The 72,089-nt window shown below is 33.0% G+C and overlaps 2 protein-coding genes across 2 annotated transcripts; both read right to left on the reverse strand.

The window, feature by feature from the left end:
• Positions 1–7,349: 7,349 nt before the first annotated feature.
• On the reverse strand, positions 7,350–16,171 carry LOC118746999 (odorant receptor 63a-like). The gene is made up of 10 exons (XM_036480992.1): positions 16,044–16,171; positions 14,387–14,483; positions 10,884–11,022; positions 10,595–10,786; positions 10,416–10,517; positions 10,166–10,331; positions 9,960–10,065; positions 9,801–9,902; positions 7,605–7,760; positions 7,350–7,529 (listed from the first exon to the last, which is right to left on the reverse strand). The coding sequence occupies exons 1-10, from the start codon at positions 16,169–16,171 to the stop codon at positions 7,467–7,469; spliced, it is 1,251 nt and encodes a 416-aa protein (XP_036336885.1). The 3' UTR covers positions 7,350–7,466.
• An 8,571-nt stretch (positions 16,172–24,742) lies between these two features.
• Positions 24,743–32,502, reverse strand: LOC118747000 (odorant receptor 63a-like). Its single transcript, XM_036480993.1, has 8 exons — positions 32,412–32,502; positions 29,952–30,090; positions 29,632–29,823; positions 28,190–28,291; positions 27,966–28,131; positions 25,210–25,315; positions 25,001–25,102; positions 24,743–24,907 (listed from the first exon to the last, which is right to left on the reverse strand). Exons 1-8 carry the CDS (start codon positions 32,451–32,453, stop codon positions 24,743–24,745), a joined length of 1,014 nt encoding a protein of 337 aa, XP_036336886.1. The 5' UTR covers positions 32,454–32,502.
• Positions 32,503–72,089: the final 39,587 nt, after the last annotated feature.

Below are 72,089 nucleotides of genomic sequence, written 5' to 3' on the forward strand. Positions count from 1 at the left end.
GAATCCAACAGGAACTGTGTCTTCCTTATTGAAACAAAAACGACAACGACAGACACTTCGTACAGCTAAGCAATTAATTTTATATTTGAAAAGGATTTGGAGAGACTTACCAAAGAATTGTGTAAGTTAAAGTTGTGCTAGAAGAGGCCCAAAAAATAATAGATAATCACGGCGACTTGACCAAATAATAAATAAATATTAAATAATTGAATTTTTCTAATTCTTTCTCCATTAAATGTATTTTATATTACGCTCTTGCGAAAATCATGATACTACATTTTCTTTTAGTTGCTTACATTTTGCTTTCAGCTACACTTCTTTTCTAAGCTAAAATAATTGTATAGCGAAATTTGCAAATAATTCTTAAATTTCGAAGCCTCTAAATGTGTGCTGAGGAAATATCCACAATCCTGCACGCAATTTGTTGTGATTTATTGCCTTAAAAATGTCACACTTCCTTTCTATACAGGAACCAGCAAATGACTTGCGAAAAAATGTAACAATATTCCGCTGTCACGCACAAGTACAGTTTATGAAATTCGACTATAGAAAGCATTTTTGCACCAGAGGGAAGTGCCATTAATTCGGTGGGCGCAAAATATTCTACAGTTTTGATATTCACGAAATTCCTTTAAGGAATTTCAGCAAAGATTTGTCGTGTATAAAACAAATTGTTTTTTTTTTTGTTTTTTGTCCAAAAGAAAGATATAAATGGGAAAATTCTTTGTTTATTGTCGATAAAAACTTAAATTGCTTATTATCAGGCGAAATTATAAATATTGTCCGCAATTATTATGTAATTTGTGTGAAAATATTGAAAGCAAGAAACTTTCTCATCGCTTAGGTTTCGGCAGTAAATAAGAGTGAATATACTCATGGGTAGGTGAGGTGAAGTTAGTTACAGACGAGTGAGTCACAAAATTTAAAAAATATTTATGAGTAAATTTTAAAATTTTTTAAAGCTTGAGATTGCAACAAAGCACTGCTATTGGGCGCTTTGAATGAGCGGCATTAAAGCCTCTCAAAAAATCCTTTCTAACGTCGGAAATTGCTATCTGAAAAGCTTTTTATTATCTATACGGTGACCATATTAACCAACGTAAAATAAAGGCAATTTATTTCAAAATGATTTGGGTATACTGGCATACAACTTGTATGGTAAAAGTACCTTACCCATATCGTAATTAAAATCAAATATTTACCAGTTAATTATTTTTAATTGTACAAGTTCCCCTTCTTGAAAGGCGCTGTGAACGCCGATTTAGCGATACCCAAAAATGAAACCAAATCCTAATCAATAATTCCTACTACATGACAAAGCAACACACACTGGTTCGAAATTGGAATTTAATATTCATAAATTGCTGGATTCATTTTTCAACTAATTAGATTATTATTTTTTTAATTATGTCCAACAATTTTTATTGAGCTTGATTCCGTTTTTAATTCTCCTGTTGCAGATAATAAATTTTACATAATAAAAATAAAACAAAGAAAAAATAACTTAACAAGAACAAATTTAAATGTAAAAAAAAATTCACCAAAATTAAAAAAAAATTTTTGAGTTTTAAGAATTTTTTAATTATATTAATTAATTAATTTATAATTGGTGTCAACTAGTTTTTATAATCTAACATTTATTAACTGGTACAGGTGTATCCATTTTTTGTTTTCAATTGCTTTTTCTTCAGTGTGCACTAAAAAATCTATCACAAGTAAATAAAAATTCAAAAATCGGACTGAACTGGTCACTTGCAAATTTTATAAGCTTTCGTTAAAAACAACTTAATCAAGTTTATTGAAAAATTAATGCTGCACTGAATTATATAAGTAAACGCCAGTTTTAAACCACTGTGCAATGTAATAAAGGAACTAAAATACCATAGAAGACACTTGATTAAAAAAAACTGACCCATTTAAAAACATTTGCGTTTTATACGGTGACGAAAATGTAAATAAGGAAGAGACTTTTGGCTATTTTTCCTTGTTTAAAAAGTTTTTATAATCTTTTAGGAAATTATACCCTTCTATGTATCTAAACAAAACCATGTTAATCAAAATTTCAAACTTGGTAGAAGATTTAAAGAAATTCGACAAATTTTAACAAATGTTCATCAAACTTAAAACCAGGGACCAAAAATAACTGTTATCTCGAATATAAAAATTAAAAACGTTGCTGAATTCTGACATTAAAATTTTATCTAGTTGCAGAGTACGAATTTCACGTATCTCGCAACTGCTTCCCACTTTTCTGCACTGGAGATCATTACCCCAACTATGTTGTTCGGGGTTATGTCCCCGTATCTTTCTTCCAACATTCTGCGCGTAATCAAGAAGTGTTCGCAAGTGAAGAACGTATGGTGCACGTTATCTTCGGCGTTTTCACAATAGTGTCAGAATGGTGAGTCTACCCTTCCCATTCTATGAAGATATTCTCGGAAGTAACCATGACCGTTGAGGAATTGCGTCAGGTAGAAATTGACTTCCCCATGCGGTCTGTTCAACCATGTTTGAAGGTCGGCTATCATGGAGTGCGTCCATCGACCTTTTGGGCTCGCGTTCCAGTTTTATTGCCACTGCTGGATCAGTTGCTCGCGCGCACTTGCCGCGGCAGCTGCTCGACCTATCTCGGCACTGAGATTGTAAATTTCTTTTCGCTCGTAAGCAAGTAGCTCAATTGGCATGACGCCAGAAATAACTAGGACCTCGTCCGCGGACACTGTACGGTATGCAGAAGCAATGCGTAGTGCCCCTCTGCGCTGGACCGGTATTTTTTGACTTTCAATGCGTCGGCCCATATTTCTGCCCCGTACAGGAGCACCGACTGGACCGCTGTGATCAGAAGCTTCCTTAGGCATGGCTTCGGGCCGCCCATGTTCGTCATCAGCCGGCGTAGAGCCACCGTGCTCTGCACAGCTTTTTCACATAATCCATGGATGTGTTCCCAGAATGTGAGTTTGCTGTCAAGCTTCACCCCTAGGTATTTTGTAGACCTAGAAGTCGTCACGAGTTGAGGTCCGATCATCATATTTATAATTGTTGGGATCCGTTTCCTGGTGAGGAGAACGATCTCCGTATTGGCTGTAGCCAATTGTAGACCGTGATCGCTCATCCATCCACTGACGTTGCGCATGACCTGGTTTAGCTTGAGCTGTGCTAGCTGAACGTTTTTTGCTGTTATGACGGCGGCCACGTCGCACAGTGTAAGATTTGACCCATCTAGCTGCTTTTAATTCTGTAATTCGAAATCTATTGAAGATAGATTAATGAAATTTTGCCCAAGGTACGTTATAAGATAGGCGAAGCTTTTTACAAAAAATTGGTAATTTATAGTTACTGTCATGCCACCCTATTATATAACTGCAAATTTTTAAAAATGCAAAAACTTAAATATTTAACTAACTACAAAGGCTAAAATGCCCAAAATTGATTTTAGAATTTCCCTATAACAAGAAATTATAAACTGACACAAATGGACTTAAAATAAATATATATTTTTTTTAATTATGGGCGTGGAAAATATCGATAAAAAAGTCAAGTTGGGTCAACAAAATTCCGTTATAAGTTCAATATTTCTTACTCTATTTACAAAAATGGGATACCATTGGAAAGGTAATGAATCAGGCTTTCTCTATTCAAAACGAAAATGTAAGAATTTGTTTCGGTCGAGATAAAATGCAAATGAATTACTCGAAGAAAATGAAATTCCCAGTAGGCCAGAAAAAAGAAAATTTTCTCAAAACCTGCACTTTCCAGCAGCTAAAATTACGTTGTTTAAAGTCGAAGAGGAGTGGCAAATAAACTGAGATACAAACTTTATCGAATAGTGGCGGATAACGAGTTTGCGGGTCTAATGAAATTAATAAATTGCTAAAAATAAATTCAAGTTAACATCGTTTTACTTTAACATGGAATACTCAGTCCTAGTTTACTAAAATCCCAAAAATGTATATTCATTAAAAAGAACATACCCAAGCAAATAAGACCAAAATGGTATTTTAGTAATTGTTGCATAAATCACATAACACCGACAAAATAAACATTGAGATTCAGTTTCAAATATAAAAGTTTAAATATTATTGTGCTCGGTAATTTTCCAAATCAAACCCCGTCCCGCCATACACTTTGATTAAAATTGTTTAGTTGTTATTGTTTCGTATTTATCAGGCATTTCTAAAAACATTCTTGACGTTGTTTTCAAATTTGGCGACACAAAATAATGGAATTAATCTTTTCTAGAATATGGAAATAATACACTGTGCATCGTCCGCGATGGCCACAAGGAAGGCGCTCTCCGGCATTTCCGTGCGCAACAGACTGTCATACGTGGCGTTACAGAGGTCCGGGCCAAGTACAGACCCCTGTGCTGTTCTGCCGGTTATACGTCTCTTTCTCTGACCTTGTGTTGTGTCGTACAAAAGCCAACGGTCTCTGAGGTAGTCCCAGATCATATCTAGCAAGTATGTCGGAACCTTGAATGACCGTTCCAAGGCCTCCAGCACGTCGTGCGATCTTGCCGAGTTGAAGGCGTTCTTGACGTCCAGCACTATTGGCTGCGCCTGGTGGCAGGCTTCTTCGGCCTTATGTACCGCCTCAACTACTTCGCCAATCTACAGTTGTCAGTTACAGGAAATACTTATGCAGTTACTCTAGTTTATTTTTTTTTTAATCTATATTTCTGCTTTTAAATTTTGTATAAATTCTACCCCTAAAACTTAATGCAATACGAAGAACAAATCTGTTAACAAATTGAATTTGTTAAACATTCGAACATTTCTATTAAGAAATTAATACACGTTCCATGTATGTATGTATGTATGTATGTGTATTACACCGATACGAGTACAAAACAAATTGACGGATCAATGTCAGCTATAGGAAATTGACTAAAAAATCTGCACCTACGTGCGAATGGAATCGAATTGATAAGGTCGACACCTTTTACGTTTTTTATGTTTCGTTTGAGTAAATACTGATGCGGAAAATAACAAATGGATAGCATCAGTCAAGGTTGTGTCTAGGTACGTAAAATGTGTGGTGGTTTGTGTGTTAGAGCGAAATAAAAACGTAATCGAGCAGCAATTGGAAGTTGAACCTTTAACAGGTTACTGCTAACGGCATTTGTGTGTGTATGCTCAGTATTGATTTTTGATGTAACTTGAATATAAATTGCGCGTAAAGTTACGGGAATTCTGATGGAAAACGATTTTTCTTGGGGCAGAAAGTAACTTTGTGGTTTCTATGGAAAAATTAGCTCAAGGAACTTTTAATATTGTTGAACAACGTTTAGGAGGTATGAAGTATACAACTAATTGCCTAGTTTCATATATAGTTATTTAGTTCATACATATATTACACCGTGCCAAATATAGTAAAACTGCGTTTTTAGTTTTTCTCTCTGACGTCATGATTTTTTTTAAAAGGACTTTGAAATTTTTAGAATATGATTGAATTAGAAAAATTATTCAAATGTTCGGTGCATTGTAGAATAACTAACTGGGTTTCAATTAAAAGGAAAAATTCTGTAGAATAGAAAAAAAGTATTAATTTTTGGGTGCACCAGTACGAATAAGTATTGAAAATGTCCTTTTAAGACTTTATCCTTAAATATCCTTGGAAATTTTCAATATTTATTTTTGAAAAAATATATGTCAAGGACTTATATGTTTACTACCACATCCTCGAATTTCGTTATTCTAACTTTATTAGTTTTAAATTAAAAAAAAATTTACACTTCTCTTAATAGATATTGATAGTTACAATATACATAAATGAAGATATTGGAATCATTATTATGGAACCATGTATGCGTTAAGTACTTTAATTCTTTTGTATACAAGGGCGCAGGAGTTTATATAGCTTGAAAAAATGTTTTTAATTAACTTTTTTTTGTGTATGTTAATAGAAATTTTTGGCTTTAGGAAAGTATAAGTTTTCTGGTATCCTTTACAACGGTACCAATTTTTAAAAAATCGGTTTGTAATTTTTTTTGTTTAAAATATTTTATGTCAAAAAAGATATTTTTTGATTTTAAGTGTTTTTTCTCAAATATGCATACCAAAAGTAAGGGGGTTTAATCGCCTTTATAACGATTCGAATTTTTTAAAAATCGGTATGTAATTTTTTTGTTTAAATTATTTTTTTTTTATAAAAAAAAGGTATTTTTTCGTTTTAAGTGTTTTTTTCTCAAATTTTCATATACGTAGTATATAAATACGCCTATCAGAAGAAAGGAGGTATTGCGTTTACAACGATATCAATTTTTTAAAAATTGGTTAGTAGTTGTTGTTTTGGTTTAGAATATTTCTTTTTGTAAAAAAAGGTATTTTTTCCTTTCAAATGTTTTTTCTCAAATTTTTACATACGAAGTAAACAAATAAATATGCATATCGAAAGAAAAGGGGTTTAATCACGTTTACAACGACACCAATAAAAATCAGTTCAAAATTGTTTGAAATATATGGTTTTTAATTTTTCGAAGACGAAGAGGAGAGAGAGAGAGAGAGAAAAGGCAGTCAAAAGTAAACCCGAAATTTTTCGTTTTGCTTCGGAACTGGTATGCCAGTGTTAGCTGCAGCTCACCCCATTCGTCCCGTGCTAAGGATGACGCCGAGTGTTCGTGAGGCAGAGGGTCTAAACTCATTGTGATGAAGAAGCGATCCATATCATCCATTTTTCTTTCCAGCCACCAACATCGAGCAATCGTCGGAATAAAAGGTCAGGATAACTCTCTTTGGTGGCTGGTGACGCTTCGATATGTTAAAATTAGATCGAAGCGGGGATAGGACACTGACCTGTGAGACCACTTGCTTAATTATTCAGAATATCGATGTTTTATCTCGAACATGTTTTCCAGCATCGTGGTGTAACAAACGATATAGAAAGGCTTCAATAAGTCCAGCGCTACTAGGATGGCTATCTCTCGGTTAAGGTTACAAGTTACACATTGCGGAAGCCACGCTGATGCTTAGTTTTGGGGTCAGCTTGCATGTCCAGTACGGAAGTAGCAAGTTAACTAGTGGGGAAAAAAAGAGTTTTCGGTCGATTAGACTCTCCTTTGTAGGCAGGTTCCAATGGCTTAAGTAATGGTACCAATGACCCTGATTTGCACAAATCATAACTGACGACAGTGGTCATGGACAGGTTGAGGACCTTATTGAACTTTCTACATATGGTGTTACCAACTGGCGTAACTTACCAAAAGAGAGGGGAAATCGGCGAGGTTTTTGGTCTCGACGTATGTAAACCGAGAAGTGGTGCCCTATAAGAAGGTTAAAAACTGAAAAACATCTTCACATCGAATTTATTTCAATTATTTTTAAAATCTATTTTATTAAAACGCTCTAAATTTTACATCTGAAGATAGGCAGCTATGTATGTAGATAAATAATCGTTTGCGTAACTTCTAAAGCTTGTTGTTGTTGCAATCACTACACTCCACGTTCTTCGTTCTACAACTCCATCGCTTAATCTTCTTCTGTTGTCAGATCTCGAAGTATTAAGAAATATGAGAAACTAGCTTTTAAAATCTGGAATTGTAAGAAAAGTTTAGAGATTACCAGAGTTTATTTATTTAAATATGTATGTAAATATTTTCAACATACACCCAATAGTGTGGTTAAAGACATAACTCCGAACCAAGATATCTGGAAACAAAACTCCTTATTGGAACGCATTATTATCATTTGCACAGTCTTCTTGAAGTCCTTCGACTCGTTGTACCACTCACAGTCGTAGCAAGCTGAGGGTATGCTTTCGAGCTGTAAATAAATTACATATTTAATTATGTCGAATACCCGGTTTCACCAACCAATTTTAAAAAATAAAATTTAAAATAGCACAATTTTGTTAGCGATATAGATTTTGAAATTGAATGGTGAAACCGGACGTAAGGATAATTATCGTTCCCACTAAATTGCGTATATTAGGGTGGTCTAAAAATGCATGTGAAAAAGTAAAGTCGGAATTTTTATGCTCTCACCCCCTAGGATTGTTCTATACCGAAAAACATATACCCTCTTTTTTTATACCCGAGCGCACTTGTGCACAAGGGTATTATAACTCTGTTCACTTAATGGCTGTTTGTAAAAGGCAAACGGAATCAAGATAGATACAGACAAATGTATACATAAATGATCAGGCCGAAAATTTTTAAAATCGGACAATAACCACGCCCCATCGCATATAATGGTAATTTAGGGAAATACGAGATCTTCCATAAACCAGTAAATATTAAAGGTGAAAAACATATATTTAATACTTCCGCCCGAACTTAGACTTTCTTACTTGTTTTATTTTGAAATCAAAAAATATTTAGAGGTCACTCAAATCGCCCAAAGCTTTATATGGGGAAGAAGAGAGGGGTTTTAATCGCCTTTACAACGGTACCAATTGTTTAAATATCCGTTGGTAATTTTTTTGTTTAAACTATTTTTTTCTTTAAATGTGGTTTTTCTCAAATTTTTATATACGAAGTATACAAATATGCATTTGAAAAGAAAGGGGTCGAATCGGCTTTACAGCGATATCAATTTTTTTAAAATCGATTGGCATTTTTTTGTTTAAAATATTTTTTTTCTAAAAAACAGGTATTTTTTTATTTAAATGTGTTTTTTTTATTTTTATATAGGAGGTATACAGATATGCTTATCGGAAGAAAGGGGACTTAAGCGCCTTACAACGATACCAATTTTTTAAAAATCGGTTAGTATTTTTTTTGCTTAAAATATTTTTTTTTTTTAAATGTATTTTTTCCTTTAAATGTGTTTTTTCCCAAATTTTTATTTACAAAGTATACAAATATGCATATCGAAAGAAAGGATGTTTAATCACCTTTACAACGATGAAAATCTCTTAAAAAGCAGTTCAAAATTGTTTGCACTAAAAGGAATTAAATTTTTCGAAGACTTGAACTTTGATCTCTTATAGCACCTGTAATATAAGTTTGCACAAAAAAAGTTATATACCGTTTAAATAAGAGCAAAAGGAGGACTACGTCTATATTTTAAGGTTTTTAGTTATTTATATGCAATAATTTAATATAATTTTTTACCAAAGTTCCTATTTCGAACTTCGAAGGCCCATATCTCCATTTGGGAGGCTAACAGTTTGGTGTGGTGTTATGGCCAAAAAGTTTTCGGCCCATACTTTTTCGATAATGAGTATGAAACGCCAGAAACGATACGATTTCTGGGGCTTCTTACAGAACAATGATTGACATCATTTTGTGGCCAAAGGCAGAGCGGCATCCTAATTTATGGTTCCAACAAGGTGGAGCGACTGCGCACACTGCTAAGCAAACTATGGACCTATGAACTATGGATGGGAGGTCTTATTTGCCCCAACCTGTATATACAAGAGTTCCGAAATTCCGTGTTTTATTAATAAGTTACACCGTCCGACAATATTGCACTTTTTGGCATCAATGAAATCAAAGTGGTGGATCCATTATGGCGGGTGGATCTTTATTGGACCCAATATGGCGGATCTCGATTTTTTTTTTCAAATTATTTGGTCTCTAAACTGTCAAGTATTGTTAATTTTTTTCCAACAATTCTTGTTTTAGTTTTCTAATTTAATTTTTTAGATTAATACCAAATGATGAAAGAAAAAACTTTGAAACCAAAATTCGCTATCAATGTACAAATAAGGAGCAATGACATCGTAATTTACTATTTGTAAGTTAACTATAGATTTTCACGTCTTCTCAGCCACATTATTGTGCCAAAAAGAAATTTTATGAAGTTTAATGCAAAAAATTGCAAGAAATACAGTCCTTAGCTAATTAAATATATACGTACCTCTGTGGCTAAGAATTGACCATTGACATAATACATAGAATCTACGGTAAGAGCAGCGCCAATATACATAATCATGCGGATAAGTATAACCTTATTTGTTTCCTAAAAAAAAAAAATTATTAAACATATAAAAGGAGATATTTATGTTTTTAGAATTACCAAACCAAAATTCATTTCGAAGAGTACAAAACCATAAATCGCCAAAGTATGAAGAAAATGGGAAAGAGAGATGTGTTTGAAAAGCTCGTTGATTTCGTCAATGTACCTGAGGAAACATAGAAGGGGTGTAGATATACATACATATATATAAATTTATAAATATACATAAATATATATACAAATTTTGCAAAGAAAACCGGACTTACTCAAGTATCCGTTGATGTTGAATTACACAATAACGCAAATATTCATCGCGTCGATGTTTCGGCACCAACGGTGAGTTTGATCTGAGTAGTAGCATTTTTAACACCTGCACAAGTCCACAGGCATGCTTGCAAAATATCATAAAAATGCAGTGGAAACTAACAGAACCTGAAAAGTAATTTTAATTTATTTATTTTTTTTTTTGTTTTGCAGTAAAGAGACGAGCATCAAATGCAAAATCTCACTACTTACACATGCCTGATGATAAAAGTGAACTGCCGCCGGCGAGCATTTCAAAGGCATAATAAAAGGATGGCATACCTTTGTCGAGAAACATAGGATAACCAGTGAATGCTATTTAATTAAAAAAAAACATGTATTAATAGAAATATTATAACTATACCCAAAAGAAGAAAAAGAAAATCATTTACGCAAAATATAAACGTAGTCCGGCGTGGCCTTTATTTGATGGTATAAATTTGTGAAGACCGCATAGAAAAAGTAGTTGCTAAGTATGCATGAACAGGTTATGAGACAGCTCAAAAGTTGTCGCCTCGATTCCATCCATATAGTATCCATAATTGTATCGATTTCTTGTTTCAACTGCATTTTAATGGGCATATCTGGTTGAAATTACAACAACGTACAAATATACATACAATCATAAAAACCTACATATTTATATAATGCATACAATGTGAAAATTTGACTTTTACTGACCTGTCATAAATATTTCGATGCGTTGTAGAAGTTCATGAGTTTCAACTTTGTCAATCAAAGCGTGAAATTTATGCTGCATAAAAAAATAGTATGTCATTTTTACCATAGTTGTTGTTGTTTGTAGTGCGGTTGTAACTGCCTGCAACGGAAACGTGGTGCGTAAATGAGTCACTCGAACTAATATATATATATGTATGTATGTATGGGGTGGTCCATACCAATTTGGATGGGATTCACCCTCCATGTGTTTGAAATTTGAGCTTGGATTAATACATTTTTAAAAACTTTACAGCACAAAAACAAAAAATTAAAAAAAAATCACACATACACACATCAAAACCCTCTATGAAAAGAAATGTTTTCAATTTTTTTTTTCTTGAAACATTTTTCACATACAAATTTTTTGGTACAAGAACGGGCCAAGGAAAAAATTTGAAAAAAAATCACACATACACACATCAAAATTCTCTATATTTTTTGATACAAAAAAATTAGTTTTTAAAAATATGCCATCTCAAAAAAAAATCACAGTGGTAGCTCTGAGTATTGCGCAATATTTAAGGATGGTATAATGGGGTGCCCTGTACAATAATTTGAGTTATGATTTTTGTACACCGAAGGTGAGTAAAAAAAAAGTACATTACGAATTTAAAAATTTTTTAAATTTTTTTTAGAATTTTTTTGGGTATGCAGTTTTGTAGCTCATTAAATTTTAGTATAATAAAGTGCAAGTTTTAAGCTACTGCAAAATTGGATGAAAATTTAATGAGCTACATAACTGCATACTCAAAATAATTATAAAAAAATGTGTAAATTCGTAATGTAGTCATTTTACTCTTCGGTGTAAAAAAAAATCATAACTCATATTTTAATAATACTATACTTAAATATTGCGCTATATTCAGAGCTACCATTGTGATATTTTTAAATTTTTTTTGAGATGGCATATTTTCAAAAACTTATTTTTTTTTATCAAAAAACTTGTATGTGAAAAGAAAATTTTTTGGAAAACTATTAAATCGATTTGTTGGGGTTTTGTGCTGTAAAGCTTTTAAAAATGTATTAATGAAGCACAAATTTCATATGTATTTATTATTTATGTTTATCCATCAACCTTAAAATTTGGAACAAATCAAATACATGAAGTGTGAAGCCCCTCCCATTTTAGTATGGAATGCCCCATATACATAGTACACAGTATGGAACTTAACAGTTAATTAACAATAAAGCTGCTGCGCTTAAAATAGTTGAAATTAATCTTTTTGCAGTTAAAATGGAGATTAATGATGGCGCATTACAAGTGAACGGCGAAACTTCGCATAGGCAAGACGGAGAAGTCTTGAACTAATGCCGGATTTCCACTTGGCATAAAATTTTAATGACATAGTTTGGCATTAAAAAATATTCGCGTCATTAAAATGCAACGGAATAGATGTAGTAGGATGCACATTAGGGTGGTAAAAAAAAAAAAAAATTCTTGTATTTTGAAATCCAACATTTTTTTAGGTCGCTTATTGGCCCTCAAAGTTTTCTATATATTTTATATGGGAAAAAACAATTTTTCATATAAATGGTATAGAATTCTTGAAAATCCATATTTTTTGTAGCAAAACTTGGTTTCTCTTCAGGAGACTTTCAACTATAATACCCAATGGTTTATTTAAACATTGTTGGATACTAAATATTTTTAAAGGTCTCCTAAAACACCAAAAAATGCCACGGGGGGGAACCATAAAAATGATAAAACAAACAATTGGGTGTTATTGCTGGAGGTCTCCTAAAGAGAAACAGGGTTCTTCCATCGAAAAATATTCATTTTCGAGAATTCTTTACCATTTCCACGAAAAATGAGTTTTTTCCTGAATAAAATATCTGGAGAACTTTGAGCGCTTTGAGCGACCTCTAAATATTTTTTTTTATTTCGACTATAAAAAACATGCATTATGGGCCACCCTAATGTACATACATTAGTGTGGTTTGAGTTTTGTACGTGGAAAAAGATGTCATCGTAGAAAACTGGTCACCTCCTATGTTTGTTCTTTTGGCATTTTTAATATCTATGCCAACTTTCAATCCTCTACAGTAATCAATACAGGGTGCTCAATAACCTTGAAACGAGCCACTGAATCCCTCTGAAACCGACAAATATATTGGTGACTCTTTAAAAAAACGATTCTTGTCATGAAAATTGAAGCTTGTAATAACTATACTATTGTCAGCTAATTTAAATTTGAAATATTCTTAGGTTGCTTAATCAATTTTTTATACAAAATACTTTTAGAATTAAATATAAACATTTCATGAGAAACGGAAAGTTTGATTGGCACCAAAATGTCCGACTTTTTTTTATATATGGAGAAAATGAAGGACATACCTCAGACTTACACATTGTTATACTAAAATTGAACGGGCTAAAAAACTGCATACTCAGTTTTATTTCTAAGTAGTGTAATTAAAAAGTGTAATATTTTTTATGAAAATTGGCAAAATTTTCAATAATTTTTTTTTTTTGGAGCTCCAATTTTTGGGGCCTTGGTCGTTGAATCAACCATATTTTACAAAACAGTGGCCCGTATAGCAAAAAAATCGCTGCGACATTTCATGAATCCCCCTATTATAAAAGTTGCTGCTATTCGAAAATGCATGTGCTACGATTTGGACACAACAATTTGGAGTGGAATCTTGGTCAAATACTTAACAAAATATCTATCTTACATGAAAAAGTTGTGGAACAAATGTTGTTAACGAAGCGATATTCTGCCGAAATCCGCAATAAAATCTGCGTTTGTCAAACTTCAGTCGTACAATTGCCACGCCCATCTCTAGGGGTTTTTCGCCTTAAAGAAAAATCTTGCCGTACAAATAGAATACCGATATAAGGTATTCTATCGGAATCTGCAATAAAATTTAATTTCTTGCAAAAAGTCGATGTTTAATACCTTACCAAATATATCTCAACATAAGTTTTCGAAAACAAATTACAAAAATTTGTTGATTCTCACAAAATAAACCATCTTGTCATAAAGAAAAATATTTAAAAAATTTAAATTAATTTTTTTGAACCACGTTTCTTATAGAGAATTAAACATGGATACGATGGTATAATTTTAAATCTATAAATTACTGGTCTTCACTACGCAATCAACTTGAAAAAGTTCAACTGTTAATAGCTAAGTTAGCTTTAGGTCAATCTTGGCCATCTTATATATTTAAATATTAATCCCGTTTCTTTAGCTTTAAAACGACGTTAAGATGAAGTCTCTATGATGGGTAGAACCCGAGATATAACGATTTGAAGAAGTACATGATTAGTCAGAATCACGAAAAATGCAAACTTTGACAGATCATATCTCCAAAGAAGAAAGCTAAAAAAAATTCATCGAACACGTGTTAGCTTATTTCATGTATAGAACCCATAAAAAAAAATTGGAGCCAATCGAAAGTGTGACACCAAATTTGGTGTCCGATACTTATGAAAAAGAATGTCTCACATACATACATACCTCGGCCATGAGCGGTACATCACCATCGGCATGTTGTAACATCAAAAAGCGAGGATATAAGCCAATGCAACATAAAGTTAGGAGTAAAACAGTAATGCTGAAAAGAATAACAGGTTTTTATTTGTAGAAATGTTTTCTTGTTTTCGTATGCACAACAATTTTTTAGTTATAGACAATAGAAAAATTACACACATCCAATGGTCCCGAACAGGGTACGCAAATAAACTGTACAAAACAATTCCCATTTGCTCATCGATCATCATATCATTTGTGGTTTTGTACAGTTTTGTAAATAGTCAGAAAGAAATTGTAAGATTCACTGTCATTTTCCCCAACGAGAAACGTTTGTGACAATTGTACCATAGGGTAAGTTTTATATGTATGCAAACGTTTCAATTACGTGAAAAATAATTTTTTCTGTAAATTTTCATATCCAATTCAATTAAAAAACATTTTTATTTTTTTTATTCATTGCAGCCATTCGTTTTGTATTTGTTTATTGCATATATGTACATACATAAAAATATTTTCCCTGCACGATTCATTTCGTTTGTTGTTTCGTCTGTAACTACTAAACTACTGTAGTGTACTATCGCCAAAGTGAACTCAGCCGTTTTGTTTCGTATTGTACCGAACTGTTAAAGTAATAAACGAAACGAAATAGTAACGTACAATATAGTTTATTTTCGTACACTGGTCCCGAATTGAAACCATAAGAATCCTAAACTAGTATCGATCTTGTATCGAAATGATGTAGTCACGAACTGGTACCGAAATAGCCCCGAAATATGCCCCGAAATGGGCCGAAATATGCCAAAAGAACAGTGTTTCTAGAACATCCGTTTAGATTTGCTTTCATCTTTTAGGATTTTCTGAATTCGTCTTGGTTTACGCGTGACGGTTTATGAAAATTTTTCCCATGTAGCGTCAAAAACCCAAGAGGAAAAAATTGCAGCGTATTATAAATTCCCCTCTTGCTTTTTTGTCAATACAATACTGTGGTGCATATGCCTAAAACTATGCAACGAAAAGTTGTGTATGGTTATTTTGCGTTGTGGAATTCTCTTAACAAATACTAAATACAACACAGGCTGTTGTTAATGAAAAATTTCCAATTTTCCCCTGGATTAACGCAAATTTTACACATAAAAAATATGGACGTTGTCATTTTTCATCAAAGTATTTTACGAAAAGTTCTAAAAAAACAAGCAATTTGATCATTAGGAAAGATTTACGAGTAAAATTTTCTTTATAATTACAATGGTATGAAATATACATAATGGTGCGATTTATGAAATGTAGCAAAGTGGGATTTTTGGCGAAATGGCAACGTTGCGAACAAAATTTTATGAGCAACCTATAGTAACTCCAGATTGCAAATTTCGAATTCGAATATGACAGTGTCGCAAGAAAGTTTTCATACAAAATTAATCAGATGTGTTGTTGCAAGTTAGACAATTTGGAACAAATGAATCATGATCCATGAATTCCACTAATATCCCAGTTTTTTTTAATTTTTTTAAAATTTTAAATCCCTTTTAGCTAAGCTTATTTTTTATTACAGAAAAGCCCTAACCCTTTCATGGATTGGAAAAAAAATTATTTTTTTAACAAATTTTTTATTTTTTTTTTTGATTTAATTAGGATGTTAACTTACATTCTCAGCCCTCTTAGGGTTGTTTGCTCGTGTAGATTTATGCCTATTACATATGAAGTCCTTATTAACTCTCTTAATCTATAGCGGTTGCGAGTTTTCAATGCCTTATATTCTTCAACACTGTACATTGCTCTTCGATGATTTTACTTATTTTTCCAGTTCTAAATAGTCGATGTGCGTAATTTGGAAACGTAGGTTCAACTGCGGCTTGTTTTAATTTTTCTTTCCGTTTTGTTATTTTCAACGCTGTAGGTACTTATTATTATATATTTATGAGTAAATAATTTAAATGCTTGAGAATATTGATTTCTTATTAAATTTGTTCATGGTATTGCAAAAATTAAAAAAGGTAAATTATTAACTGCAGAAGACATGCATAGAAATTGTAGGCGAAAGAGCGAAAACTACATTTATTTAACTTTTGTTTATTGCAAACTTTCATTATACTAATATATGTGCATACATAATTATGAACAATAGTACATATGCATCTAAGTACGGCTAATATTTGATGCGCATACAGGGCCGGCCACTTGAATAGCGTCTTCTTTGGATTATCAGTTTTAACAGATTTCCTATGGTTTATTTAATAGTTATCCATAAATTTTTTATAAAAGTAAAGCCAGCAATTCCGATTTTCACATTGTATAAAAAATTTGTAATAATTTAACAAGTTTGCATCAAGGCACATTAAACAGGTAGTATCAGTAGAGCAAAAACAACATTTGCGTGTATTTTGTTGTTGCTTCTGGTATCGAAAGTGTCAAAAACTGTTCTGAATTTTTTCTTCCAAATCAAAGCGTGCCATGTGAAATACAAAAAATTATAAAAAATAAAAAATTGAAATTGGAAAAAATAAAAATTGATGCAACTTTCTTTCCTAGTAAATTTGTTTGCTTCTCGAAGCATTGATCCATCCTTTACAAGGGCCAGTAATCAGCGGTTGTGCTGCTGAGTTGGGCGAACGTTCTAAAAGCTGCTATTCAATCGCTTGTTTTGTATGGAAAAAGGTTTCACATGCAAATGGATTTTAAAAATTCAGAATTTTTGTGAGAAAAAATTAAAAATATTTGACATTTTCGAGACCAAATAATTTGAAAATAAATCAAATCAGCTGCTCTACTGATACTACCTGTTCAATGTACCTTGGTTTGCATCAAAATTTCAAGCTGTTAAAAATATTTAAATTTTTTGTTTTGAGTACACAATTTTATATGCTGTTCAGTCTCAGTATAAGAAAGAGCACCTTTCAAGGGGCTAAAAACTACCGTTAGTTTTTGAGAATTTTTTTCTGCGAATGTGTTCCTCATTTTCTTCCATACATATACGGTTAAAATTTACACAATAGTTTTCGAACGACTAGTACGTAAATATGTGAAAACCCAGAGATGTTTTGAATACTTTTATTTTTTATACCCGAGCGCATTTGTGCACTTTGTTGACATAACGGTTGTTTGTAACAGGCAAACGAATCGAGATAGATATAGCCAAATGTATTCATAAATGGTCAGAATGAAAAGAGAAATCGATTAAGCGGTGACTGTCTGTCCTTCCGTCCATTCGTCCGTCCGTCCGTCTGTACACACGATAACTCGATTAAAAATTGAGAAATCTTAACGAAACTTCGTACGTGCACTTCTTTAGGGCGTAGGACGGATGGTTTTGAAAATGAGGAAAATCGGACAATAACCACGCCTACCTCCTATATAACGGTAATTTAGAGAAATGCGAATACTTCGATGAATCAGTAAATACGGAAGCTAATTTGTAAAAAATTGATGAAATAACTCTTTCGCAAAAAATATATTTATGGTAAAATTTAGGAAAATAGGCGTGGCAGCGCCCACTTATAATCACATATGTGTATCTCGGTAACCCTTCGATCAATTTGTACCAAACTTGGCACGATTATTGTGCTTGCCACATAAAAACGTTGAAAATTATTGAAATCGGACTAAAATTACGCACGCTCTTTATGTAACGTAAATAACGGGAACCTCTGCAAAAAAAGTTTGAAATTTTATAAAAATTTGTTCAATTACTTTTGTTATAAAATATTTTATCTTTATAAAAAATTAATGATTATAAAATAAACAGAAGGAAAACTGTGAATACTGGGGACCAAAGGCGGCGCTATTGAAGTGATCGATATCTCTCGTCTTTTAAATGTCACAGTGATTGAAACAAAATAATTATAAAAAAATATGTTTAACCTGTTATAAAGTTTTAAGATCTTAAGAATTTGTATTAGGTGGAGTCTAGCAATTACTTGTAGGTTATTTATAATCGTATTTTTATTTGTAGTTGAAATGATAGTCATATAAATAATTTTTTTAATATCGTAGGTAATTACAACAATTATATTTATAGGTTGTCAGTTTTTTTTTTCGATATGAGCAAGGCCACGTCAATTATACCACGAAAATTTCGCTAAGGCACGGATTTTTGAAGAACAATTAGGGTATTCACAAGATATCGTAAGCGTAGTAATGTCTTAAAGTCATAAACATTTTCAATGTAAAATAACGGTTAAAATAGTTTTAGAGCATTTTTAATCACCCCAAAATGTTGCTAAGCCGATGAAGTGTATACAGAAGCTTTTATTATACCCTCAGAATCCCTTTAAACCGTTGCAACCGTTTTTTTTTTCATAAAAAAATTTACGACTTTAAGACATTGCGACGTTTACGACGCCTTGTGAATACCCGAAATATGTAATTGTAAAGTACTTAACTTATAATGCTTAAATTGGCATAGATATTTGGGAAAAAACTCTTAGATGTACATATTTATTGCTCATTTAATTTAATAGTATCACAACTCAAAAAAGCAACACTCGAAAAGACGGCTTTAAAGTTCTGAAGTTACATATACTCGCTTAGTAAAAATTAATACTTATTCTGTTCTAAATAGTGAGATACTGGTAATCGATTCAGCGTCGAAATCCTGACACAACATAGAAGAAGAGGTAGCGGTAATTTCTGCTCAATATTTGTATTTTTTGGATTCGATATGATGCTATTGAAGTACAAAATTAATTCCTTCTAAACTATAGTGAATATCGGCATGACATGTCTTAAGAAACAAATTTTGCCTTTCCACTGCCATTTTGTTTGCCAACATTTTTTTTTCGCCAGATATCGCATTTAAAAATTTTAGTATTTATACATATCGCCCCTTTAATGATATAACGACGTAAGCAAAAATTTATATTTTTAGAGATTTCATCTTGCAATTAATAAGCTTGATGAGGAGAATATGTTCAGCCTACCAGATGACTGAACTTCCCAAAAATCCTGAAGATATGTGGGCAAGATTTATTTGTTAAGATACTTTGACTAGTTTAATGTTAAAGAAATGTATTTTCTATGCAACATAACCTCAAATATGTCAAAAACTGTCTTTTTAGCACTTAAAAGCCTGCAGTGTTGATTTTTAATATTTTTTATGCTGACGGCTTTTTGCACTTTTTCTTATGGAAGAAAATGCGCAAGACCGTTTTAAAAAATATAAAATTAATGCCAATTTTGCGATCACTTAAAACTTGCACTTTATTGTGCTAGAACTTCATGGGCTACAAAACTGCAACTCAAAAAAATTCTAAAAAAAAATTAAAAATTTTTAAATTTGAAATGTACTCATTTTACTCAACTTCGATGTGAAAAAAACATAACTCAAATTATTGTAGAGTGCACCCCGTAATACTATACTTAAGTATTGCGCAATACTATGAGCCACCATTTTGATTTTTCTCAAATTTTCTTAGAGATGGCATATTTTAAATAAAGAATTCTTATGTGAAAAATTTTTCAAGAAATTAAAAAAATATTTGTTTTCATAGAGAATTTTAATGGTGTATGTGTGATTTTTTTTTTCAAATTTTTCCTCGCCCCGCTCTCGAGATATTTGGAAAATTATTAAATCGATTTGTTTTTGTTTTTGTGCTGTAAAGTTTTTAAACATGTATTACTCAAGCTCAGATTTCATATTTATTTATTATTTATGTTTGTCCTTCAACCCTAAAAATTTTAAACAAATCAAACACATGAAGTTTGAACCCCGTCCATTTTGGTGTGGAACGCCCCATATATGTACTTGTTTGCTTCTCTTCAAATACTTTCTTAATAAAAGACGATTTTGAAATTTTTATCTATTTTAAGGGTGTAGAATGCTCTTCTCTAATAAAACAATAGCCATATAACTAAATTATACAATACCTAAATAACTATAAATACGAGAAAATCTAAATTATACTAGTAATAAAATTTTTTCTTGCGTTTATGTACTCACATTCATATCCTTTTTTTTAAATAGTTAAATTTATTATTTTAATTAGTAAAATTTAGTTTAATTTAATTAGTCTGTCATTTATTGGCTTAGTGCAATTTAATTTAATTTGTTTTTTATTTTAATTTGTCTTCTTATATTTTATTTAATTCTGTACTTAGGCGTCAGCATCTGCAATATCTCGAATAAGTACAAAATACGAGCCACTTGCTTTAAAAATCTGAAAATAGAGAGAAAATGTTAACCCAACATTAAAAATATTTACTTTTTATCTTATGCCGAATTTCCACTAGGCATTAAATGATTTTTAGACAATCAATATTTTTAGTGGAAAAATAAAACTCAATAATAATTATTAAAAATCATAAAATGTATTTATTAATACGCTAACGAAATCCCATTCAAATCTATCCTTCCCTACCTGTTCCTATGGATTATAAAATTACTTAACAGAAAAGATATCGCTCCACCTATTAATAGCCGTTATCGGCTCGCCAACAGTTAGCGATTGGCGAAATGAACGAACTCAATGACCCAGTCGGAAAACTAGTAATGCATTATATGCGTGATAAATAATGTAATGCATTTCTTATGAGTCTTAGATTCTTTTACAGTTTAATATGTAATCAGCATTATAATGAATCCAAAAAGTCGCAAAAATTTCATATTAAATCACATTCATTCTTGCATTACTGGTAATGCAAAATTGAATGCCGCACTTTTCATAGGACAACGCCTTGGGCAAAAATCCCTAAAAAAAAATAAAAATTCTCCAAAATCAACGGAATTTTTTAGCCGTTTGAAAGTTACACTTCATTGAACTAAAATGGTATGGGCTATATAAATCAAATATATTCTTAAGATTCAGAATAAAAATTTTAAATTTTTATGAAAACTTGTTGAATTTTTCTAAATTTAAGTTTGAAACTGTGTTTTATATGGTTTTGGTTAAAGCTTAAAAATAACAAAAAAAGATTACACACGACATTGGAAATATTAAAAAAAAGAATTGAGTCACTGTACATATATTTGTATATATAAGGAATATTTGCATCTCTCTAAGATATTGACTGAAAATATGTATTTTTCCCACAGATTTGCTTTAAGAGCATAATGAACGATAAACAAGTAAGAGCAGCGCTGTCTTCGGCTATGCCGAAGGCTTCATACCTTTCATGAACATCTGCAAATTTTACTTTGACAGATTACTGCTTTTGAATACATCTGCATACATCGATAGAGGAGTTACATACTTATATATGGAAGATATGCTTTATATGGCACCAATCTAAGTGATTTTCACTGCTATGTGATCGGTATGTAAACCGGTAGCACAATTTATTGGGTTTAGTTTCCTACATAAAGGAGATATATGGCAAAAACTGGTATCTGATCAATCAGTGCTATAGGAGATAAAGCTTATACAGCATAGATTTTGATGATTTTCTCAGTAGACTTTGTATTATTATTTATAAAATATCTTACGAAATTTATCGGTTTTAGCTGTTCAAATAAAGAAGTTTTACAGTAAAATCCCATATCTGAACAGTCAGATGTATGGAAGATATATGTTGTAGTCATCCGATCCTTGTTATTTTCACTGTAAGTATTCTGTTAATGATGAGTGAAACTGGTGCGAAATTTCATGTTCCTAGCTGCATAAATGGAGGAGTTATGATAAAAGACCTCATATCTGAACAATCAGTTGTATGGGGTCTGCAGGTTGTAGTGACCCGATCTTTGTTATTTTCACTGTAAGTCTTCTGTTGATAATGAGTGAAAACAGCGCGAAATTTCATGGTCCTAGCTACATAAATGGATGAATTATAACGAAAAATCTCATATCTGAACAATCAGTTGTATGGGAGCTATAGGTTATAGTTACCCGATCTTTTTAATTTTCACTGTAAGTTTTCTGTTGATAATTATTGAAAACAGTGCGGAATTTCATGTTCCTAGCTATATAAATGGAGGAGTTATAACGAAAAATTTTATAACCGAACAATCAGTTGTATGGGAGCTATAGGTTATAGTGACCCGATCTTTGTAATTTTCACTGTAAGTATTATGTTGATAATGGGTGCAAGTACTGCAAAATTTCATGTTCGTAGCTGCATAAGTGGAGAAGTTATAACGAAAAATCTCATATCTGAACAATCAGTTGTATGGGAGCTATATGTTATAGTGGTCCGATTCTTCCGGTTCCGACAAATGATTAATACATTATAAAAATATACCCACCTACCAAATTTGATACGGATATCTCGAAAACTGAGAGACTAGATTGCATACAAACAGACGGACAGACAGACAGACGGACAGACGGACATGGCTAAATCAACTCAGCTCGACGTTCTGATCATATAAGTATACATTTTAATGGGTCTATCTCTTTTTGTTCTGGTACTTACAAACATCGGACCAAAGTTATAATACCATTTCATGCTCATGAAAGGTATAAAAAAATCGTATATGCGTCTATGTACATTAGACTGTCCCAAAAATATATGGAAAACATTTTTTTTGCAAATTTTGGTATGCCAAAATAACATACGCATATGTATATAAAGTTTTATGGCCGACTTTTTTTTGTAGTTTTAGTTAAAAACTTGAATTAACGCTACCAACTCGTCCATGAAAACTTTGGGGAAATGTGAAAAATTCGATATATTTCTCATATTCGAACGCTTTCCAGTAAATGTGCATCTTTAAATTTTTAATAGAACGACAGGCAGGTACATCGAAAAAATTAATTAATGAAAATTGTAGAACATTTTTTAACTGGTCTGACAGGACACTAAATTATTAAATTCAACTTTTATAGCAAACTATGAAACCCGGCGAACTGCGTCCCGGTTAAAATTAGTTTTTTTATTGAAACATTTTAGTCCAACTTTTCGCAAGAAATTCACGTTCACGTCGGAAGGCATACTTCCAAGGCTGCCTTAAATACCTTAACGAAAGTGTTATGTCTGCGAAGAAAGTTCTTGGAATTTCCTCCAGTGATCTGCGCGGTTAATCGAATAACGAAATAAATTTGAAGAACTTTTCCTCTTCACTCCCTGGCGGCAACAATGATCCGTTTCGATCGTGCGACTGTCCTTGAATTTGTATAGTCTAACAGGTGGCAATTTCAAAATGTAGGAGTTTCGTTGGTCTACAGAAATCCAATATACGTAGACTTATTTCCGACGAAACATCTTAAATGTCTTACCACGGAGCACAATAGTTATGGTGGTTGGTTTAACGGAGGTCATTTGAGATTGACCGCTGGACAACTCAATCCTGGTGTCTTCGAATAAGCTTTAACGTCGAGTAATACTGGTAGATCACATTGATTGGACCAGTCGGAAAAACACAGGAGTTCGACTTACTCAGTGGTGCAGCAGGTCGGCGGACATTCCCGACACTTTTTTATCACTTGACGTGTTTTTGGTAATAACTCGACTCCTGAGCCACTTGGCGGGTAAATTTTTTTCACAGCAACATTTTCCTTTACGATACCAATACAAATTTCGAATATAAGCCAAATCGGATCATAAATAAAATGTTTATCAAGAACTCGAATACAGTTCCACATGTCGGATCAAATTCAGAGCTGAAACTATCCAGAGACACCCTCAAACACATACAACGTCCCCTTTGGAAAATAGTCCCACTTTTCTCCATGAGTATGCGATGCCTTTCATATATCTCAATACTCTGTTCGAGCACTCTACCATAAACACTTCCAGAGGTGGGAGGTGCCACGCCCCCTTTCCGTATCGAATTTTTTTTAGCTTATAACCTTCCTTGGAAAGACGGGAATAGGTGTCCAAGATTTCAAAAAAAAAAAAATTGGTACAGCCGAGCAGCAGAAAAATGGCTTTCAAAATATATATGTATAAGTATATACATATAATTCGAATCCAGCGCTTCCTAGTTGATACATTTTTCGTAGGGATGTTTTTCTCGAACTATAGCCAAATTAATTAATTCGGAATTAAATTAGTTAAAAATACCCAATAAATAGACTAAGTCAGAAAAACTTAGGTAGTTTTGAAGTTACCGCCAGTAAAGCGCGTTAGTGCCAAGAAAATAACTTTTATCAATTTTCTTAGGGTTGGTTTTTAAGTAAAAATTCAATTCTGAATTAATTAATTTTTGGCTTTTCATGCAAATCGCTAAAAATTCTAAAATATACATGTCACCAATAAAAAAAATTTCGACGTGCTAGAAAAAAACAAAAGGTGCATTTTAATTTAACATACCTAAATATTAAAAACAAGAACAAAATTATTAGAGGGGGGAAACAAAATATAAATTTCACAAGCCTTTGTGATTTTGAATAAAAGTTAGTTTTTAAGGCAAAACCAATAAAGTGAAGAGGTATGTTACAAAAAAAAACAAATTTGTGTTGTTGGGACAATCTATCAACTTACCCCCATCAATGTGACCAAGGACAGTACGCCGAACCAGGATATTTGGAAACAGAACTCTTTATTGGAACGCATAATTATCATTTGTAAAGTTTTCTTAAATTCCGCGGACTCATTGTACCAATCGCAGCCGTAGCAGGATAGCGGTATGGCTTCGAGCTGAAAAGATGTTGTGGAAAATAATATTTTATTTCTAAATGCATTTTTTTTGTGTACATAAAGGTATAAAATTAGAATTTAAATTTATTTTACCTCTGTAACTAAGAATTGACCATTCACGTAAAGCATACAATCTCCGCTAAAAGCAGCACAAATGTAAAAAATCATGCGAATAAGCGTTACTTTACTTGATTCCTGAAAAATAAAATATTCGTATATGTAGATGTATGTACGCATTTATTGAAAAGTATTTATATATGTACAAATATAGTACAAGATTTATGATATCAAACGATACTTACTAAAGAAAAATTGATTTCGTAGAGTACTAAACCATAAATGGCCATGCTATGAAAAAATTGTGAGAGAATTATATGCTTGAAGAGCTGATTGACTTCATCTAAAAAGCTGTGAAATTGTAAAAATTATACATAAATACATATATACAAATATGAGAATATGAGTATATTCTGTATTAGGTATACCGGCTGAGTACTGCGGACACATAAAGTAGATGTGTTCATATCGAGCCCTAACGCCAAAATAACGTAAGCGACATTTTTTTCAAAATTTTCTTTTTAACGCAGAAATATTCCTAGAGCATCCAGATACATTTCTGCATCAAAAAAAAAAATTTCTTTTAAAAATGTCGCTTACGTTTTTTTGGCAGTTAGGCCTCGATATATTGAAGCATTAACCTTCCGTCTCTGTCAAGGGATAGTTTTCTACCCAGATGTTAAAAAATTAAAAAAAAATATATATATACATACCTATGGGTCATTCCTTATAATATTTACACTTCAATTTTTTTTGGTGTAAAATGTTTTTTTTTACATTCTTTATCGAAAAAAAGAAGACACCTATTTTTTTATTTTGTCATGATATTCACGGAGAAATATCTTTTTTTTAATTATTTGCAGCTAATAAACTATTTGTCGGAATGCGCGTATTTACCTCGGCTTTCTACGAGAATAAGAGATAGATTAAAATAAAAATATTTTTGCATTAAAAAATCGCATTTTTTTATTTTTTATTTTTATTAACTTCATCATGTTTGATTTTTATATATTTTTTTCAACCTGAAAAGTTGTCAAACTTTATGGAATAAGCTGTATAAATTTGAGAATCGAAACACCAAAAAGTTTATACTAAAGTAATTATGCACAGTTTGATACCTGAACTGATTTTCTCCGACAAATAGTTTATTAACTGCAAGCAATTGAAAAAAGATACTTCTCTTTGAGTTCAAAATTTCTTGTGCGTCATTTTATATGAATTTTTCGTTTTTTTTTTGAGCTGGAAAAAGGCCTTAAAATGCAAAAATCGAATTTTGAGGTACTCTAAATCTTCCAAAAGCTTAGAGGACCTTTTTTTCAATAGTTAAAATCAGTGATTCACAAAGTGGTCCAGGTGGACCGCCAAGAGTCAAAGGGAGACTTGCGTCTACGTTGGCGTGAAAAAAAATTGGGGGTACATAAGTTGTCAGTGATGAAAAAATGGCCGTGTTGAGACTTTAAAAAAGCTTTTGAAGGTTTAAGATTCTTATTTTAAGATTTCTTGGCAACAATATTTTGGGAGCTATGCTTCTCATGCAATCCTAACAGGTATTGCGAAAAAATAATTTTGCAAATTTTTCGTCGTTTTTATGGTCCATGAGCTTGAAAAAACCGTTTTCCTCACTGAGGAATACAATTTTCACCTTCCTGCTCACTAAAATCCTTCCTTTGTAAGTTAAAAAGGGAAATAGCGCTCTTCTACCTAATTTATGTATCTTTAATATAACTCAGTCAAAGATAATATGATAAGAAACTCTTTTTCTCGTGAGAGCGCTGTGAAAAGGTTCATTTTTATAACATCCCCCAATATTGCCACAGGGGCGAAAATCATATCGGGTGATTTATTGAGCAAAGTTTTGCAATTTTTTTTTATTTAAAAAAATAAGCAAGTATTTTAGATTTCTAGTAACTTCTTTATTATACATAAAGTTACCATATGAAATGTCTTTTCACGCAAACACTATCTTAACGCATAATTTTTTAATGTGATTGCAAGAAATCCATTGAAATTAAATTGGTGTATTTTGTGCGTATCTAGTGGCAGCTCGGTATCTATATACATATAAAATAGGCGATAGATAGGCTGTGGATGTGCAATAAGGTTTTACTTTTTCGAAAAGAGTTGCCACCTGTTAAATAATTAAACTCAAGTTATTTAATAATCAGCGCTCTCAGATCATCAGAATAACCAGTAAAATTTTGAAATTGTTTTACGAGAAAATAAGGTTGGGAACATTTGGAATAAATCACTCAATTGAAAAGTTAAATAAAATAATAAAGTTTAATAAAATATTTTAATATGGGTATTAAAAGGAGGAGAATTTAAGTAAGCTGTTTATATTTCTAAAATGGTTTAGATGAGGGTCGTCGCCTCCAGCCAAGAAATTTGGACAAAATTTAATTGACAAATTAAATTAGAGCCTACTAATATTATTGGTGTGAAGGTTCCTGAGTGAGTGTGTGAGTATGTTTATTGCGCTATTGTCTCCAAAACTGAAAGCAGCATACAAATTTTAAATATTTTTGGATTCATGAACATTGAAATTTTTTTTAGATAAACTCAATACACAGACGGAAGGTTAAAAACATACTCTAAGGGTACTCATCTATGCGCTTAAGTTTCATAATTGGGCAATAGGCAACTGTGCGCAATGTTTTTCATGAGGAAAGTTTAATACTTTGTGGAATTTCTGACATTTAATTATTTGAAAATCTTAATTGAAAAAGTTGAACAGTTGAAACTCAAATTTAAGTAAATATTTAAGTTTTACCGCAATTATTACTGAAAAGCGTTGAGCACAAATCAAAATGAAAGTAAACAAAATGGCTGACACTAACAAAATCGGCGCGCAAAGTTTCCTTTTTTGTGCAAATGACTTTTCATATAAATTTTGACATTTAATTTGCGAGGATTTAAAATTGCACAGTTTACGAGAGTTTTGCGCTTTTAAATGAGTACCCTTACTACATATACATTTGTATGTATGTATGTACATACTTACTTAACTATACGCTGATGTTGAATTATACAATAACGCAAATACTCAACGCGTCGTTCAGCTGGCACCAGTGGAGAGGTGGAATGTTGTAACATTAAGCTTAATACCCGCACAATACCACATGCATGCTTACAGAAGACCATAAAGGCACAATTGAAACTGATGGCACCTGTCAATTACAGACCAATTGTATGGTATCTCACGAATTAAAAATTCCATTGACTCACACATGCCAGCCACATGAAGAGAACAAGCGCCCAAAAACATATCTAGTGCATAGTAGAAAGAGTTCATACCCTTGTCGAGGAACATCGGATAACCAGTGAAGGCTATGGAGTAGAAAATGCTAAATAAAGGAGCCGATACAAAAGAATGTGTATATAATAGGGTGTTCAATTATTCGCCTTTTTCTAAAACCTGGTTTCGAGTTATTCGAAATATTGAAATTTGTAAAAATCCGATTCCCGACATTGAAATTAAGAAAAAAACCAAATAAACCGGTTTTATTTCCCACAGTTTTTATGTTCGCATGAAATTACAATAAAACTATTAACAGTAGTAAATAAAGCTATTGTTTAGAAAAGAGCAAAGCAAAATAAGTTCAAAGTTTTTTAGTAGTTGTATACCAAATAAAAATCAGTGGGAAAATTCACATTTGGTCTAATTTTAACTTTGTTTAATACTTTATGGTATTTTTTCGATTTTGAGTAGTGCTTAGAGGTGCCTACTGCCTCTCCGGACTTGACTCCATTGGTCAATGTCTGGCCCCAGCGACATCAAAAAAGCTTTTTTTTCAAATAGCGGTCGTCCCTCGGCAGGCAATCGCAAGTGCACTTCTGACATAAAAAAGCTTCTCCGTTTGTGGCAGATGGCAAAAACGATATACTGTCCATCCCCAATTAGCCTAGGATATAATTTTAGAACTATTTGGGAGTTTCCTTTAAACTGGAACAAGCCTTGAAAATTGCGAAAAATTAAAAACTTTTATTGAGAGGTCAATAAAAAAAGGTATGAGATAAAAAAACCGGTTTGTTCGATAAAAAATCAAGTTTATTCGATATTCGAAAAGTCAAGATGTCAAAAAACTTATAACACATATCCAACAAACCGGTGGAAACTGGTTTGGAAAAAGCGAGTCAATCACCCTAGTATATAAACAGTTATGTATATTCGACCATACCAAAAAAAAAGCGCTTTACACCTCTCAGTCTAAAATATTTTTGCAAGGCAATTTGGAAAAAAATATTTTCGTTTATTTTTTGGCTGAAAGTAGGGGTTGTTTTTCATATTTTTCGTTATATCGAAGATACATTTTTTTTGTTCCAAAGCTCGTTGACCAGATCACAGTTATTATCCACCTTATGTACGACCCTAATGCCAGTAAATTAAAGTCCTCCAAAACATTTAAACTTTTACTAATGAAGTATACATTTTGATTATTCCAGTGGAACTATTAAAAAAATATATTTCCGAAAATAGATTTCACCGAAAAATGCAAAAATACGACCCTAGGTTCGAAAAAAAAATTTGTTTTCGAAATTTCTTTGCAAAAATACTTTCGACTCAGAGGAGTAGGAGTATGGCGATTTTTTTTTTGTTCGCTTGTTAGGGGGTACCGTCTCATGTACATAGATACTTAATAATTTATTTTGTGTATTTAAATATTTACGCAAAATATAAACGTAGTCCGGTGTGCCTTGTATTTGATGATATAAATTTATAAAAATCGCATAGAAAAAGTAGTTAGAAAGTATGCATACAATTAATATCACACAGTAAATAAGCTGTCGCCTTGATTCCAACCATGTTGTAACCATAATTGCATTAATTTCTTGCTTCAGCTTCATTTTGACAGGCATATCTGCAAAGTAAAGTTTTATGTGCCAGCACGTATGCACTATGTAATTAAGTTAATCAAGTAGTTATATGTATGTATATGGACAATAGAAGTTTTTCTAATTTTTATTTTTATTTTTACTGCATACTGACCCGTCTTAAATATTTCAAGGCATTGGAGTAGCTCGTGAGTTTCAGCTTTATGCAGAATGACCGAAAATCTATGCTGCATAAAAATAAAGTAAATCAATTTGACGATGGCGGTCGTTGTTTGTAGTGTAGTGGTAACAGTCTGCAATGAAACGAAAAGCGGTTTACTGTTGGGACATACATATTAACGAATATAGTAAAAGTGACAAATGCTCATAAGACAAAAAGTGTTACGTGTATGTATGTGCCCATAATCTTTCATAAGAATTTTTATGAGAGTTTGCTTTAAAGGGTAATACCACTCTAGCGGCGAAAAAAGAGGCCTAAATGCCTAAATTTTATAGCGGCATACGCGAGCATGAAAAATGAAATCGAATTTCTGTTTTAGGGGACTTATTAAGCATGCAATGGAGTATGAAAAAACAAAAATGTCGCCGTTACATATGTTACCGGCCAAACCCGATCTTAGGACAAACTAGTTTTGCTAAGGCTAAATTAGGTCAGGCTCCACAGTATTTTTTCGTAGACCACCTTTTCGCGTAGGCGTAGTTGTGTCCAACTAGTTTCCGCGTTGGACGGATATATCGGTGATGGGAAGAACTAGTTAAGCCTAGGAAAAACTAGGATGTCCTAAGATCGGGTTTGGCCGGTAACATATGTAACGGCGACCTTATGGCCTGAATTGCCTGGAGAAAAAAATCAAAAAGATAATTAATCTTCGTACTATTGGCTATTGAATCGCGTGTCTATTTTTCGTTAATTCAAAAACGAAATGTCTTTCGTATGACGGTGATGGCTGAACAAGTCCACAGAAAATAAACGACAGACGTGCTTTATTATACTCGGTTACTGGACTAGACTAGCTTATGAAAATTCGGAAAGAAGGAGCGTATTTTATTATATCCAAAAAAAATATTTATGAAAATATAGTATATAAATATAAAGTTCACAAAAAGTTAAAACATTTTCATCAACATTTTCAACTTTTTATTCAGAATTTTCGGAAAATTTTTGTGCATGCAGTTTTCTAGTTGAATTTTAGTCTAAAGTTGTTCAAATTTCAACCGACTAAAAAATCCCGTTGATGTTTGAGAATTTTTTTTTTGTGACAAATTTTTGCACTTTTTTCCACATAATAATAAGATGATTATCTTATGAAGTAAAATGCGGGAGACAGTTGATAACGAAATTTCAAAAAATCAACGCCAGGTTTTGTAAATTGCACTTGTAATAAAAAAAAACACAAAATCAGTCTAAAAAAAAATTCCCAAAAATCAACGCGAGTTTTTAGCCGGGTGAAACTTACACTCCATGACACTAAAATGTAGTGGGATACAAAGCTGCATACTCGAAATTTTTCTAGAAACTCTGAAAAAAAGTTGAAAATTTTGATACAAATTTTTGAATTTTTGTGAACTTTATATAAAGTGTGAAACTTTGATTTAATGCAAAAAAATTTTCATGAAAATAGTTGTGAATATTATATTAGAACAAGGTTTACACTTACATTTGGCGCCTAATGTATATAGTAATGCGAAAAATAACAGGGATACGACCTTATGACCAGTTTTGTCCTTCTTTTTGTTTGTTTAATGATTATTATTTTTTTTAATAAAAATACAGCCCATTATCTAACAAAAACCATGTAGGTCTAAGTTTCAAAGTTTGTAGAAAAATTCAACAAATTTTTACAAAAACGACAAACTTTTTATAATGAATTATTAGAAAAATTCTTTGTATGCAGTTTTATAGCCCATTCTAGCTTTATAAAGTCCAAGTTTTGAGTGTCTAAAAAACTGTGTTGAATTTGATATTTTTTTGCTGACGTGTTATGCACTTTATTCCATACAAAATAAGTTGAAACATTTTTTTTTTTATAAAAAAAAATACCATCCGCAAAAAAATATCGAAAATCAACTCTGAGCCACTTTAAATAAACAAAGGAAAAATTGCCAAAACTGGTCAACATGTAATGTCCCTCTTATTTTTCGCATGACTGTTAATACCTATAGTCAGTGTAGGTTAAATAAAATCCTGTAAAACGTAATGCCCATCTTGCGCTTTAAAACCCGAATATTTGCAAATTTATCATCTTTAGTAAAGCCATATTTTAACCTACTAGGCTCTCTATAACCGAGTATGCTTTAAAATGGCATGTTGTATTTTAATAAACATATTATACTTCTTAGGGACGTTTGCACCATTTATGATTAATACTAACCGAAGGTAAAAACTCCTGTCGACTGCTTTGTCCATCAAATGTTATATGCTATATATGATAACGTCGATAATGATGTTTAACTGATAGTTAGAATTAATCAGAGATGGTAGAAACGGCAGTTATTCTAACCTACTTGAGCTCAACTATAAAACTAAAGAATAATTTTGATTACTTTTAAATAAAAACGTACACATGTAAATATGTGTGTATGTATGTTTGTATGTAAATAAGCATCTATTTACCTCAGCTATCAGCGGTATATGTCCTTGGGCCTGTTGTATCATTAGCCAATGAGGATATAAAGCAATACAACTTGCAATAACAAGCAGTACACTCACACTAAAAAATAAACAAATATAATTCAAAACATCAAACTGAGATAAATAATATAATTCTATGTAGACAAAACTTTAAATTAATTAATTAAATATATGAACTACGTCATAGCATGCTAACGGTACCATGCTTATAGCTCGTTTTCGTTTTATGCTTGGAGCTTCGAATTTCGATACGATACCTAATCTAATGAAGAATCAATATGAATATCCTTACGATCGAACAATGCGTGTTCTTTGCATTCGTTACCGAGATTTTGCAAGTTCAAAATACGTAAGTTGAAAATATAACGATGGAATAAAAAAATTATCGATAACATTTTGAATATTTAGCAGCAAATGCAAATGTGCTTAAGAGCGAAAAACACCACACAAGTGGCTTGACAAACCAAGCGAAATATCCCTTTCCTTAAAGCTATTTATGTTGTGTATGGGGGTGTTTGAAGGTTTGACAAGCCGTTTAAGGGGAAATATGCACAAAAATAATTTTTTTTTATTTTCTGGCCGCGATATTGAGTTTTGATCAAACCGCATACACATTGTGTATGATAAAATCGCCGCATTCGCAACGGAATTTTTACCGAATGAGAGCGCAAGAGAGAAAAATCGACGAAAACCAAACCCTTTTACATTGTGAACCGGAAGAAAACTAAAATTCTTTGCTTGAACGAGTCATGTTTGCATGGTGTATGGCGAAATGGGGAAATAATGTTTGACAAGCCGCTTGTATAGTGTATTTCGCTCTTTATAAAACTTCGGAAAGCTTTATTGTTCAAAAATTTGAAGAGCGATTTAACGAATCTCTTGTGTAAAACATGGTTGCTTTTGTTATCAGCAAACATATCTTGAGAAAATTCCTCAAAATAAAAATCCTCAAAAAATACTTAAGCGCACCCGAAATTCCTCACGTTTTGAGGAATTACTCATAAAGTGGCAACACTGTTCCAAACATTTAACATTTTCGACTTTTTGTTTTTTGTTATTTTTTGGCCTTATAACAATTATATTCAACAATTTTTATTGAGCTCGAGGCCGTTTTTTAACGAAAATTTATTGTGGAAAAGCAACAATGGGCCGAATGAATAAAAACAAAGCAATTGCTTTTTCTTAAAATTGCATACCTTTTACTTCAATTTTGTTTGAATAAATTGAGTAAAGTGTAAGAAATTTTAAGAAAAAACAATTGCTTATTTTTTATTCATACGGCGCAATAATTTAAAAATTTGAAATTTCGACTTTTGTAAACAATCTTTCGGCGTAATTTTGCATAACTTTCTTTTTCCTTCTACGGAAATCTAGAAGTTTTGAAATGCTACTCAGAAGAGGTTTAATTTTTTTTCCAAAGGTGTAACTTTTTTGACGTTTTTGGAAAAAAATCTTTTTTCGGCGTCATTTTGCAGAACATTCTTTTTCCTTTTCAGGAACTCTAGAACTATTGAAAAGCTACTCAGAAGCTTTTAATTTTTATTTTTCTTCAAAATTTTAACTTTTTTGATTTTTGGAAAAAATATTTTTTCGGCGTCATTTTGCAGAACTTTCTTTTTCCTGGTCAGAAACTCTAGAACTTCTGAAGAGCTACTCAGAACAGTTTTTATTTTTAAATTTCTTTTTTTTTAATTTAACTTTTCCCACTTTTTGGAAAAAAATGTTTTTTCCGGCGTAATTTTGAAAAGCTACTCAGAACACTTTTAATTTATATTTTTTTCAAAAAGTTAACTTTTTCGACTTTTTCGAAAAACATTTTTTTTGCGCCATTTTAAAGAACTTTCTCTTTCCTTTTCAAGAGCTTGGATAAGCTACTCAGACCAGTTTTAATTTTTATTTGTTTTTTTTTCCAAAATAATATTTTTCGCATTTTTGCAAAAAAATGTTTTATCAGCGTAATTTTGCCGATTTTTCCTTCTCAGGAGCTCTAGAACTTTTGAAAAGCTACTCAGAACAGTCTAAAGTTGTATTTTTTTTTCAAAAATTTCCCTTTTCCGACTTTTTTCGAAAAAAATGTTTTTTCGGCGTCAGTTTGCAGAAGTTTCTTTTTCCTTCTCAGGAACCCTAGAACTTTTGAAAATCTACTCAGAACACATTTTTAAATGTTATTTTATTCAAATATTCAACTTTTTCGTCGTTTTCGAAAAAAAAAATTTCGGCGTAATTTTGCAGAACTTTTTGTTTCATTTTCAGGAACTCTAGAACATTTGAAAGGATGCTCAGAACAATTTTTTATTTGCCTTTTTGCCACATGTCTAATGCTGCGTGAATCTGGCATACACAATTTTTAAAGCAAGTTTTTTGGTCAAAATATCCAGACATTTTTTTTCCTTTTCCGGAACTCTATTACTATTGAAAAGCTACTCAGAACAGTTCTTTTTCTATCTTGTTGCGTCATATCGTGAGAATATTAATTGTTTCGTGTGTTCTGAAATTTTTGTTTGTTTTTGTCGCACAGTGTTAAATAGCAAATTTTGACTTGCAATAAAATGTTTTGTGTTTGACAAACTCACATTCTTAAGTAATCTTTCAGCTTCGTTTGTGTAGTTATATTTACTCCAGTTGAAAATGAAGTCCATATCAACTCTCTAATGTAATGCCTATTGCGTCCTTTCAACGCCTGAATTTCTCTAGCACTGTACATTGCTTCCAAGGGTTTCCTTTTTTTGTAAAAGGAAAATAATATTTGCTTTAAGAATCCAAACTGCACTGATTGTCGATGCCATGTTTTTTACTATTTATAACTGTTTAGGAAATCACACGAATCACGATTTTTTTCTTCCCTTTGTGATGCCTACGCACATTTCCGGACTGTGAGCATCGGCTTCATAGTTAATTTATACGTTAATGTTTTCACTTTCAAAAATGTAAACGCAAATTAAGTACTTAAAGTTGATAGTAGCCGTCAAATGTATAATTACACAAATTAGTGAACCCATGGCTACGTAAGACTTGGAAAACTTCAATCCAAGTAAACAAAGCCGTTTATTGATTTTTCCAACTCAAACCTTATGATTTACTTTTGTGTTAATTATCTACATAGTATTATTAGTAGTATATATAAGTATGTATAAGCTTAGTTTTTTTTTGTAACTGAGCGGAAAGAAAGAACGCCCGAATCAGTTAAAATTTGTATTTAGCTATATACTCCGCTTCAATTGTATAGGTACACATTGTCTCGTCAAGATCCGAGTTTACATCTGGACTTGTGGGCATCGGAGAAGCTTTGTTTAAATTTCATTTTGCAGAATGATAATTGATTACTTTAGATTTTTTCCACTTTTTATCAAACCATACGAAAATAATGCTCTTTATTTTGATTCACTTGCATAAGCACAAGTACGCGTTGGATACTTGTGAGCAAGAATGGGCGCAGCAGGCACACTTGCAACTGCAAAAAATACATAAAAGGAGGGCTTCACGGATCTAGTACTTCGCCGGCGATCTGTGGAAATAAAACGCAATGAAATGCAAATGTTTTTTGACAGCTCAAGCCGGCTCACAACAACGCAGGAAAAAAGCATTAAATGAAGCCAGAACACAAAGCTAGACGGAAATAAAAAAAGTTAATTACGAGGTCAGCATCTTATTGTCGTCGAGATAGTGGACCAAAATGAAAGAAAACGTTGGTGCTCATGACATCACAAGGTGGACTGCGAATTACTCTATACACTTGTGTTCAGATCCATCCATGATCAAGAAGGGAGTATGGCGGTCTGAACAGCGATTTCGGATTCTAAAGCAGTTCACATACAATTCTAGAACTGTCTTTCGGATAGGGGCTTTTGCATATATTGGAATTAAAGATGTAGTATCCAATACTAATAGGGTTTTCAATATAATTAAAGTGAATGATGTGCTTTTGTTGGTTCAATGTAGTCCCGTCCTTGTATTAAAGCCACTATGTCTATTCAAGTGTACCAAAATAATAAGCATAGTTTTAGTCGAAATGAGAATAAAACTAAGCTTTCCCGAAGACAAAAATTTAAGGGTAATGTAACTTTGTTCACATATCGATTGTTAGTAACAGCCTAAAAGGAATCGGGATAGAAATGGACATATGTATGTATGTATACCAAAATGCTTAGAAGCAAAAGAGAAATCGATTAAGACGTTACTGTCTTTCGGTCCATTCGTCCGTCTGTGCGCACGATAACTTGAGTAAAAATTGAGATATCTTAACGAAGCTCGGTATGTGTATTTCCTTTTCAATAACAACTGAGGCATATTTTTTTTTTAAAGAGAGTTGGCAGTTTTTTTTTTTAAAGATAAAATCAACTATTTATTAAGTTAGATAAAATATTACAATAATATGGGTCTCAAGCAAAAAATTGAATTTACTTAAAAGGTTAAACGAAATATTTTAAGATGAGTATCAAACGAGAGAGGTTTTATGAAAGCTTTATTTCGAAAATATTTTTGAAGAGATTTGCCAACCGTTTAGAAATTTAAAATCGTCTTAATGAACAAGTTAAATGAAATATTTAAATATAGGTATCAAACGGGAGAGGTTTTAGAAAGATTTGCGGACTTTCGAACCCCTTGCAACTATGGGAAAAATATAAAACCTGAGACTAATTGATTATAAAGTTTGCTCAATGATGGGAAAACGGATGTGTGGTTTCGGCATCCCCACTCCGCAACAAACGGGGGAATTTTCCAATGAGTTATTCAGGGAGTTGAGTTATAGCCCCACGCACTTGGCGGTTCAAGTCACCGAAACAGAACCTAAACTTTTACCCGAGCAAAGGCAAATTTTCCATAAAATTGAGAGCCGCGTCGAAGGCGGAGAAGGGGCCTTTATTTCTTGGACGCAACGGGCGAACTGACACAAAATGTCTGTTAAATTTTCTACTGCCGCCAATGTAAAAATGTTGCACTAGCGGTTGCCTTCTCAGGGTAGCAGCTATCTTGATCAGCGAAGGAATAACTGCTCGATTGGTGTTTAAACTCCCTTTGAATCTTGCGAGTCAGGATACACCAACTTGAAACATTAGCGAAAAGAATAGTGACGGGGCTATACAATTCATTAATAATTGGGATGAATGTACGATGTAACACAAGCATGCAGTCGAGGCACTCGATCGAAGCTTTTAAGATATCTACGGCAGCTGTTTTGCTGTCATCGAGCGAGGCACTGCGGCAGGCGAGATAAGTGCGTGCATCAAGGCTTCGCCATTGTGGGTAAAGGTGGAAATATTGAACCTCACAACCAACATGAGAGTCAAGCTGTACAATGATCGAGACTCTTTGCCCAAGACCTCCTTGATATCGGTGAGGGACGCAATGCAATGAATGCGGAAGGCCTTATTATATTCGAAAGTCGCTTTTGCAATGCTATAATCTCAGAAGATGAACTAATAGACAAAGTTTTTCCTAATTGACAACACAGCCTGAGCAAAGAGGGATCTTGGCATTTAAAAATAAGCCAAACTTAGCACCTTAAAATGAATCAGTAGGAGCTCTTTAGAATTGTCAGGGGTGCTGCGGCACAAACTGGAACTAAAGGTGGGGTGCCAGTCACATTGATGTGTAACCTGGATGCAAGCGAATGTACAATCAGTAGCTCTAATCCAATACTTTTCGTGTAAAATCCTGTAAAAATGTTAAACCGCAAAATTACTCTCTAAACTGAGAGTAAAAAGTGAATAACAACAAAATGTACGAGAACAATAACAGCATTTTTCCTGTAAACCGTCAAGCAGTGATCGCTTGACACTTCTCGTGAATTTACTTCATTTTCTACACAAGTCTCCAAAAATCGCTCTCATTTATAGGATTTTGGAGTAAGGGATAATAACTCCTGCAACTTTCTGCCAATTCATATAAAAACCTGTAAGTTCATGGAGTACTGGATCAGAGCTAATATTTATACCACGAGCTTCCATAACTCCAAACATCACGCGGGTGAAGCTGCGGGCAAAATCTAGTGACTATATAAGTTAATCTCGCTAAATCTAATATCGAGCCCTAACCGCCAAATGGGCATAAGCGACAAAATGTTCGATTTTCTGTTTTTGACAGAAATCGATTACTTACCGCCATACGCACCAGCTGTCAAAATTTCAAAGGCCTACGAAGTACCGTTACAAAGTTATAGCGAAAGCAACTTTGGTTTTAGTGCTTAATTGTACTCTGTTTACATTTTTTGTGCCCGCAGTGTCGATTAAGTCTTTTTCTCCGGGAACAATGTTTTATTGCGGAGGGGAATTGTTAAATTTTTGTGTGGAAGTTTTGAAGTGCCTCTATTTTTCTTCCATATATGGACTATTTACAAACAAAGGTAAATACATATATTTGTGGTAGATTAAAATGTTTAATGAAAAGAATGAAAATATAATACATGGATGTATATGGTGTTAAAAAACTTGGTTATTGCAGAGCTTAACTAAAGGCGCACTTGTCCCATACAGCGGCACCGATTTTTCTGAAGTGTTAGTTGAAGAGGAAAATTCTGTGTTCGTGTTTTAAAATACTGCACTCTAATAAGGCAAAAAGGCTCATCCTCTGCCCTGTGGTGCTTGGTTAGGGGAGATGGTTGCCCTGAAAAGCGGAAGGTTGCTTAAAATGACAATATTATGAAATGCTTGAGCCCGCTAAGGATAAGTAGGCAAAACATGCACTTTTACAGGGTTGAGTGTAAAGCAGTGTTTGCATTCTTCAACTTTTCGTTCAACACTTGCGTTCAACTCAACGCAGGGCTGCACGAAAAAAAGTAGAATTGCGAAATGTTGGCTGGCGACCAATTTGGTTGAAAGCGATTAGTTGAAAGGCCGTTCATCCAAAAGTTGAACGAAAAGTTTAACAATGCAAACACTGCTTTACATCAAAAACATTTTGCACCATGGAAGAATAACATTTTTTTGGGACAAACGAAATCAGCATTAGTTTTTATAGATAAATAGGATTTCAATCAATCTTGTATGTATTTGTGTTGAAGAGCTATTTTCTTAATAACAAGAAGTTTTCTTAATAACAAAAGAAATGAGTTGAAGGCATCAAAATGGTTTTTGTCAATCCAAAAAATTTTTTTTTTTTAATATATCTTAACCGCCGCAATTGCGTGCTGTTGTTACCTTTGTTTTGGGACGGCAAAAAGGGCGTAAGCGGCAAAATCACCTGTTTCATTACTGATGGGCAAATAATACCACCAGTACTCTATACCTGACATCAAACGTAACTCGTTCATTGACCTTGACGTTAGTATCTACAGTAATTGCCGTGTTAATAAAAGAAAACGCCTACTGAAATATTTACGTTTCGTCGCTTATGCCTTTTGGGCGCCTATCGAAAATGTTTGAAATAGGGGTAGCGAAAGAATAAAAAATTTGAGTAATCCTTTCATATACCCCATTTTGATAACCTAGTCCAGCTTATATATAAAGTGACTTAAACAAGAGACAACGTGTTAATTTTTTTAAATATTCGTCATGTGTTCCGAGATAAGTTTTTTTTTATAAAAATACCGTCCAAGATTTAACAAAAAGCATAGAACTCACAGTTTGAAACTTTATACAAAATTTAGGAAAATTTAAAAAATTTATTTTTCTCATCTTTCAAGGTCCTTTCAACATTAATTAGGAAAGCAGAATTGAAGTGAAAAAAACAAATCATGGAAACAAAAATGGTACTTGACTTGATACACCTTACTTAAACTAACTAATTAAATCTTGCTGGGTTGCCTTCATGTGTATACATATTCATATACATACATAAATATCTAAATACCTTCTCAGCATGTAAGGTAACGATACCCTGCAAAAAATGCGTTCAATTCGGAAGGAATGCGTGATCAATCGCAATGGTGTATATATGCGCGACTAATACCTCTTTTCTTCTTTTTATATCGAATCGACTGTTCGCTTTTGTTCGAGAATATTCTTTGAAAGATACTAATTGCTCCACTTCATACCTAAACGGTATAAACCATAAGCGAGTAGTCGCTTAAAAAAAAAAATAAAATAAAAATTTGGGCTAGCTGAGATTTTAACCGTGAATTTCCGGTTTGCAGAGCGAATTTCTATCTACATACCAATGCCGTTGATAAAGTGACTATACATATATCATTGAATCGTTAATTGTGACTATTAGAGATGAGCCGGAGACTAACTGATCTCAAATTGTACACGTATCGCATTTGTGGCGACTAACTAGTGTTCAATTGTACCCCATGTACACTAATCCCGGAATACTCTCTTTATTGAATAATTGCACATTTACTTGCAGGCTATTTTCTATTTGTTCTTTGTTCAATTCTTTCATTTTTAATTTGTAAATATGTAAACGCCTAACGTCAATACTCAGCTGGCAGCCTGACTTTTATCGGCTTGTTTGCTTTAATAAAATGGTAATTTTTTCAATATTTCGTTATTTAGTAGCACCTGCTGTGAAGTATGTGTTTCATTGTTCTCCATTTATTTCAATATGCATATATACATACATACATATCTATGTATGTATATAAATACTTTTTGATATGATACTCAGCTGTTGAGCACTAATTAATAATAAATATATATACATAGATGAGAAATGGAAAGAAAAAATAGATCTATGCTTTCAAATGAGAAGTTAATTAGTTTCGTTTCTCTTCTCCTGCATTTGTTAATCTGATCACTGGCTTTTTTCCTTAACAAAGACATACGTAAATAAGCAAGTAGACTCTAACAAACTGATTTAAATGTTTGGCCTTAATACTTTTTAATTGTTGACGGCAGTGTGGCTGAGTGGTTAGAAATGCGTACCACCACTCCGCAGGACCGGGTTTTGATCGCTGGTCCGAGCACCATCTAATGGTGTTTTCATTTCTATTAAAAAATTTCATCTTTTGGTTGCTCCTTTCTCTTATCGATTCGATTTTCGATTCTAGTATTTTCGGAAATTTCGAGATTTTTCGCAAATTTTAGCATTGAAAAATTCATTTAAAATTTTCCTTTTGTTTTTAACTAATGTCTAAAAGGAAAACCATAAATTGATGCTCTGGAAATTTTAATAAAGTTTTACCATATTTTATTTGTTTTTTTTTTCTGTTTAATTTAATTTAGAAAATTTTACTTAAATTTTGTCCACCTGTCAAACAACAAAGAGCTTCCTTGACATAGTAAGCACAGCGAAACACGTTAAATGAATGTTAGCGCCCAATAATTATTTTTTAGTTGAATACATAAACTGTATGCGCTTGCATTAAATTACTGTTGTGGGAGCGCACACAACGCGTTGTTGTAAGGATATATATATATGTTGTTTACTACTATGCAAATGAAGGGGTTTCGTATTTCACGAATGCTAATGAGGGGTAATCAGCATGATAATGGGAAGCTTTTCAATATGCAAATAATGGAATTAATTGTTTAACAACGGTAGTTACAAATTAATTTTTTGTCTTATATCTGGCGGATATTGTAAAAAATTGTACTTTTACACGAATAAAAGAATACTAGGTAGTATGTACGTAAATAAATTAAAAAAAAATGTTGAAAATCAAATAAACTTTTATAGCATCGAAACTGTTTCGGCTTTCTTAGGAAAAACCATGTGTGTCGAGTTGTTCCTCAATGCTGTTTAGCTAGTACGAGCCGAGATGTATAGATCTTAGCGTCAAAAAGGTGGGACAGCTAAGGGAAAACTATTCTGATTATTCTTCCGCTATCGGGTAGCTAAGATTGTGTGAATTAGGTACTAAAATTAATTTTCCCGCGTTCCGGACCATATTCTTCTTTTTTGGCTCTGTCCACCGCCTAAGCAGTTTTGCCGAGTTCAACAAAGCACGCCAGTCGTTCCTTTTTTGTGCCAACTGGGGGTTCCGTGTGGAATACCTTCAGGGCTAGACATTAACAACCAATTGGAAACGCCAAGTGACGCCAAGTCTTTCTCCACTTGGTCTTTCCATTGCTGCAGTTAATATAAAATGATAGCAGGAGTACAAAAACAAAAATCTACATGTATTTTGTTTTTTTTTTCGCGGCATAAACTGTCAAAACCTGTAAGACTCATAACTTTAACCTCAACATGGCAAACAGGGTAGTGTTTCCGCAAGAAAATTTGTTCATCCACTTTTATATTTATAGCTTTTTCTTTTGTCGAAATAATGTTGCATTTATTCTGCCCTGCGCCAGTAAAGTTTTCGCGCTCTTTGCTTGGCATCTTCATAGGCATATTGTGCGCTTTTTCTTTAAAATCTTGCATTCTAATAATGTTTAACATATAAGAAGCTGACATTTTTTTTAGAAAAGAAGCCATTAGTTTCGAAATTTTTTTAGTGCTTTCAGGTGTAAGAGCCGAATCTTCCCCCTTGCCTTTTCTGCTTTGTATCTTTTATTTGGCATCATAAATTGTACATAAGGTCAGAGAGCATCAATTGTTCTATAAGCTCGGAATCAACTCGTTTTGTGGGGATTCGGTCGTATATGTATGTATTTGCAAAAATTTCCGACTATTGACAAAAAAAGTTCAATTAGAAAAGAAAACCTTTGACGCACGACAAAATGCTAGCCTTTATAGCCATGAAATAGATTACCCGTTACATTTAATAAGTATTTTAAAGTCGTTCTAAGTGCTTGGCACTTAGTGATTTTCTCACTTTTTTCATAAGTAAAATTTCAGTACACATAGTACTTTTGCCAAGTGCAACATATTAATGCGTATAATGGCATTACGTCTACTTTGCTGCAAAAGTGAAATGCTATAAAAGCTCTCTGTATTTCAAAAGGAATTTGAGTGGCATAGAAAATTGAAAATAAATGGGACTTAATTTTTACTACAAATAAGTACATACTAGAGGGCTGCATGAATTCATTTAAAAGGGCTTATGGATTATTTATATACAAAATGAATGAATGATTTTGACTTAAATTTTTTTTGAATTTGATATACATACATACATATGTATGTGTCGACATTACAATATTCAAACAAAGTGAAAACAAATTGAATTGAAATAAATGACAAGTTTTTGTATGAACTTTTCGCCGATCGAAAATCTCTCGTAAAACATAATGTTCGTAAAATTTACGATTTCTTGCTGCGCTCCTATTACAATACGAACAAACTTGTTTGTAGAAAAAAAAACTTTTACCGTTTGAAGGTAGAAAATTTGAAACAAAATGTATATTCATAACTTAGAAAACTCCAAACGCTGAGTGTTTTGTATTTGAAGTAAAATATTAAAATCTACTGTGTTCTGGTTAGCTTGTGCAGCCCTCTAGTGCACACATACATATGTACGTATTGCTAGGAGATTAGCAATATAAGGAAACGTTTTAGTACGTTGCGGATGCCTCCAAAGACATACATAAAAAAATGAATAACATTATGCAACAATAATGCATACGTATGCATGTATATGTACATATGAATGTGCATGTAAATCTCTGAATGTATATTTGCATGCAAAAGAAGGAAAATTCGAATACGCTTAGTATACAAAACTTTGATATGACTAAGCGTAGGGGTTCTTTTTATTCCACCTCAAAGGAAAGGCCAAAATATAATTGGTGTAATATATTTTCATATATTTCTTGCAAACTATAGGTATGTATGTATGTATGTATATCTTAACACCCTGCGACAAAAACAAAAAAAAATCAAAAATCGCGAAACTATAGCCCAAATATAGTAAAATTGCGTTTTTAGTTTTTATATGATATGTAATTTCAAAGATATGATTAATTCCAAAAATTCTTTAAAAAGTTCAATGCAGTGTAGAATAACAATATGAGTACCAAATGAAGGAGACAATTTTCCGGAATTAAAAAAAATTTAAATTAGATATCGAAAATACCATTTTAATTAAGTTTATTTTCTAAAGCTTATAAATTAACATATAATTAAAAAAATAAGTATTGCAAAGCTTCATGTTTATTCAAGAATAAAATTTTAAGAAGCCATTGGCAATACCAAATCCTCCGTTTGCACCAAAAAATTCCACTACTTGAATTCTACAGAATTTTCTCTTTAATTGGATACCCAGACTGGTGAAATTTTTAAATAATTTTTTGAGATAAATGATATATTCAAAATTTCGATGTCTTTTAAATAAATCTTCTTTAATCTTCTTTCTTCTTGTTAGTCATGACTGGGCCACAAAATAAGTTAGTCTTCATTATTTTTTTTTTAGTGATGACTGAGAACTTGTCAGGTTTTTTATAAAATGATTGAAATTTGCAGAAAAGGGCTTTGATGATAGTTGCCAGAATTGACAATTGTCTTAACATAAATGGCACGTGCATGTAACACCACACTCAGCTACTCAGCAATAAGTCACGTATACGCCACGTCACCCTTACTTATTTTGGAATTTGCTACCAGACACAACAATAATTGGGCCACTGGGCTTAAGTGTGCCTCACTCCTTTATTAGATGCAGGCAACCTCTTTCATCAAAACACCTTTATTTATGCATCTAAATATGGTGGAACAAATTGGTTAAATTTTTGTATACCTGTCGGCTGTAGCCCCGTTGTTTGACATACCAAATTGATTTCGAGAATACCTCTGTTTATATTTCTCCTCACGATATAAATTAGCGCAGTCATTCTGGCAGACTTTTTAAGTATGCCTAGAAATAATTTCCTAAAGAATAAGTGTTATGTCTTCTTGATCAGAAGGAAATCCGTACGTATTCTGCATTCACTACATTTAAAAAAATATATAAAAAATATTATATTATGAGAAAAGCACTTATCAAAAATAAATCCATTGGAAGGCGCTGTAGTCGATATTTCCCGAGAATCCATATTTATGGCTCGACTTAGTTCAAATCTAATAGCACGGTGTTACACTGATCATGAACTTTTTCAGCGAATATGAGCAACAAAATTTCTGGCTCGGATTTTATAAAAAAATTCAGTACTTTCCTCTGCAATTATTTTCCATCTTGCTACGTTAGTGATATTAACACCGATACGATAAATGCCAATAGTTCTAAATTAATTTAAAAAATATATCCTCTCTATAATTGAGAGATCGACACTTCGTTATGTTTTTTTTTTCGTTAGAGACTTATTTCGACTCACAGTTTACACAAGAGACTTAATTATATCTGTTAAAATATTTGCTCAACTCTTTACTACTTCATTATCGTAATCATGTAAACCACCAGTAAACTAAAATCTCTTAAAGCTCTGTGCGCAATTTCTGGTCAAGTTGGTCAAAAATCAATAAGCAGTAAACTCAATTACCATTGGTCAACCACCGTAAGATAATCGTTTTCCACTTGCCTAGTAATAGAGTAAAGTATTTTCGGTAAGGCTGTAGGACACAAACCAACATTCATTTACATAAATACATACATAAATACATTTGTATAAACAACCTTGACTGGTACAAAATATTGGTATTTCTCGGCATCACTGCACAACCGACAAAATAACTTGAAGGGTGTCCATTCGCATTCATTCGCACGTTCATCTGCATTTCTTTGAGAATTTCTAGTGGATTAACATTGATCCGTCAATTTGTTTTGCATTCGTGATTTGGTACGTGCGTAAATTTCTAAACATAAATGTTAAAAGCGAGTTAAGTGAGGTAAAAATGTTGAAATTTATTCACTTGACTACCCAGGAAATACTAGCTGCTTGTGTAACTTTAGCTGTTGGGTACTTCACTGCAGACGGCCACAACACACTGCCGCACAGTGGGGTAATCGAGTCTGAAACTGGAGATCAATTCATACGTACATTTAATTTAAAATATTTTGATGTATTTGTATTATTAGCACCAAATTAAGTAAAAAAAAAAAATACAAATCCGAAAATTTTTTAGTGGCAAAATTTTTTTTATAAGAATATTCTGGCATTACCAAAGAGCGAAAAAAATTTGACTTTAGTAGTTGTTCTTATAAATAATTTGTATTATTAATGATAATTTGTTAAATTCATAATCTTCATTAATTACAAACTAAATTTCATCACTACCAGTATCATAATTATCCTCATCATTATCTTCATCAATACTACTTTCAAAAGATTTCTTCAAAGAGCAGATTAATTCACACACGTTGCCAAGTAATGTAATAACAACTGTTTTTTTTTTTAATTTTTCATGAAAAAGTAAAGGCTTTGTATGCAATTTTTTATATATTATACAATGAATTCGAATTGCAAAAAAAAAAAATCTCTTTGTTTTTAAGCTTAGAAAAAAGTTTAAAAAATATAACCTTTAATAAAAACAATCATCTTTGCTTGCGTCATTCAACAATCAACATCTTCATCATCACTATGGTTCTCCATAATTATGAAGGGTTTTGCTTCTTTCGGCAAATCCTTCAGTTTTTTTGGGGGGTAATTTTTCTCATATTTGATATAACAGAGTCGGAACTGATCAAAAGTCTATTGAATATATCTTCATTCTTCTTTTTTCTGCTGCGATTGCGAGACAAATAGAGAACATTTCTAGGTCTTAAGGTCTTTGTTTCGTCCTTACAGAGCTTCTTCTAACAATTGATCAAAGGTAACAAAGCGTGGGATACACTGGCGATCATTAGAATAGACTCGCCTTATATTTCAATGGTTTATTTTATGTTTAATATTAAAAAAAAAAAATCCTGGCTAGCTATACAACAAATACCATATAAATCTCCTTTGCAAACTTTATACAAAAATTATAATAATTCGAAAAATTTTCACCAAATTTTTAAACTTTTTATTCAGAATTTTTGGAAAAATTTTTGGTATGCAGTTTTGTAACCCATTAAATTCTATAAAGTGCAAGTTTCAAGCAGCTAGAAAATACCACTGATTTTTGACAACTTTTTTTTGTTGACGATGCATTCTATTCCATATAAAAAAATTGTTGAGCACACTTTGTATGGGAAAAAATTCGAGACACAGTCAGCAAAAAAAATTCTTCAAACGCTCGAGCTGTTGGCTTAAACTAAGATTAGCCAATCAAATGACAGCCAGCTGTTCAATTTGATCTAAGTTTAAGCTGCCACAACAAAACTGGCCTAAGCTGTTATTATAAAATCTAATGAACCAAAATTTATTTTATGAATTCATGCATATTAATGTTTAAATATCTTTGAAACCAAACAGTATTTAGCCTCCTTTTGATAATATAAGTATTTACCTCATAGCTATGCCGTATGAGGGTACAAAAAAAAAATATATATATATATATATAAATATATATAAATAACAAGCTCGAAAAAAATTTTAAAAATAAAATTCTAAAGTTTTGAAAAAAATAAATAGAATTCAGGCATTTTTTAGTATAGAAAAATTAAAGTTTTGAGCTATCCGGGTAGGTTCATTAATTTAATCAGGGAATGCATTTTCATTATGAAATTTACTTAGTGCCTGTCATCATCAACAAAAATTAAACTGCTACCCTGTAACAGCTGTTAGAAATTGCTGAAAGTTACTTGCAAATTGTCGTTAAGTAAGTAATTAAAAATATAAACAACTTTCACCTGAGTTTAAACGAACTATGTAGTCCTAACTGAAATTATTTACAAATACTAAACAAAATAATGTTGGAAAACAGGAAATATTTAATATCAATATCATCCTTGCCAAAAAATTATTTTTAAAAGGGGGCATATACCTTCGTAATTACCCCCTTGATATGAAACCTTCCCTTTAACTAAAAAAATGTTCGCAAAAATATTGGCGCATGTAACTAAGAAACATTAAACAGCAATCCTTAAGCACTCGCATGTATGCACATACATACGTATGTAGTTAAAAGTGTCACAACCCCTGTACTCCGGGAAAATGACATTGCCACCAAGGCAAGTACTTTTAATTGGAATTGACCACAAGTAAACATTGCCATTTGCCAAACGATGCCACAAAGCGTTGGTTTGATCGCTTGATTGCAAAGATGCCGGTGCATAGTTGACGTTGTTGCTCCATCAAGCCCTTTGCATATCTTTGCTAACGCATGGCTGTGCTTTGCCATTGAGTGGCTATGTGCAGTGCTGCTACCATTAACACATATGCATGTATGCATGTTTCTTCCCTGTGGGGAACACCTCTAGATCTGAACTGGTGCGCTTCCAGTACATTTACAATAACTGGTGAATTTAACATTGTCACACGCTGCATTTCCTTTTCTATAGTTCGTAACCAGTCCTAAATCAGAAAGATCTAGTTCGCTCTTCATCTCTTTTTCTGTATGTAGTTCCGAAAGAGTGCTAAATTCGTCATCTTAGATATAGATTTCCAATCAAAATCTTGTTTTATCCTTTGGGAGTTATCACATTTTATGTGACTATTTTAGACTTAGTATCACTGAACAAAAATTGTTTAAAATAATATAGGTAGTTCAATCTTTTAAAAAAAGCGAAGCAGTTTTAATTATTCTTGCTTTTTGCATTAAAATATAATTTTTTACAAAATGTGGACTTAGCGCAAACTCTTCACTTTTAGCCAGCGATATGTATTTTTAAAACGCATAATAAGAATGTTTTTTAAAAGTACCACATTTGGCTGCTTATGAATTGGATGGGATCTAGTAACTATCGGACCGGTTCACTTTTGGCGATAAAGATCGAGTACGAAAGTTGGAATTTGGTTCACCAGTTTAGGGTTTCCCTGCAGGGTTTGTATATAGTACATGTATACTTATGTACATAGGTATGGCCAAAGGTAGATAAATTGAAATGAATGTTCCACATTAACCACATTGCTAACCGATACATTTTTGTTTGCCATGCAACTAAAGACTGTGACCGAATTTACGATTAATTTCCCAATTGCTGTGATAGTTAAATTTCAGATGAGTAAAATTACTTGTCATCAAGCTTATGCACAGCATATTTATGTATGTACGTTCACATATAACCAGATTCATATTTAATACACTCATTTGGTGGATTTTGTGGTGATTACAAATAACAACCTAGAATAAGATTAGCTAATTAGTTGATTTTTAGTAGTGCAAGTTTATTATGTCCATTAAGTTATTATTACACCGTGCGAATCACGCTCCTATTATATTCGTGGTAAAGGTATGTTCTTAGTTTCCATGGCGGATGCCAGAATTTTTGAACTAATGTAAATAAATGCCCCATCTAAATGCTTCTTATATGCTCTTCTGAGTTAGTAGAAAAAAGATGGTGCATATATTATATAAGAATAATATTTATTTAGGCCTTTAAATTTTACTATATTATGTATTGGCATTAGTGAGGTGCACCTCGACGAAAAAGAAGGTTTACCAACAACCAAAGGAATACCCTGAGGACAACACCAAAAGCGGCACTCCATACAATATTAAATATGCCTCAAATGGACTTGGTAAATAGCCAATGACAAAATAAGAGTATTTTTTATCCTTTCGGGAAGAATATTCGGCACTTTTCGGATTTTTATTTTTGCGGAACTTTTAAAAGTACTTTTTTGTTTTAACTTAGCTCTTTGTCATGGAGAAGTATCTTAAGAATACAGCTTTTGCTGTTGAAGGCAAAAACATCGAGGGGGCTTTCAATAATGTGTTACCTGGGGCGAACAAGCTCAGAGTCGAGAACTACTTAGTTGGGCTCATCTCCCGTATGCTGCATGACGGAACTGTCACAGCGACATGGGACAATGCAACAGACCAACGAAAAGTGAGTCAAGGTATCCCTTCACCTCCTCTCTGGATAGTTGTGATAAACGACATCCTGGAGGAGTTTGGAAAGGAGATAATTCCAGGTTACCGCCTACGCTGATAATGTTGCACTCACCGTCAGAAGAAAGTTCTTGGACACTCTGTATTGTATGATCTTATGCAAGGGTACCTAAAAGTGGGTACGAATTGGTCTGCTAGCTGCGGACGTGCTAAAAATTTTGGAAAGATGGATCTCGTAATATCCACCAGTAGGTACAAAATGCCTCAGGCCTAGGGTGTTTGAATTGTTCCCTCTGATATTGTCAAGTTATTGGACGTGATCCTGCACGGGGAGCTACCATGGAAGCCAAATATTGAAGAGCGAGTAAAAGGGGCATCGGTGGCTCTTTAAAGCTGCGGATTCTCTGTGGGTGGCACTCGAAAATTCCCTAAATCTTCGACTTCTTACCGGGAGAAATGGCTCGGAATGTTCCGAGGCTGACTCCAAACGGACCATTCTCCAAGTACATCCCTCCAAGGGGTGAATGGGAGAATGGCTGCCTCTGTAGTACAGGTCCAATAAATATCTTCACGGAGGGATCGAAGCTGAACGGGAGAGTTGAAGGAGGTGTCTACTATCAGGAGCTCTCAATAGATCATGTGTTTAGACTGCCGGATCTCTGCAGCGTCTTTCTGCCAGAGTAGACCGCTATGAAAAAGGCAGCCGATTGATTATACACCAAAGGTTTGCGGACTAGATGGGTAAATATCTACTCCGAATCAGGACACTGGGGTGGCTAATGGTATGATCGAAACTGGCCGGGGAATTTCGAAGAGTATACTCGACTACCGAATCCGTCGGCCAATGTTTTTCAAGCGGAGGTCTTTTCCATCAAAGAGGCGCGAAAAATAATTTTAGCCTCAAAGCCAGGCAGCGATCAAGGCACTTGGCTCTGGGAGCATCACATCCAGCATAATAAAACAGTGCAGAGCGAACGTTAACGCATGTCGTTGCACTGATCTGGGTACCGGGTCACAGCAAAAGTCATGACATTGAGATGGCCGATAAGCTAGCTAGGAACGGGTCGGTTCTGGATATTTCAGAGGCAAGGGAGGTTCTTGTGCCCCGAGCTATATCAAGAGCCACCTTTAATAGTAGGTGGATATGCCTACAATCCTGAAAGGTCTGCAGGAGTTTGTGGCCCACCAACTGTGCAAAACGCATTGCATTTCTGATCAAACTCAAAAGGAGGCACTTATATCGACTAACTGCCATTTCCATAGTCTTCTCATAGCTGTATTTTACCAGATACAGAAGAAACGGTGAAGCAGCTGCTCTGTAATTGCCCAGCACTAAGTAGGAGTAGAATCAGGTTTCTTCGCAAGCCCTGCAACCAGCGTTGCCAGGTTGACGTTTTTAACGTCATTTGGACGTTTTTGTATTCTGTTGACGTTTGGACGTTTTTTGTGTAAAAATTGACGTTTTTTAACTTCCCAGTAATTTTTTTCTGTTGCTGAATCTTGTAAGTAGAACTGGGTTTGAATTACTTCCTTGATCAATCTTAACAAGCTTTGTGTTTTGCAGCAGCTGCTTCAAAAGACATTTATTCTTTGGACACAGATGACTTAAATATGATGCAAACCAAGTGTACGCGCTTTTTTTTTGGATTCTTGGACAAAGGCTGGTTGTGTAAACACTTGAGGTTACAAGACTAATTGTAATGTTTGCAATTGCACATTAAAAGCCAAATCAGGAAGAGCTGATGTATTGCAACACGCACGCTCGCAAAAGCATCAAAAAAGCTGTAGTAGCATAAAAAGTAGGTGGCTTTTCAGACTTAATTGAAAATGTAATGAACGCAAAAAATGCTGAAATATTGCTATGCTCCTTCTTAGCAGAACGTAATTTAGCATTTTCGACAATCGAACCCCGAAAGATTATTAAAAATCAACGCGATTATGTAGCCCCTTTAAACTTGCACATTATTGCCCTAAAATTTAGTGGGCTATCAAACTGCATACTCAAAAAAAATTTAAAAAAATATGAATAAAAAGTTGAAAATATAGCTGAAACTTTGCAGATTTTTTATAATTTTTGCACAGAGTTTGAAATGTGGATCTATATTTTGTTTGTTATAAAATGAGCTTGGCTTTTATGAAAAAATAATAAACATTAAATAAACAAATGGAAAATAGCCAAAATCGATCAAAATGTTGATGACTTAATAAGCTGATCACAAGTGTATGTATAAAATCATTTTTATATTAACGATCTCAAACCAGTTTACAATGAATTCTAAATATGCCCTGTCGAAATGACATTTTAATATACCTTACGTACATATGTACCTTTGTATACAATGAAAGTTTAATAAGAACAATTTTTTGTCAATTCATTTGAAAAAGACGTTTTTGGGTAGTAAATGACGTTTTCTCAGACCAAGAGGGACGTTTTCTCATGCCGAAGACCTGGCAACACTGCCTGCCACTGCGGTTTAACAGACATACATAAGTGATTTCAACCCACTGCTACTACTTAAGTAGATACTTGAACTTCCACATTCTGGATTTGAGAGAAACAACCGACTTCTGGTAGTTTCTTTAAATTTTTTTTTGTTTTTTGGTTAAATAGCGAATAGTAGTTTTAAAATGGCACGCATAACTGCTAATTGGTGTTGTTAAACTCGCCAATTCAACCAACCAACCAACCAAGCCTGCTGCATAGCTTTGCATAAATTAATTTATGTGAGTGTGAAACAGAATTAACCCCAGGCCGCGAATAATAGCTTTCGTGCAGGGAAACCGCGGACTAGTGAATCAAATTTTTAGTTCCGTACTAGACCTTCCTCGCCAAAAACGAACCAGTCTAATAGTAACTAGATCCCCACCAGTTCAAAATCAGCGAGATGTCATACTTAAAAACAAAACAAAACTATTTTATTTATTAACCGACTTCCAAAAGAGGAGGAGGTTATCAGTTAGTGTCTCAGAGATGGTCCCGTACTAATCTGGTTAAGATCCGATGAGTGGATCATGAGATATATATATATATATATTTTTTTTTATATATGAGAACTGAAGTCGGTTTTTTTTTGCTAAAAATTACTTGTTTCAATTTTTTATTAATTAGAATTCTGTATCTCACGAATTTAGAACTGGTGCGGAGTTATAGAAAAAGGGATGCAGAAGGAACTAGAACTTATCTGTCGAATATGGAACTAGTTCGGAACTATTGAAAAAGGGATGTAGCGGGGGGCAATTGTCACTTCCTAGGACATCGCCATGTTAAATAGGCCAGTTCTTTGCATGCAAAAGACATTTATCGCGAACCAGTACTGGGTCTAAATAGATATACTAGAAGCGCACCAGTTCCGAACTAGAGATTTTCCCCACAGCGTTTTCTTCACTTTTCAATACACTCTCATTGCAAATTGCCCATAACTTATTCCATCTGCAATTTAAATTTCATCATCATTATACGCGCGCACATACTTTCTATAAGAATAATGAGTTTTTTATTTCCACGAATTATTTTTACATTATCTCTATTCCATTACTGCCACTGGCTTAAATTATTTTTACAGCGAACTTCTTTTCATCATTATGCTGTCTCATTTTTGGCTTAGCGGCTCGAAAATTTTAGGATTTCGGCAGCGAAAGTGTAAAATGTATCCGGGGATTTTTTTTTGATAAACAAATAACTAAAGTCCGAGAATAAATTCTTCGCTTTTTGGGAAATTAAATTACAAATTAAATAGTAGATTTCATTAGAATGCCACTAGATTTGGCAAGCCGCTCGAACCACAATGTATTACTAAAGTAAATAAGTAAACACGCTTACCAAAAAAAAAAAAACAAAAAAGTTGCGACCCAAGTGAGAGCAGCAGTTACTCGTAACAATCCAAACAAAAATACCAACGTTGCAAAATAATAAATTGTACGCGCTTAAATTGTCTGCGCAAAAGAGAATGGTGGAAACTTACGTAAGCAAGAGGAAATCGCCAAAAAAGCAGCAAATCGCTAGAGGAAGTCTGCACAACAAACACTCCTTTTGGGTGAGTGGCCAGCAAGGGAAAATTAAGCGAATTACTTTGATGTTGAAATACCAGAAAATATCCACAATGAAAGGAAGCAAGTGGCTTGGCGAAGCACAAAAAAAAAAAAAAATCGTGTACGCACTTTATTTGTATGAAATGAAAAAATCTTTTATTATCGTATCCGGCTGTGCTTATTTTAATGTTCGTGCCCGAAGCGGGGTTGCGATTTTTTTTTTTTTTTTTTGGGTGGGCGTTCTTGTGAATCTACGTAACTGCATGCGATAGGCTAATATTTTGTTAAAATGAGAATAGCATGCAGTGCCCGATACTTTTTTGTTGATTTAGATTTAGTATTTTTGTGGGAAGCATAAATAATACAAAAAAAAAATGAATCTATTTTGGTTTGAGCAAAAGGCGTTTGCTTACGCAAGCGATTTTTCGAAGTGCCAAAGTTAAAGTTGCCACAGCAGCAGGGTGCTCGTGCAAGACAATTAAATAGCAATTGCAAAGGTTGCGGTTTACATTTGACTTATTGGACGTTTTGAGTAGCAACTTTGATTTTGTTAAAATGGAATTCAGCTTTGGTGTTAATATCTAAAGATCGTTAAGCATTTTCAAATGCCAATAGAATGACAATGCTGAAAAAAAACGCGTATGGACAACGATAAGAAAATTATAATTAGGGGATTCCCTTAAACACTTAAAGTCTTAAACTGTGTAAAACTCGTAAGTTTACGAGGCTTTTATGGCAACGCCCCCCTTGTGAAAAGTTGCGTAAACTGACTGTTTGACAGATCAACCAGGATTTTGTGTAGCAATTTTTGTTTCGTAGTATTTTCCGTAACATCCCGCCATCTTCTTTCTATCACTCTTGGCTTTTAAAAATTAGCAGAAAACCTAAGTCAACATAGTTAGTGGCAGAAATGCATTCATTTTATTCGCTTTTTATTTTTTCCATTATTTTATTTTAGTATAAAAATATCATCCCCTCGGCAACACTGAAGTTTACGAGCTCATTTGCGCATCTAATATGCCTCCTAATTTTACAAGGCTCGTAAATTTACGAGCTTTACGAAGTTTACGAAGCTTTTACGAGTTTAAGGGAAGACCCCTAATAACAATGTTAGCGATTGCGATTATGACAACAATAATGTAATGAATTCGACCATGATAACCATAGCGGCACATGGTAGCGATAACGATAGTGGACTAATCGTTTATTTTAGATTTTTCGACTAGTTATTTTATTTAAATAAACAGTGGTTTTTTATATTTCTTTTAAGACAAAAAGGATGTTAATCGACTACTCGGCTAGTCGTGTAGCCGGATATTCAATTTTTGACATAAAACTCAACATCGTATTCATCTTCATATTTTCCCCAGAAAGAAGTTGCACTCTGTGTAATGGGCTTCGACGAGGCAATATTAGAAAAAATTTCAGTGCTTTATTGAGAAAATCTAAAGTTTAATCCTGGAAATATTACCGCCCACCATAATAATACTCCAATTTATTGCTTTTGAAAGTAGAAAATATATAGTGTCTAGAAAATGTTCATCACTGAGTCTTATAGCACACTTCTTCGTATTCCTGGGCTGATAAAGGTTCGCCCCTTCCTGGATCTACAAGCAAGATGCCGTTGAGCTTTTGACTGTTAAGCGAGCAGGAAAACGATTGTATAAGCTACGTTCCAAGAAGCTTGACGAGGGTAAAATTGGTATGTATTTCCAAGCCAGGAAGCAAAATATGGAAGCAAAATATTTTGGACTATGGATAGCGCGACGCTTTCAACCACACAACATGAATATATCAAGGTATGATCCACAGAATCTGCTATACGTAAAATGGCGAGCCTCCTGGAAAGATCATTACTCTTAAAACAATACACTTTGGCACTTCTTGATGGTTTGTAAGGCGGATTTTTTTAGTCTTGGGCAGTATCGATACCAAAAGTACTCAGAACTCTATGCTCAAAAAGATCGACTGTACCCGATTTTTAAAAGTATCTATACTGAGTACTCCAAAGTACTCTGTGCTCACAAAAGAAGTCAAAAGTACTCAGAACTCGAAAGTGTCGATTAGATACTTAAAAGTATTGAGTTCTATTGACATTTACCGGTATTCAGAAATGATTGTACTTAATTACAAGTTTCAATAATTTTCAAGTACAGTACCTGTACCCAGTACAGTAAGCCAATCATTTGACGTAATTTGTGATTAATATATTAGTTTGAAAAAAGGTGTTTCCAGTTTGTGAGGTTTCTACACTAGTCATTGAAATGCTACCAATATGTGTATATTTAAAGACAGTACTCAGTACTCTCAAAAATACCCGCTACTTAAAAGTATCGATACCAAAAAACTCGATCCTTAAAAACACTCGATACTTCCCAACACTAGTATTTTTATTCCCTTCTAGTTAGTGGAAAGATGAGAAAATAATTGAACAAGGATTAGCTCTTTCGTTTCCTGATCCTTTACAAATTCACAAATATTATGCTTTCCTGCATATACATTGCAAAATTAAGGTCAGTAAAAACATTCGCCACTCTCATATACATACATATACACATAGTAATTTTCCTGAGGCAAGCAGTTTGTCGAATGCCATCAATTTGTCCACTTCTTTTTGCCGTTGCTTGCTTTCTTCACCGCCCTCTACCGCCCACATCATAAAGTCCAATCCACGCATTTCAGTGTAATTCAACCGAAATATTCTCGATGGTGCGCGTTGTGTAAACAAAAAAAATATATATATGTTTAATAACCGCTCAGCTACCAAATAGTTGACGTGAGCAGTAAAATACGCACAGATAATAATTGTTGGTGCCGGCAAGTGCAAGTGACTATGTTCGTGTACCTCGTGTAATTTATTTCTCAGAAACTATCAGGCCTATTGAAAAGTGACATACATATTAAATTTATTTGAACGAATTGAGTGAAAGCTCGGAAATTTTAAGAAAAAAGGATCAGTCCAGCGCCTTGGTCCTGACCTGCAGGCTACGTAGAATACGTGATATTATTAGGATCATATTCAAGTTTAAAACGGTATACGGAATATTCGTTTTGATCGTATTGAATTGAATTTAATAAATCAATATGAATTGCCAAATATTAATACTTAGCAATAGAGTACCTCAGCCGTCTGATATTGTGATACCTACATATTTCATGTGCCTGATGAATTAAGTTAAACTTTATTTTTTAAATACGTGACAACGCTCCTAAATACAGTTCAGAAATAAAGCCTTTTTTCCCCATTTCATATGATTCCCATATTTTCAATAATTGCTTTCACTTATTAAATAATTTGAGTTTACCTTTTTAAACAGGTGGCAACCCTATTTAATATTATTAATATTTAAACTAAGGATATCTTACCACCTTCGTTCACGTCATGTTTTAATATTTCATTTAATTAAATTCTAATTTTAAAACAGGTGGCAACCCTATTCAAAATATTTTAAAACCAAAACCTTGTTAAACCTTTTTCGACTGGCAAACATATTGCGATACATATTTAAATTGTGTATCTAATTCCCTTATTTCAAATTGAATTTAATTTCTAAAACATATGCCAACCCTCTTAAATAAAGTTCAGAAAAAAGAAACATTTTTAACCCGTGTCAATTTATACCCATACTTTAATAACTCATTTGACTTATTAAATTATTTGTGGAAACCCTGTTTAATGTTATAAATAAAATGAAACTAAATTTTTCTTAATACTCCTTTTTTTGACGCCAATATTCCAATATTTCATATAATTTAATTTAATTCGACTTTTCAAATAGATGGCAATCCTGTTCAAACTATTTTTAAACCAAAACCTCGTTAAGCCTTTTTAGTCTGACACTTGCATTGCGATGCATATTTAAATTACCTAATCCTCTTTATTCAATTTGAATTTAATTATAAAACCAGGTGGCAACACTCCTACAAGCAGTTTGAAAATAAAGTTTCTTCAAAGCAATTAACCTATTGCTTGTATTGAATCTAATTTTGTAATAAGGTGGCAACCCTCCGCAAAATATTTCGTCCGACATCCATATCAGGATATACATTTCAATTTTCTGCATTTATTTAAGCCGAACTTGCGTTTTGAAACAGGTGGCAGCCCCCTCTACATACAATTAAGAAATAAAGCCATTTCAAAACCATTTCGATCGATACTCATAGTGTAATAATTGATTTAACTTAAAAATTATTTGAATTTAATTTTTTTATCAGGTGGCAACTCTTTTTGAAAAAATAAGAAGTTATTGCACTTCCACAGGCCAAGCCCTTTAATTTGATACCTCATTTTGTAAAATCGAACGAACAGTACAGATCTGATATGATGGAAAAGGTTTCCCGTATTATGCATTCATATTTACATACATACATACATAGATTACGAAAAGAAAATCAGATCCACATTAACTGCAATCAACATATATACGTATGTATGTATTTACATACATACGCTGTGATTAGGTTATAACTATTCCGACATCTGTTACTCAAAAGCCGAAATAACTGCACACATAGTACGTTTTGTCTCCTTCTCTCACTTCCAGCGCAAGCACGTGTTTGCAAAATGATGACGAAGTGATTTTGTATGGGAAATCATTTATGTGTATGGCACATCATTTATGTATATAAAATAAACATATTTAGAAGATATCAATCAATACATCCCATATACCAAACGAAAGGAAAAAACTTGAATTTTTGATTAAGGAAAAGAAAAACCAAAACATTCGAGCGGTTTTCGAGAGTTTTGCCAATAAAAAAAATTGCTAATTTTTTCAATCATTTTTTGCCTTTAAATGCTCAATATTTGTTGAATTTATATAAAATTCGTACACGATAATATTTCTACTGCTCCAAAGAACCTACATATATCCCGAAAACGAAAGTTGCTGGACCATTTTAAAGGCTCAAAATTGACCCCAAAATAAGCCAATATTTACCGTTGTTTCTACGGCAGACACCGAATCGTTTACTCACTGTCAATCTATCCGTCGATAGGCTTGGAATTTTGTCTTTAAAACGTTACACTTTCCTTTGAAATTGATTCACTACATAGTTCTCGTGCAACGAGCGTTTTCGTGAAGAACTAAAAATTTCAACTAGAACATTTGAACATAGCCTCCATATCGAAACGTGTGACGTATTCTACATCAAAAGCATTTGCTTAGGTTTTATGCAACCGGCCCATTATGGAGAATTTCATTTGCCGTATTTCGTATTACCATTGTTCAATTTATTCGTAAGATATACGTGATTATTTAGATGGAACCACTCTTTGTGTTCTTAAGCTGAATAACGGTAAATTGAAAGAATCTCGCAAATGTATCCATTGAAAAAGTTTTAACTCAATTTTCGGAATCCCCGAGCAATTGTACATAGGAATTGGATAGTGGCATCCATAGAAAATTTTTGCTGCAAACCAGTATTATCAAAGCGTCACGTACCAGCTCTTCGTGGATTTTGTTTTTACTGCCCCTACGAAACTGTGTCCAAGTTTAAGAGCCCTGCAAAACGAATAGGCAACGACCTCTTCGAGCCGTTCAAGATCAAACAAGGTTTTATCCAAGGAGACTCAATTTTGTGCAATTTCTCCAAACTGATGTTGGAAGACGTAAAACGTGATATAATTTCCGTTGACATTATGGCACCTTGAAGTGGCCATAATGCCGATTGACCTTACAGCCAAGAACCATATGTCATCCCACCATATTCTAATACCCAGTTTCAAAACTCTTTTGGAAATATTTCCAGAGACATATAAGTGGTGTTAATATTTCAATTGTTATGGGCGCAGTCATGCCCCTCTGTTATGTCGAAATAATATTTAGCCCACGAACATCCTTAGGCATCCTGCAATGAGTGCGGAAGATTGGTTGAGCAGTTTAGGACACAAATGCGGACATACATAAACCAATTTTCATTTTGTCTACAACTATAAAATAGAATAGCAGTCAATAAATATTTAATTGTTTTGAAACAGTTTGTATGTATGTATGCATTAAGAAGCTTTACTAACAAAAAAGGCAAAGACTGGTATTTTCTTACTAGAATACAAGCAACTATTCTTTTGCTATAGTTTATGTATGTTTTATTACTTATATTCCAGGGAGTTATATTTGCACACATACACATAACTGATAATAGTAGGAAATTGTAGCATAAAATTTATTATGGCTTTTATTGTTTACTTACTCGTACTTATCTTACTTCTTTCAACTGCAGTTTCACATATGTGAATGTGCCGATTAAAACCATTTTACTTAGACCAGAAGTCGTGCCGCAGCTGAAAAAGAAAATGGAAATAATTTATGTTGAAGCTTAGGCGTGTTCTTACTCACTATTTGCACATACTGAACATGCTTCGAAAAAGTGATTTAACACCAAAATGTATACGTATGAAATTTTGTGCTATATCGTATATTTTTTTCCTTGCAAAAGAGAGCGGAAGGTGTATTATGTTGTGATCTGCAGAAAATACACCAAAAACTCCTTTCCAAATATGAATAGCATAAGCCCAGAAAAAAAGTTCTCTTGGTTTTTCTGATATACGGCAAATTTTGAGTTATTATACTTTTGAAAAACGCATGTGGTATATACAAACATATTTATGTGCTACTTACTACATCTTATTGCTATACCTACTTTTATGTGTACATATTGTTTCGTTGTTAATGCGGATCTGTGTTGTTTTTAACAATATCCAGCTTTTTTTTTTGGTTCTTTCATATATACATAAGGGTATTCCATAAAATTTTTTTTCGTCTTTCGTCGTGTATTGATTAAAATAATGAATTTTGATAGGAAATATTTTTAATTATTTAGAATCTCTTGATAATCTATAGCCCATCTGTGCTAATATAACTTATTATTTGTCTCTCAAACGCCAGGACACATGGCATATGAGAAACGCTCGTAACTTTTATGGACAAAAAAATAATTCTTTTGCAGTTTTTAGAATATTTTTTTAATCAATTTTTCAATGAAATAAAAGAATTCCTGGTTCTATGTGTACCTACATTTCACTCCGCGACAAAATGATTACGAATCGATAACCTCCCATTTTTCAAAGTCGGAAAAAGAGCTCAAAGTAAAAAGTAATTTTCTCCTTCTTCTTTAATTTCTACTAAAAACAATATATTCTCTAACTATTTTATTCTCGAAAATTTTTACCCAAAATTTGTAATCTTGATAATTTTCTAAAAAAATAATTTTCAATTTTAACCCTGAAATGATTTTTTCTTAAAAACATCTATTAACCTAATATTTGTATCAGAAAACTCTGTTTGTATTCTTATTTTCAGAAATAATTTCTCCCGAAGTAAATAATTTTTACCGCAAAAATAAATTTTCCTAATTAGGGTAAACGCATTTTCTTCCTAAATCATGTTTTTTCGTTAAAATGATTTTTGTCAAAAGAAAATTTCATATCATACTATTTTTTTCTAAAAAAATAAAATCAAAAAAAATATATAAATTTTTATATTTTTGATAAAAATATATACTTTTTTATTTCTCGATACATAGAAATAGCTAAATGAAGCATATTATGAAAATATAAAATTTATTTGCTACAAAAAACTCACAGAATTTCCAAATGGGTGGAAATATTTTGCTCTCTTTTGACATTGCTTCCTTCTAACAATGAAAAGAGAAGCGACGTGACATGCGCCGGATCTATTCCTATGGACTATGGCACAATTATCAACTTTTGGATCTAGAAAAGTCAGTGACTTCAAATTATGTACCTGCAACACATGTTAACCTTGGCAGAAAAAGCGACCAAAATTTGCCCTCTAAAGAGAAAATAGGGGGTTTGTAAACTCTTCTAGAAGATTTGGCAAAAGATGTGCTCATAAATGGATTTAACGCCTAAGATGAAACTCTTGGCGAACCCAGTAGCGGTCCAAATTTGCAAGTGCAACCTGGAACCATATGTAATTCAAAAGAAAAACTAGAATAGCCTGCGCTTCTACAAAACAAATACATATGTAGATGCTTCTCAAAAACCTCGAACGAAGCTGTAGTGGAATTCCGTAAGAAATGTACCCCAAACAATTTTTCCATCAACGATGAATGCCCTAATAAACCAACCGACATACTACAAAAGTAAAGCAGACACACACAAACAAACTTGTTTATAAATGTGCACTAAAATAGTTAAGTATGTAATATTATAATAGTTTTGATGAGGAGGATCCTTATACTCTCAGGCGCTTTCATTGAAGCGTACTCCATGCAATAGCTTTCAAGTATGAACTTGTGTTTGTGTGTGTGTGTGAAAATAGTCTTAATGCGCTTGAATAACTAACGACGAAGAAGAAATGAGCTTTTTCGCATTTCGTGGAAAAGGAAATTGTATAATCTTTTGTAGCTGATATACACCATTGTGAGTTAACTGTAAGTAAAGAAAGATTTCCCTTGAAATTTAAGAGTCTTGAGTTGGAACAGAGCTAGCTTATGCTTAAGTAGACGTTACCGCTTGTGGAGCTAATTTCAAAAACTCAAAGCCAGTCGTCAGCAGGTGCGCTTCTCAGCGCCCTTTTAAGAGCTGTTTGCAACTGTACAAAAAAAACGCAGAAATATTTGTCATTATTATTTTTCATCTGTTGCTTGAAAAAGTACGTTGCTTTTGCTGTAAATTTTCTTGAAGAAATAAATATTTCAGTTTTTTTTTGAGAGCCGTAAACTGGTTTAAGAAATATTTATAAGAGAAAATTTTTTTGGCATTTCAAAACTTAAGTATAATGCGAAGACTGTGCCTGGATCTTTTAGAAACGTTTTTTGTCGATTCGGAATAGAGTGGTTACATTTTTCGAAAAAAAAAACGTGTTTTTATTCGAAAATGGTAGAACACTTAACTAAGACAATGCAATATCATCCGTTTTTCCTTTTGGCAAACAAACATTTTCACCATTTAATTTTAACATTTTGAAGTATCTTAAATTATTAAAATTAAAAAAATCGGAAAATTTCATTCTACAACAAAAAAAAAACATGAAAATATAATGTCTATAATTTGTGCAAAAGTCAGGAAAATTCAATAAAAGAAGAATATTTTTGAGTATGCAGTTTTGTAGCCCAATAAATTTTATCATAAAGAAGTGCAGGTTTGAAAAAGGTAAGACCTGCCGTTGATTTTTGGCAATGTTTTTCGTGCAGTTTCTTCCATACAAAAAAAAATTCGAAAATACATTGTATGGAAAAAATGCGAAACAACTTCAGCAAAAAAATTCGCACAAATCTAAGCGATTTTTCAAACTTTAAAATTGAATTTCTTATACTAGAATTTAATGGGATACAGCACTGCGTACTCAAGAAAAATCCAAAAATTCTGATCATAAAGTGGAAAATTTCCAAGAAATTTTATTGAGTGTTATACAAAGTTATTTGTTGTAGAATGAACCAAAAAAAAAAAATTTGCGGAAAAAAAATTTGAATTAAAATTGTTGCATATATTGTAAGAAATTTCCCGTGCCAATAGACCAAAAGATAGAGCATTCCCGATCTAGCAATTAAAGTTGTTTCGTTTTCCAATAAAAACATGTTCACTCAAGTCCGGGATGAGTTGCAGGTCAAAGGTCACTTAGAGGTTGAAAGGCATTTCCGAAAAAAAGTTTTCAAGCAAAAGTTACGCCTTAGCATCCAAATTTGTAACAAAAACATATATATCTAATTTGAAAAATGGACTTCCGGTGAATTCATCCCACTCCCGGCCGAAACTGGAAGCCCGTAATACCACCAGAAGATAGAGTATCACCGATTTGGTCATATTTTTGCATTATTCAACAAAAAAAAAAAAACATTTCCCTTCATTTTTGAAGGGCTGGGCGGCTCGTCTAGTACAACCTGTATATTTATGTCAATTTGATTTGTATGCACCATAAGATTCAACAACAATTGTTCGCAACTTTGATGTTAATCTTTGCCACGCTTCTTGCTGTCGCTTCTTCCTTTTCGCTCAGACAAAGAAAAAACCCGAAGAACCGGAAAACTCCAAGCACATCAGTGGCTGATCGAGTGAGATGGGTTCCTAGTACTGGGACGTCACATGTAAAATAATTTTTAAAATTACTTAAAATTTGCAAAAAAATACTTAAATCTTTATGAGTATGTATATGTATTTATGCTCGCTCATCGAAATTGTTAATCCAATTTACAGTGGCTAGGACAGTTAGCGCCACTTTTAAGGATCACTGCACACAGCAGTAATCAACTTATGTTGGATTATTTTTTTCTTCTTGCACTCTTGTTGCTAAGTTGTGGTACCTGAGCGAATCAAGACGTATCACCGTTTTTCGCTAGAGTACTCAACCAAAAAAAACCGCACCAAAGAGCGTCTACTTTTATTGCCATTTGCTGCTCAGTCAGCTAGCAAAGTATAGGTACTTGGCTACCCACAGGAATACTAATAGCTAGTCAAGATACGAGTACTTGCGTGGGCTTTACAGCATCACGGCTGTAATCTTATTTTCTTTTTCTTTTTGGTGTATTGATTTCAGTGATAAAGTACCAACAGCTACCGGACCGACCGGCAAGTAGCTTTATTTTTGGTATTTATAATATTAAAAGAAAATTTAGTACACAAAATAATAATACCACCAATAAATGCTAATTTGCCTAAAATGTCAACATTTCGGTTTTTGTCTGCCTTTTACAGCTTTGCAGCAAAAGGAAATAATACAAGTAAGAAAGGCTAAGTTCGGGCGGAGCCGAACATTAAATACCCGGCGCAAGTATTAAATATATGTTTTTTCACCCTTCCGAAACCTTCCGCTAGATGGTAAGCCGAGTTGTAACAATTTTGAGTAAATTAGCGTCCTTCAATTTCGAAATATTGAAGTTTCAAGCATTTCTTAAATTTACCGTTATATGAGAATCGGCCGTTATTTTAGTCCGATTTCAATAATTTTCAACGTTTTGCTTACACGTGGCAAGTACAATAGCCATACCGAGTTTGGTACAAATTGGTAGAACGGTTACCGATATACTTATATGTGACCATAAGTGGGCGGTGCCACGCCCATTTTCCAAAATTTTACCATAAACGTATTTCTTGGTAAAGAATTGTTGCAAGCATCAATTTTGAATAAATTAGCTTCAATATTTAATGATTTATCGAAGATTTTGTATTTCTCTAAATTACCGTTATATGGGCTGTAGGCGTGGTTATTGTCCGATTTTAAAAAGTTTCGGCGATTTTTTATGCTGTACCAAGGCCAACAACTGTGCTAAGTTTGGAAGAAATTGGTGTAGCGGTTACCAAGATATACACATGTAACCATAAGTGGGCGTGGCTACGCCCATTTTCCAAAAATTTATAATATTCTTATTTTTCGTCTAAAACTTATTGTAAATATCAATTTTGAGTGAATTATCTTCAGTAGTTACTAAAATATCGCAGTTTTCGTATTTCTGGAAATTACCGTTATATGGGAGGTAGGCGTGGTTATTGTCCGCTTTTGCCCATTTTCAATACCGACCTACCTTGGATTAAGGGAAACCTACATACCAAATTTCGTTGAGATATCTCAATTTTTGCTCGAGTTATCGTGTACACGGGCGGACGGACAGACGGACAGACGGACGGACAGACAGACATGGCTTAATCGATTTCTTTTTTCATCCTGATCATTTATGTATACATTTGTCTGAATCTATCTCGATTCGTTTTGGCTGTTACAAACTACCGTTATGTGAACAAAATTAATATACCCTTGTGCACAAGTGCACTCGGGTATAAAAATCTATAAAAGGAATTGCGCATTCATTGGCTTGGCAACAATTTGTAAATGCTTACAAAATATTTTCTAATTCGCCGCACATTGGCTAGATAAAATTTTACTTTTATGTATATATGTCGGTAGTTGAATGTTGGTAGCTTTTGTACGTACGTATATATGCCTTGGAAATTTCTTAATCTTCAACCAGATGGCATTGTCACTTGTTATTTTCCATTTGATTTCTTTATCATTTAAATTGTAAGCTCATCTACTTGTCAGCTATTTATTTATGAGTCACGGTCTTATGAATTTATACGCACATTATTATACATATTTATGTATTGGTTCATTAGCATGCAAAGTTGTATATTATTGATGTCTGCCTGCACTTACAAACGTACAGTTATTACAATGAACTGGCCAGCATCTCGAATACACATACTCAACATTCTATTTCATTCGACTTTAAAACCTTTTTCCACTGGCATTTCGATTGCCTTTGGCATGCCAACAATGATGACTTCATATTTTTGAACATAGAAAACAAAGCAAATTATTTCCTGTAACTGACTTCCAGCAAATTTGGTATTCCGAGAATGTACACCCATAATTAAGTTCTCCACCACTTTTTCAATTTACACTTTTGGGAAACGTAAAGCCATTGCGTGCATTGCTGAAAATGGAATCGTGTTGGCGAGCCATTTGAGGAGCAAAGAAAACATTTTTGATTGCTGCTAAAGTTGAGCTGAATTTTGAGAATAAAATGTCGAATTTTTTCGGCATTTTTTCTGAGCGTAATTTTGTGAACATCTGTGGCTGATTGGTACTACCACTTCGTACATTTAAATTAGAAAAGATTTTTTTCTAACAGCGGTCGCTTCTCGACAGGCAAAGGCAAACCTCTAAGTGTGTGTCTGCCATGAAAAGGTTTCTAATAAAAAAAAATTCAAATTTTAATTTTTTGCCTTTCGAACTTGTTTTTTTTTGCTGTCCAAAGACACTTTTAAACAAATTTGTGTATTAAAGTCCCCAAAATAGTGCACTTGGAGAGTTTGACAATGCTACCTCCCTTGTGAATCGAGCAAACATATACAAAACCCGCAGTAAATCGAGGTTAATGCTAGTAATATGCTGTAACATTAAAGAAAATTAAAAACGAATTTTCTCGGAAAATTTACGTGATGGAATTTTTTATTAATTTTTTTCGTAGCTCAGTACTAATGCCTTCCCTAATTTCTAATTTGTTTTTTTAAGGGAGATACATCGCAGGCCTCTGTTATCTACTAAAGTCTGTAATGGTATTCATGATCTTTGTGAAGAGGAATACAACTTCGAAAAGAGGAAGAGCAGTTAATCTACACAGAAAAATGTGTATGTATAAGTATATACATATGTAACTCCATAAAGAAAGCATTTTTTCTAGCAAAAATACGAAACGGTATGACTATACATAGTATAGTATTTATGATCTTTATGAAGACAAACCCTACTTTGAAAAGAGAATGCTCAATTTCTCTAAGAATTAAAATTTATAGAAGTGTATAAATTTGCTTGTTGCTTATTCTGAATCAAGAAAACTTATAGAGATCTAAAAGTTTAAATTTGTTGAGGATTTGTACTAATCATGAAATGAAAAAGAAAAAAGGATAAAAGAAGAAGAGTCCTATAAAAATATGTCCACACGCAGAGCCTTGAAAACCTCTTTTAGAATATATGTTCTTTATTAAGAGCCTTATAAAACTCTTATAAAAGCACAGTCTACGAGTAGAGTCTTACAAAACCTTTATAAAACCGATTGCACATAGACAAAAAATATATAACGGTAAGAATGGTTCATATATGTATGAAAAATTACACCCAGGCGACGCTTCTAGCCATTGAGGGTCTCACCTTTAAGCTATCGCTGAACATTCTCATCTCGTCGGGGTAACTCATACGCCACGTACGTCCGTTCGATTGAATCTTTTCCGTGATAAATGGTTGACCGAACATAGATCCGCTATTTTGAATTTTTTTAATAATAATAATTTTTTTTTGGCTGCTGAACTGCGTGACAACAGTGAGTGAAATAAACATCTTTATGGATAGGCCGGTAAGAATCACGCCTTTAAGCTTACTCACAGCATGCTGAAAATTACTTAGTAGGATCTATTCGGTTGCAGCAGTATTGTTTCCTAATTGAGTGAGCGCTGGCGGAAACCAAGACATGCGTAATTACTCGAAAAAGGGTGTCGTATAGCCCTGAAGAGACATGCAGGCTTACTTTACATATCCAAAACCGCCTTGAGAAGGTTTTTTTTTCTAACTTAGCGGTCAGGTAAAATGTCCGCTCCCGCGGATGCCACAGAAATTACAAGTTTTTAATGGCTCAGATGCGTGCCTTACATACATACATACATACATACATAAATATGAAGCAAGTACATCGGAAGTAATCTAAAATAGCTAATTAGGCAGCAATTCAGGAAATTTATTGCGCTGATATTTACATACGACGTCTTTAGGTATGTACATATAAATATGTGGGTGCAGGTATGTGGGCGCATAAAAGGAAATAAGCTTGTGCAGTAGCGCTAAATTAATTATAGCTAATAATTTGTACGCATACTTTTAATAATTTGGAATTGAGTTCTGTATTTGACAGGTGGAAAAAATGCTTCAGGTTGCAAATTAGTGCTACTGCTGAATACCAATTAAAAGTTCATCATATTTGTATTCATATTGATTTGAAAATTACAAAGAAGAAATTTTAGGCCTTTTGGTTGCTAATTGGCATAATTTCTGAAATACCTACCAAACAGTGAGTGTAATGGAAATACAGTTATATGTATGTATTTGAACTACGCGCTTGCGAAACTCACTCTTCAAATGTTCACGCAAACATACTTACTTATATACACGTGCAGATATAATATTTTTTTGCAACAAAAAAAAAGTTTTTATTTACATATTTAAATTAATACCAGTAGGCTTTGCTGCATTAACTATGTTAATTGGTTTTTGACAAAAATCTTAAAAAATTCTCAATTTTACCAAAAGACTAAAATCCACATGAATATGTGTCTAGCGATTTATGCTTTTTTTCAATTGCGATAAAATTTTTCAAATTCTGGATTAATGTGAAAAAATCTGTGGAATATCTTTCGCGATTTTATTACAATATTGGTATTCTTTGCTACAATTTTAATTTCGAGATAAAACATGGCCTGAAGCGGCGACCATTTCCAATAATGCTTTGTACCGCAGTAAAAGCTTGGAAAACTGCTGTTTGTAAGAGCGCAGAAATTGCCGCGGAACATGCGAACTAAAAAATTTTACGTTCTTCTGAACCTCAGATAAACAGGCGAAGTTAATCAGTGCTGGCTTCTGTGTCAAAATTGGTTGCCTTCCACATATTGCCCTCTCTGAGCCTGAGGGCGCCTGCCTCTCACTGCCACCGATATGCAAATCGTGCGAGTCTTTGCACATTTTCTATTACTTTCCTCTTAGAATTGGTCTGATGAGTTTGCCACATTGGGCAAATAGGTTTTTTTTTAGCATTTTGCTGTAGTGTCGTATAGAAGTGCTTAAATTTTGTATAAAAATATGCTCTAAGAGGTTTTTTGGTATGAGCAATCCATTTCTGTATTTCCAGCAGTGAAAATTTTCACATTTTCTTCAAAACCTATTTCCACAATTTGGCAAACTCCAAATTGATTTTAGACCCATAGTTTTCTCGGTAAGTTTGCTTAAAATTACACGTAGAATCATGCATAAACAAAAAATAAATAAAAATGACCCGCCCTAATATATGTATATGCACTCCGATCAAAGCTCGGCCAACCTGATACTAAAAAATTAAAACAGTGCTTGACCAGAAAAAAACTGGCCGTCAAGGAAATTGGCTTACCTATTTTTATAAATATATCCATACTAGTACAAATACTAATTTAAATTACTAGCGACAAAATTCCAATTTTTTTTTTTAAGTTTATTTTTTACATTGCATCTACTTGTTTTATGCATTTTTATCAAAAACTCTTTTCCATTTTGGTAGCTGGACATTTTGCAGGTGACGCTACGTAATTGCTTTTTCAGAATTGGCTTATCCGTTTTTATTATTTTTAGCTGCTGCAGGCGCATTGTGTGGCGTTCCGCTTCATACTCCTTAATTAATGTTAAAACTGTTGACATACTAACTTTATATGTACATATGTATGTACGTTGGGGTGCAAAAACTTTAACTTGCCAAATTAAAATTCGAAAATTAGTAAGTTACAGTATTTGGGGTTAAGGTTTTTAAGTTAACAGTATTCGTATTTCCTACATAAAACCCTTCTCAACAATACTAAAAAAAAAAAATAATCAAAAGCGTTTTATAAGTAAACAGCATCATACCCTTGTCAAAAAGTTTTTAATAAAACATTAAGTAATAACTCACTGACAACGACACTTGCAATTGCCAAAGTGTAAAAATAAAAATTTAATTTGACAGTGACAGCCAAAAGTTTGTAAAGTTTATGCTACATATTTTTTTTTAAGCCAAATCTGGCATTCGCTAATATGGCAAGACGCTTAAAAACTCAACGCGTAAGATTAAAATGGCGGAGTAAAAAATTATCGGCTGAAAAGCCAACAGGGGAAAAGAAGAGGAAAAAGTTGAATTCAAAAGATTATTACGCCAGCAAGGAACGGGCGAAGCTAGAAGAAGAAGAGGGAGAAGAAGATTGAAAGATATACATTTGTACATACTTACGTACAAAACAAAAAAAAAAATAAATTACACCACGTCTATAAGCATTATCAGAAAATCTGGAAGCGTATATCAGAGGAAGTAAGGAAATTGCTTATTTGGTAAGCTACTATGTCCACACAATCGTACAAGTGCATACCACTTTTGTGCCTCACCACGTACTACCGCAAGTACTATAGATATGGTATGAGTTTCCAACTTTAAGAGGCAGAGTGTCAAAATCAAGGCATAATAAAATAAACCTAAGTGTTTGAATGGGAAACAGCACTTCTCGGACTTGAAAGTTGGAGTGTATGTGCATTAGGGTGATGCGAAAATGCATGAGAAAAAGTAAATTCGGAATTTTTATGCTCTCATCCCCTAGGTATGTTCTTTACCGAAAAAAACTACGACAATCTTTTTGATTTTGAAATCAAAAAATATTTATAGGTCGCTCAAAGCGCTTAAAGTTTTCCATGTATTTTATAAGGCGAAAAACAACTTTTAGTAGAAATGGTATAGAATTCTTAAAAAGCAATATTTTTCGATCGCAAAACTCTGCTTCTCTGCAGGAGATTCCCTATAATTATACCCAATTGTTTATTTAACCATTTTTTCATAGTAACAATCACTTACAAGTTCTCCAAAAACCCCAAAAAATGCAATGTGGGCACCGATAAAAAATCGTGGGTATTAACAAATGGTTAAATAAACAAGTAAGTATTATAATTGCATGTCTCCTGAAGAGAACCAGACTTTTTCGATCGAAAATTATTGGTTTTCAAGAATTCCATACCATTTCTACGAAAAGTTGTTTTATTCCCATATAAAGTACTTTGAGCGCTTTGAGTGACCCCTAAATATTTTTAAAATCTTTTTTATTTCAAAAAAAAATATATATAGGGGTATATTTTTTCGACATAGAACAATCCTAGGAGGTGAGAGCATTAATATTCCGACATTACTTTATCTGGACCATCCTAATGTACGTATATAGTTATAGATACATATTAACAGTAGATTGTCTCACCAAAAAATTGGTGCGGGTTTTCCACCGAAATTATACAATCTGTTATACTTTAAAGCTACCGCCAAAATATTTCAGAAAAAAATTAAGACTTACCTGAATTTGACTGAATTAAAAATATTTCCAAAAATCTAGATTTTTATAATTAAAATAATTTTCTTTTATTATTTTTCCATAAAATCACCTCAGTTAATAGAAGAGTTTAAGCGTAAAAGGTCTGCATAAAAATTTTAAAAATTGTATCAACGAAATCAAACAAAGAGATTATTGAAGAATTTTCAAATCGGTACAGCTCACGTAAGCCTCAATTTTTATCGGAAATATTTTGATGGAAGTCTTTTTTAATTTCGATGCAAAAACAGTAGGTACATATTTTTTATTTTATTTTATGGAGAGCGACGCATCCTAATGTACATACATATGTCAGTAGGTATATTTGAGTGCGTGCAAATTCAATTTTGTGGTATTGTGAAATTCTCAACAAAAGATTGTGCAGCTTTAATGGCTTAGTATAGCCATGGGATGTATTAAATAATCGACGAAAAAAAAATCTCAATTTC

This window comes from Rhagoletis pomonella, unplaced genomic scaffold (assembly GCF_013731165.1).
Source record: "Rhagoletis pomonella isolate Grant_MI unplaced genomic scaffold, Rhpom_1.0 Rhpom_scaffold_00011, whole genome shotgun sequence".
Taxonomy (NCBI): Eukaryota; Metazoa; Arthropoda; class Insecta; order Diptera; family Tephritidae; genus Rhagoletis; species Rhagoletis pomonella.

Bases quoted from the DNA above. Each gene is read 5' to 3' on its own strand.
- LOC118746999 (XM_036480992.1), bottom strand. From the start codon at position 16,171: ATGTACAGTGTTGAAGAATATAAGGCATTGAAAACTCGCAACCGCTAT. The intron at 10,787-10,883 runs GTCAGTAAAAGT...AATTTCAACCAG, and splicing joins CATCGAAATATTTATGACAG to ATATGCCCATTAAAATGCAG. The intron at 7,761-9,800 runs GTACGTATATAT...ATTTATTTACAG, and splicing joins GTCAATTCTTAGCCACAGAG to CTCGAAAGCATACCCTCAGC.
- LOC118747000 (XM_036480993.1), bottom strand. From the start codon at position 32,453: ATGATACAACAGGCCCAAGGACATATACCGCTGATAGCTGAG. The intron at 25,316-27,965 runs GTAAGTATGTAC...ACAATTTCACAG, and splicing joins CAACATCAGCGTATAGTTAA to CTTTTTAGATGAAGTCAATC. The intron at 25,103-25,209 runs GTAAGTATCGTT...TTTATTTTTCAG, and splicing joins ACGAAATCAATTTTTCTTTA to GAATCAAGTAAAGTAACGCT.